Genomic DNA, 60948 nt, shown 5'->3' with positions numbered 1-60948 from the left:
CGAGTGGTAATATGTACTTTACGTTCCTTCAATCAGAATATACATTGTCCGAAAACCTGGTTGACCCACCATTAGTGATGATCAAATTGACCCCTGGGCAATGGCCATAATTGGGGATTTTAGAGGGAAAGGGCAAAAGGAGAAACGGAATAGGAAAAGTGTGAATACAACTTGGCTACCTAAAGGAAGTAGGAAACCCAGCAGCAGGAGGTAGGACACTGAGGACATCCAACTGTGCTTCCCACTCTGACATCGCTCCGATTGTGACCAATCCTCTGATCTTGTTCTCATAATTAGGAAGGCAAAAACAGAAACAGAACGTTTTCCTTTATAAAACTGAGATGAGCTGAGCGGATGCGGGATTCAGCCCACAGAGAGGCACCATCAACCTCTTTACAATCTGGGACAAGACCTATAAACATGGAGAACAGAAAGCTGTTTGTACCCACCCTGCTCTTTTCAGTAGCAGCCCTTTCCCTGCCTCTGGCCACCAGGGGGAGCTACGACAAAGCAATCGTTCCTTCGGGCGAGTGGGAACGCGTCTGGATAAAGCTTGTCCAACTCAAGGATCCGTAGCAAGATGCCGAGACTGGAGGAACTGTATTTCTGCTGTCTCGCGAGCACCAGTAAGCCCCTCCCCGCCCGCGCGTGTTCAGGCCCCTTCCGGTGATTTGCGGCAGGTGGCGCTGTCTGCGGCGTCACAGCGGCCGTGGGTGCCGCGGCGGCGCTCTCCCGGCGGGCAGTGCGGCCCGGCTCTCCGGCGGCAGCGAGTGCCACGTCCCAAGTGCTACGCGGAGGAGCGGAGCGCGCGGGGGGCGGGGAGCAGCGCGGATCCACACTAATCGCCCGCCGCCATGGGGTCCTCGCAGAGCGTCGAGATCCCTGGCGGGGGCACGGAAGGCTACCACGTCCTTCGGGTAAGGGCTCCGACGACGGCTCGGGAAAGGCAGGCTGGAGGCGGGGTCCGGCCGCGGGGAGGCAGAGGCCCCGACGGGCCCCTTCCCGGGACAGCCAGGCCCGACCCCGAAGAAGAGCGGCGACCGCGGGCGCTGCCTTAACCGAGGCCGGGTCAGGAGGCCGCTCGCATCCCGCCTCCCCAGAGCGCTCCGGACGCGGGGTCCGCCGCACTGGGAGGACGGGGTGGAGCCTGGGCGGTAGCCGGCCACTTGATCGGGAGGCGGCCCAGCCGGGGGTGGGGGGCGGAGGGACAATCTTTTTCTCCTTACGGCCTTCTCTGTCCCTTCTCTCTTAATTCTTAGCTTACAAAGTTAGGAAAGGTTTGGGGGCAAAGTCTGCAGAAAAGGTGATGGTGAAGGTAGCATTTGAGTTCTGAGAAAATGAAGCCTGGAGCTCGCAAGCTAGACGCGGGGGATGCGACGGCAGGTGTTAATTCACCTCGGCGCTTTCTGGATGTCCGGAAAAGCCAATTAGGCAAACAGAAAATGAAATGGCCCAGAAGTAGGTTTGACGGACTTAAATTTACTTGATTTTGTAGGAGTTTTTCCTCTCCCGGGTCGCTCCCGACCTTTCCACCCCTCCTTTTCCACATTCCCTGGTGGGGGGGATCTTCCGTTCTAAGGGTGTGGTGGAGATTAAGGTTTAAGGTAAAAGGTAATGGAGAGGAACTTCTAAAAAAAAAAAAATCTAGGTAAACAAAGGAAAGCAGCCTCAGTTACCAGGATGGAGAAGCATAGTATCTCAAAAAACATTAGGTAAGCCCTTGCTTATGAGCAACCTAAGTTCTTGCAAAGCATGTGGGTTTTATAGAACTGGAAATCTTTAAAAGTAGCATTGACGGTTATGTGCTGTGACACCTGCGTGAGTGGTTAACATGATGGATTGTCAGCAAAGTGGCCCCAATCTGTAGCACCATTTCAGGACGTAATAGAGTGTCACTAAATGTTAGCTGCTCACAGGCAAGAACATTTTCACTGAAAGTGAGAAACTGTACTTTCTGGTGCTTACAGTCATTTTCTGCCTTAGATCCCATGTTTTGGGGGAGACAACATTCTTTTTTTTTTTTTTAAGATTTTATTTATTTGACAGAGAGAGACACAGCGAGAGAGGGAACACAAGCAGGGGGAGTGGGAGAGGGAGAAGCAGACTTACTGCCAAGCAGGGAGCCCGATGCGGGCCCGATCCCAGGACCCCGGGATCATGACCTGAGCCGAAGACAGACGCTTAACGACTAAGCCACCCAGGTGCCCCGTGAGACAACATTCTTAAAGTGAATTACCCAGATATGGGTGTGATAGCACTGTGATTGATGACCTTTCTGATCTTCAGGATTATCATGTCTTGTTGCCTCTCCACTCTACTAAAAATCTCTCTTGAAGCCACACTATTGGTGGGAAAGGATGATTTTCCTAGAAAATAAGTAAAGCATATTTCCTTCAGCTAAACGAACCCCAAGAGCCACACCGATGGGAGAAATTGAAGGAGAAATGTCAGATCCAAATGTAAAGTGAAAGTTTAGTGGCAGTACTTTTCTATTATCTGGTTTGATTTTGAGTATTCTACCCGGGGGTGTGATATCTGGTATTACCAGCTGATTCTCACAGTGGCTGATTGTGGCCATGAATCTTTGGGGATTCATGATATTTTAATGATACATGCACTCAGTAAAACAGCATACTTGAGTTTTTAAAAGTCTGTTAGAAAGATGTACACATCGGGCGCCTGGGTGGCTCAGTTGGTTAAGCGACTGCCTTCGGCTCAGGTCATGATCCTGGAGTCCCTGGATCGAGTCCCGCATCGGGCTCCCTGCTCAGCAGGGAGTCTGCTTTGCCCTCTGACCCTATCCCCTCTCATGTGTTCTCTCTCATTCTCTCTCTCTCAAATAAATAAATAAAATCTTAAAAAAAAAAAAAAAAAAGATGTACACATCAAAAGGATTGCAATTGAATGACTTCTATTAATGACTGTGTTCCATGCAAAATAAGTTGAAGTATGTTTTCTTTACATAGGTGCATCTTAGTAAATCAGCACTCCTATATATTCAGTAGTGCAGATGTGTTATTAATCTGTAAATCTGATTTTCAGAAGCACTAGGGACAACCTTAGTTTCCAGTCTGCATCTGGAGCATAAATGTTGCAAAAGATGAAATCTTACTCAGGTTTTATTAGAGGGCGCTTTAAAATAGTAATGACCATCTGACTTAGGAGAATTTTTTAAATGTTTTAGAGTTCCTAACCCACACTGTCCTTGGTTTCCAGCTATCTTTGTTTTTAGAGGGGAAAGTACTATGTTAAATCTGAACATAATAGAAAAATCTTCCTTTCATTTATTATGGCCTAAATATACAATGATATATTCCACTGCTGGATGACTGAGCTTGTAAACTAGAATAAATATTGTAAGATAACCTTGGAAGAAAATCACTCATGTTAACAAGTTCTAGAATGATTTCATTAGAAGTTTGTTTTCTTTAATAATCGAATAATCGAATAGTGCCTGGTAATAAAAACTTGTTAGTAATAGTAATAAAAACTTGTTAGTAATAAAAACTTGTTTGGGTTCTGAAATAATAATTATAGTGACACCCATGTCCACTGCTGTTTTTTAATTATTTTCAAGTCCTTACAATTCACATAGATTGAAATTTACATTTTTTTCTATTTTTCCATATCCATTGGTAGATTCTGCTTTTACGGTTTTTTAGGGGACAGCCTTGAAATAGTTTCAGATTCTCCGCTGTGAGCGGTGTACTTTCCTTTTTATGTATTATGCATTTATATATTGATGGACATTTTCAGGTTGTGATCATACTGTATATCCAATTCCCCATTCCTACCCTAGAAGGAACTACTGTAGTTTAAGTATCTTTTCAGAAATGTTTTATGCCTGTAAAAGAATTCTGCCCCCCTTCACTCTTTCTGTTTCCTTTTGTAACTGTTGGAATCATAAGATACATACTGTTACTCCCCTCCGGTCTTCTTATTTGATAATCATCTTGGCAGTCTTTCCATAGCAGCACATAGAGATCTGCCTCTTGGTTTCACTTAGCTCCGCAGTAGTTTGTTGTACCACAGTTTAAACAACACCTCCTGGTGATGGACATTTAGTTTTTCTAGTCTTTGCTGTCACCAGTACATGTTCACCTTAAATCCTACCTTTGTTTTCACTTAAAATGTACGTTTTCCCAAATTATTGAATCTTAATGTTTGTTTATACAAACGTTGATCTTCATTTTAGTAGATTACTACATTGTTTTCTGATAACACGTGTTCATTACAGATCTTTTAGATAAGTTAAAAAAGTGTAACAAAGAATCTAAATTATAATTCTATCATCTAAAAGTAAATACTTCTGAAGTATTTTCCTGTGCTTAACCATGCCGCTTAGCCATCTTTCACAAATATTTTGAATGATAGGACATATTCGAGTACAGTGTGGTCTGAAATTATCGTAAGATGTCGGTTACTACCTAAATACCCAATAGCTGAGGAACTGGTAAATAAGTCAGGCCCTAAGTGCAGATTGAAATGCCATACGTTCATGAAAATGGTATTTCACAGCACTCTGTGGCCGTAGGTCTGCCTCTCTGCGTGGGTGCATGTACAGTCGAGTGCCAGGAACATAAAGTGGAAAGGTAATAAGCCAGGATATTAAAAAGGATTATTGGTGAATGGTGACATTTTTATATTCCTTCTAAACTTCAGTATATTTTCTAAAATTTCCACAGTGGTCATGAAATATTTGTATATTCACAAAATAATTAAAAGATATTTATAAAAGGTGGACTCTTATTGGAAATTTTTAAATTTGTTCAGAAGTCTTCTTTTATTTGTTTTAATTTATTTGTTTATTTGAGAGAGAAAGAGCATGAGCAGGGGGATCGGCAGAGGGAGAGGGAAAAGCAGACTCCCCGCTGAGCAGGGAACCCAATGCGGGGCTCGATCCCAGGACCCTGAGATCATGACCTGAGCCAAAGGCAGACGCTTAACCATCTGAACCACCCAGGTGCCCCCAGAAGCCTTCTTTTAAAAATAGCATTATAGTTCAGATTCCCTTATGCAATAAGTCCAATTCCATGTTCATCATGAGTACCACTTTTATTCCCACTCTCCAATCTTAACATCAGGCAGGAAAAATGTTAGCCAGGGCTTCTTAGTTTTGTTAGAAGTTACTAAAGTTGAAGTATGTTGAATACAGAATTCTTGCCTAGATTCTCTTTTAATGACCAGTAAACCATATAAGGCCGTTTTCAAAATTACATTTTTGGAGTTGCCTCATTGATGCCCATTATAAGATTTGTTTTGAAATTTGAATATTCAGATTAATTGCATTCTACACTTAATATTCTTTGAGGTGTGGGTTATCTGAGGACATTCTGGAACCAATGTTCACACCACTTTGGGGACATGGAAAATGTCATGTTCACTATTCCTTGTCATTTCCTTCAAGAGAGATTCTGAGATGATGGATGTTTTGAAGGAAAGGCCATTGAGATGAAGTATGTCTCCAGTATAATAATAGGCCTTTATCTCCAGAGCTGTTTGCTATAGACTGGGCAGCATTAAATACTCTTCTTAGAGGAGAAAGTGACAGTAGAATTATTTCCATAGGAAATGGAGGGTGCCTTGGATAGCTCAGTCGGTTGGGCATTTGCCTTGGGCTCAGGTCATGATTCCAGCGTCCTGGGGTGACTCCCATGTTGGGCTCCCTGCTCAGCAGGGATTCTGCTTCCCTCTCTCCCTGTGCCCCTCCCCCGATTCATGCTCTCGCTCTCAAATAAAATCTTAAAAAAAAAAAAAAATGAAATACCTAGACATAGCTACTATTACATGGATCTGTCCTTTTTTTAATGGTGCCTCACTAATCTACATGAAATCCTGCAGGATTTCAACTTGGTACTTATTTTGAGAAAGGGAATTCCTAACATTTGATAGTCATAATTTTTTCCACTAACACAGTGTTTCTTGAACTTTTTAAATTCATGCCCCCATTTGAAAAACAAAAATCTCACTACTACTGTCTTCTCTCCTCACTCACTCTGAAAACAGTGGATATAAAAGGAAAACTTGGGTTATTTGGTGTTTTTCAAATACAAAGTTGTAATCGAAAAGCTTTATAAACACCCACCTAAAGATTATGATCTCCCAAAATTGATCTCTCCTACTAAAAGACTATGAATACGGGTGCTTGGCTGGCTCCGTCTACAGCATGTGACTCTCGATGTCAGGGTTGTGAGTTCGAGCCCCATGTTGGGCATTTGGGGCACCTGGCTGGCTCAGTTGGTAGAGCATGTAACTCTTGATTCTGGGTTGTGGGTTTGAGCCCCACATTGGGTGTAAAGATTAGTTAAAGATAAAATCTTAAAGACTATGAAGTTGTTTAATAAACATTGTTTGAAATTCCTTTCAAGTGTAGGAATCAGATTATTTCAGTTCATAAATCCCATAGAATACAGTGAATGTATGTGAACCTTACACACTTTCAGGAATTGTAATTATCATTGAACATAAACTTTTCCTGATATTAATAAACCTTGAACAAATCAGTGTTACACTGTTTATGTACACTTTCATATTTTGTGATGAAGAGTGTTTCAGTGTATGGACTGTCATCCTCAGGATCCTTATTTGGGGAAACCTAATGTTGGTGTATAATTACAGTTTCTGTTCTGGTCAGTAAGTAGTAGAGTGCACAGCACTGGCTGTAGTGTTTTCTGGGTCAGATACTGACAGGGCTTTTTTAAATAATACCGCTGAAATTTTCATAAGAATAGAACTTATGGAAAAAAAAGAATTGACCTTAGAATAGCCATTAGTTTCAGTACATTTTGCTGGCTTTAATACTGTGCTAAAAGGATTATGTTATTTTGATTGATTTCATTAATACTAATCTGAACTAGAAAATATTTATCTGTAAAGGTTTGATACATACTTCAGTATAGAACTGTAGATTGCCTTCAGAGGTGTGATTAAGTAAGATGGCTTTTTTTTTTTTCCTCTAAACAGCATGCAGAACCAAAATAGTTACTCTGAGAGACTAGACATTGTCCCTCTTGGCATTGCAAATAAATTTACTGCAGCATGAAGAGAATGATGCTAAGGGTTGTTTTTGTTTTAAGCACCGATGAGAGAACATTCCAGCACATAATCAGCAATAAGGAACCTTGTCACCTGGTAGACGTGAATATATTGAGAGACTTCAGAGTAGACCACCAGAGACCACTCTTGGGAATCACTGGATCCTAGTGTCAGCTCCATCGTTGTGTTTTCTTGGGCAAACCTTTGAACTTCTTTGAGCTCTATTATTTTTATCTGAAAAGTGAGGATAATAGTAGTGTCTCCTCCACCTTTTGTACTAAAAACCATATTAAATATTGTATATGAAATATTTTGAAAAGAATTGAGCACATTATTTTTTTTCTGGCCTGCTGCCACCTTACAGAAGGCCTCGCCCTTAAACTTCTTTATTAAAACAGTGTTGTCACTGGGTATTCTATAAGACTGATGAATCACAGACCCGTACCTCTGAAACCAATAATACATTATATGTTAATTAGAAAAATACAATAAAAAAGTAAAAAAAAATAAAAATAATTTAAAAATTAAAATTGGGAAATATGAAAAAAAAAAATAAAACAGTGCTGTCTACCTCATTGGTTATCCCAAGGATTAAATGAGATATTCCATAATAAAGCATTTAGCTTAGCATAGGGTCTGGAATATGATAAAGACCCAATAAATGTTAGCAGATGCTTTTATTATTAGCATCTGCATTATTGTATCACCCATTGAGAACCACTGTTGCAGTGGCAATACTGGTTAAAATAGACCTCTAAGCATATTAGGTAGCATTTACATTTACTTGATAATTCAGTAGCTACTTTTTGTCTATGTACTTAACCCTATACTTTACTGCTTAAGTTTTGGGGCACCTGGCTGGCTCAGTTGGAAGAGCATGTGACTCTTGATCTTGGGGTTGTGAGTTCAAGCCCCACATGGGGTGTAGGGATTACTTAAATAAATTTAAAAAAAACCTAAAGCATAAGTTTGAGATCAGATCTGACCCATTAATTTTATTTATGTGCCTGCTAATTTTTAAGGATCCTCATTTTTAAGGAAATTTTGTCTTTTTTAAAAGTTAGGTGGGTACCAGTGTCCTTTTCATTGCTTGGCATCACAGTGATACTAAACACATTAATTAAAAATTCTAAAAGAGTATGTAATTAAAATACTGTTGTTGGGTTTGATGTACACTGTAGAAGCTATAGATAGCTTAGCGGCAGTTAGACTTATTTCATGGGGAGTCATTCAGTTTTAGAAACTGTCTTGTCAACCTCCTCACTTTACAGCTAAAGAAAAGGAGCACAGGATTATTGCCTAAGGTCACGCAGCAAGTTTTCTTTCCCTAAGAAACAAATACCTAAGTTGGTGTTTGAAGATTATAAAATTTGGTGACAGGTTGTCAGAATTTTTGCTTCTTTTAGAGTAGACTTCAGTTTCTTTCAACATTTTCCTGATACACAGACCTTTTCTAAGAAGGTACTGTATGCTGATAGGTTTTAATTTCCTTTTAGTTACCATTAGAATTTTATTTCAAATTGCTTCATATGTTATAAATTACATCATAGGGTCAGTCAGAAAAAACATGCTCTTTGAGTTATTTTGGTAGAACATGTGAGAATGTTTTAGCAAGTAAAGCTTTGAACTCTTCTGGTCAAAATAATTTCCACATATTTATGTCAAGTCCCAAATAGGAAAACTGGTCCTTTTCAGACATAGAAGAGCTCCCCCGCCCCACTCCAAAAGTGCCTTTTTTATAACTGAAGGATTTAGGGTTTATTTTTATCATATCACATTCCCAAGTCTTTTCCCATCATTTTGATCACCCAGGCATATACGTATAACATGAGGCTTTGTGTATATAGTTGGAATGAGTCATCATTGATACTTGGATTGAACTTAATTTTTAGTCTTACTTAACATCCCTGCTGTTTTTAAAAATAGTACAAAAGTGAGAGTGTTAACATTAAATTGAGAGAGGAGATGATGGTGTAGACAAAAAGTCATTCAGAGGAACTTAACTACCTTTTATATGTGAAGGAATTGGTGGTGCAGTAATAAAGAGGAGACAGTTACATATTCCATTGAGCCCATTTTATGGAAACATCTCCATGGTTAGAAAACTTAAGAGAAATAATTCACATACTAGCCAGAAATGTGAGTAAGTGTATCTTTGTATATCACCTTATAAAATGCCTACTTTGATGATATCCTGCGTTCTGAAAGTAGCTTCGCAATTTCTTTTCTGTGTTACATTAAGGTGGCAGTTCTGTACTCCTCAGCTGGAAGTATATAAATGACCGATGGAGCTGAGAGAACGTCTTCCCCTGACTCCACCCAAACTTTTCTTCCCTTCTACTGTGCTGTCCCTCTGTCCCCAAGCCAAGATTTAAAAGAGAGAGTGGTTCATATGAAATGACCCAAACCTAGTATAAAGTACTATTGCACTTTTAATCCCAGAAGAAGAGATGGATGCTTCATTGGAAAGCAACCAGTATAGAACAATTAGGTCTGTACACAAAGAAAAATCCATGCTAAATCTGGTAAAACTTTCCAATGATCCAGGATCAGAAAGTGAGAGAAAAGCCAAAAGTTTAATTGCATTTATTACCTGGAGGTTGTTTGGACAAAACAGTTAATGGTATCTCTTAGGGCTATTTTTCAAACTTTATTACAGATCAAAGTAAGAAACTTACTTTCCATTGCAACTGGTGTGTCCTACTACATTTCATGCAAAATAATGACTGTTATTAAGTCATGAGTTTTTTATATTTTATCTATTCTGATGTTTTCTTATTTTGATGTTTGTTCTATAATGACCCACTAAATTAATTTCAGAGCCCTGAAACTCCCTGTAGTAGTTGAATGACAGCACTTTAAGAAGAATTTATATATAGTTGGTGATTCTAAGTCCAGCTTCTAATCATGGATGCTAATTTCTTTTTTTTATGCTAATTTCTTTTTATGTAATGGGGATGGATACCCCTTCACTGTGCAGTTTCTGGCATAGGTTCTCATTTTTTGCTTCTTTTTTTTTTTTTAAAGATTTTATTTATTTATTTGAGAGAGAGAGAATGAGAGACAGAGAGCATGAGAGGGAGGAGGGTCAGAGGGAGAAGCAGACTCCCTGCCGAGCAGGGAGCCCAATGCGGGACTCGATCCTGGGACTCCAGGATCACAACCTGAGCCGAAGGCAGTCGCTTAACCAACTGAGCCACCCAGGCGCCCTCATTTTTTGCTTCTTGAGTAAAAGGTTTTGTCTTGCTTATTGTACCTGTTTTTTCTAGGTTTATGAAGGAAGTATTTCTTTCATGTTGTGATTTTTATATTGGTAAGATAACCTCCAAATTTAAAGTTCAACTCCTGTAAGTGCCAGTAATTGTGTTCATAATTTATTCTACCTGTCCATGTTTTGGTAACATTTATTTTTGTCATTCATTTGTAAGCATAACTACTCTTTAGTATTTTCACCTGCTGTATTATATTTCTTTTTTTTTTTTTTTAAAGATTTTATTTATTTATTTGACAGAGAGAGACACAGCGAGAGAGGGAACACAAGCAGGGGGAGTGGGGGAGGGAGAAGCAGGCTTCCCGCGGAGCAGGGAGCCCGATGCGGGGCTCGATCCCAGGACCCTGGGATCATGACCTGAGCCGAAGGCAGACGCTTAACGACTGAGCCACCCAGGCGCCCCTGTATTATATTTCTTAATTGTTCAAAGTAAACCATGAGGCCTGAGAAGAATTGGAAAAAGTGGAACTTCAGCATGCTTGTTAGAACTCTCAGGGAATGGATTTGTGTAGAGTCAATTTCTTACTTAAAATGGATTATTTACTGCTTTTAGTATCAAGAATGTTATATGCGAGTCTATTTGTAAAATGTATTTCATGCTTCCCATCATCACTGATAGATGCTAAATATATTTTAGCCTCTTCATATCTTAATTGTTGTGATGACATCCATATGCTGTATTATTATATTTGTATTGGAATACAGATCATGTCCTTAGCACCTAGACTGTTGGTGTCCAGTATGGTAGCCTCTAGCCACATATGGCTGTTTAAACTTAGATGTAAATTATTTAAGTTAAATGAAGTTAAAAATTCAGTTCCATGGTCACAAAGCCACATTTCATGTGTGGCTAGTGGCTACTGTATTTGGACAGCACACGTACAGATTTCTATAATTGCAAAAACTTCTAAAAACGGCTTCAAGGCAGAGAACTTTTTTTTAATCTGCATTCCCTACAACAAGACACAATCACAACTTTTTTTTTTTAAGATTTATTTATGAGAAAGAGAGAGAGTGTGCCCATGGGATGGGATGGGGAGAGGGAGAGAGAGAATCTCAAGCAGATTCTACACAGGGCATGGAGCCTGACACAGGGCTTGATCTCACAACCCTGAGATTATGAACTGAGCCGATTCAAGAGCCAAACCTTAACCGACTGAGCCACCCAGGCACCGCACAATTAAACCTTTTTCATAAGTGCATAGTACATACTCACTATGTAGAATTTGGTAAGTGGCTTAACACTGGTGCTTTTTCTTCCTTTTGGTTTTTGATTTTTGAAATTTTTATTCTCATTTTCTGCCAGCTATAATTTTTTGTTAAAATCAAGTGGCAGTAGCATCTCTTTCAGTTCTTTTGGCTATTTTCAGTCTGTTGGTGGCTTGGAAATCAAGTAGCCAAACGATGTAAATGTAAATAGACTATAAAGAGTGGTCCTGAAACTAAGAGCATCCTACTAAAGAATGAATGGGTCAACCAGGAGATTAAAGAAGAATTTAAAAAATTCATGGAAACCAATGAAAATGAAAACACAACTGTTCAAAACCTTTGGGATGCAGCAAAGACAGTCCTAAGAGGGAAGTATATAGCAATACAAGCCTTTCTCAAGAAACAAGAAAGGTCTCAAGTACACAACCTAACCTTCTACCTAAAGGAGCTGGAGAAAGAACAACAAATAAAGCCTAAACGCAGCAGGAGAAGAGAATTGATAAAGATTAGAGCAGAAATCAAGGAAATAAAAACCAAAAGAACAGTAGAACAGATCAATGAAACTAGGAGCTGGTTCTTTGAAAGAGTAAGATTGATAAACCCCTGGCCAGACTTACCAAAAAGAAAAGAGAAAGGACCCAAATAAATAAAAATCGTGAATGAAAGAGGAGAGATCACAACCAACACCAAAGAAATACAATTATAAGAGCATATTATGAGAAACTATATGCCAACAAATTAGGCAATCTGGAAGAAATGGATGCATTCCCAGAGACATATCAACTACCAAAACTGAACCAGGAAGAAATAGAAAACCTGAACAGACCCATAACCAGCAAGGAAATTGAAGCAGTAATCAGAAATCTCACAACAAACAAGAGCGCAGGACCAGATGGCTTCCCAGGGGAGTTCTACCAAATATTTAAAGCAGAACTAATACCTATTCTTCTGAAGCTATTTCAAAAAACAGAAATGGAAGGAAAACTTCCAAACTCTTCCTATGAGGCCAGCATTACCTTGATCCCAAAACCAGACAAAGACCCCACCAAAAAGGAGAATTACAGACCAATATCCCTGATGAACATGGATGCAAAAATTCTCATCAAGATACTAGCCATCGGATCCAACAGTACATTAAAATGATTATTCACAACCAAGTGGGATTTATTCCTGGGCTGCAGGGGTGGTTCGACATCTGCAAATCAATGTGATACACTACATAAATAAAAGAATGATGCAGAAAAAGCATTTGACAAAGGACAGCATCCTTTTTTGACTAAAACTCTTCACAGTGTAGGGATAGAGGGAACATACCTAAATATCATAAAAGCCGTATATGAAAAGCCCACATGAATATCATTTTCAGTGGGGAAAAACAGAACTTTTCCCCTAAGGTTAGGAACAAGGCAGGGATGTCCACTCTCACCACTGCTGTTCAACATAGTACTAGAAGTCCTAGCCTCAGCAATCAGACAACAAAAAGAAATAAAAGGCTTCCAAATCAGCAAAGAAGAAGTCAAACTCTCACTCTTTGCAGATGATATACTCTATGTGGAAAACCCAAAGACTCCACCCCAGAATTGCTAGAACTCATACACGAATTCAGCAAGTGGAGGACATAAAAATCAATGCACAGAAATCAGTTGCATTTCTATACACTAACAATGAGACAGAAGAAAGATAAATTAAGGAGTTGATCCCATTTACAATTGCACCCAAAACCATGTGATATCTAGGAATAAACCTTACCCAAGAGGCAGAGGATCTGTACTTAGAAAACTATAGAACACTCATGAAAGAAATTGAGGAAGACACAAAGAAATGGAAAAATGTTCCATGCTCATGGATTGGAAGAACAAATATTGTTAAAATGTGTGTTACCTAGAGCAATCTACACATTCAGTGCAATCCCTATCAAAATACCATCAACTTTTTTCAGCTGGAAAAAATAATCCTAAAATTTGTATGGAACCAAAAAAGATCCTAATAGCCAAAGGAATGTTGAAAAAGAAAACCAAAACTGGTGGCATCACAATTCTGGACTTCAAGCTCTATTACAAAGCTGTGATCATCAAGACAGTATGGTACTGGCACAAAAACAGACACAGAGATCAATGGAACAGAATAGAGAGCCCAGAAATGTACCCTCAACTCTATGGTCAACTAATCTTTGACAAAGCAGGAAAGAATATCCAATGGAAAAAAGACAGCCCCTTCAACAAATGGTGTTGGGAAAATTGGACAGCCACATGCAGAAGACTGAAACGACCATTTTCTTACACCGTACACAAAAATAGACTTAAAATGGATGAAAGACCTCAGTGTGAGACAGGAATCCATCAAAATCCTAGAGGATAACAGAGGCAGCAACCTCTTCGACCTTGGCTGCAACAACATCTTGCTATCAGGTCTCCAAAAGGCAAGGGTAACAAAGGCAAAAATGAACTATTGGGACTTCATCAAGATAAAAAGCTTTTGCACAGCATAGGAAACAGTCAACAAAACCAAAAGACAACTGACAGAATGGGAGAAGATACTCGCGAATGCCTTAGCAGATAAAGGGCTAGTATCCAATATCTATAAAGAACTTATCAAACTCAACACCCAGAGAACAAATAATCCAATCAAGAAATGGGCAGAAGACATGAAGAGACATTTCTCCAAAGAAGACATCCAAATGGCCGACAGACACATGAAAAAGTGCTCAACATCACTCCTCAGGGAAATGCAAATCAAAACCACAATGAGAGAGGGGCGCCTAGGTGGCTCAGTCATTAAGCATCTGCCTTCGGCTCAGGTCATGATCCCAGGACTCTGCATCGGGCTCCTCCCACTCCATGGGAAGCCTGTTCTCCCCCCCCCCCCCCCCCCCCCCGCTTGTGTTCCCTCTCTCGCTGTGTCTTTCTCTGTCAAAAAACAAAAAAAACAAAAAACACAATGAGATACCACCTCACACGGTCAGAATGACTAAAATTAACAAGTCAGGAAATTTCAAGGGAACCCTCTTACACTGTTGGTAGGAATGCAAGCTGGTGCAGCCACTCTGGAAAACAGTATGGAGGTGCCTCCAAAAGTTGAAAATAGAGCTCCCCTATATCCAGCAATTACACTACTGGGTATCTACCCCAAAGATAGAAATGTAGTGATCTGAAGGGGTACCTGCACCCCAATGTTTATAGCAGCAATGTCCATAGATAGATGAATGGATAAAGAAGATGGACTATTACTCAGCCATCAAGGAAAAAAGATAAAATCTTGCCATTCAGCAATGTGGATGGAACTAGAGGGTATTATGCTAAGCAAAATAAGTCAATCAGAGAAGGAATTATCATATGATCTCACTGATATGTGGAATCTAAGAAACAAAACAGAGGATCATAGGGGAAGAGAGGAAAAAATAAGACAAAACCAGAGAGGGAGACAAACCATTAAGAGACATTGGGGAGGGTATGTGCTATGGTGAGAGCTGTGAAGCGTGCAAGACTGTTGAATCACAGATTGTACCTCTGAAGCAAATAATACATTATATGTTAAAAAAAAAAAAAAGATAGCAGGAGGGGAAGAATGAAGGGGGGGAAATCAGAGGGGGAGACGAACCATGAGAGACTATGGACCCTGAAAAACAAACAGGGTTCTAGAGGGGAGGGAGGTGGGAGGATGGGTTAGCCTGGTGATGGGTATTAAAGAGGGCACATTCTGCATGGAGCACTGGGTGTTATGTGCAAACAGTGAATCACGGAACACTACATCAAAAACTAATGATGTAATGTATGGTGATTAACATAATAATATATATATATTAAAAAAAAGAGACTCTTAAGCATAGGAAACAAACAGGGTTGCTGGAGGGGGGGGTGGGGTAACTGGGTGATGGACTGTAAGGAGGGCATGTGATGTAATGAGCACTGGGTATTATATAAGACTGATGAATCACTGGACTTTATATGTGAAACTAATAATACATTATATGTTAATTGAGTTTAAATTTAAAAAAAAAGAGTGATCCTGAAATACTCTGAAGAAGAATGAGCATTAGAGTAAGTTAATTTGTGGCCTTTGCACTAACTACTCAGAGTTCTTTTAGATTCAGTTGCTGGCTTTCAAACTGTGTTCTTTGTAGGTGAAATATTGGGTATGTTCTTAGGTTGTAATAATTTCATTTCTGCTTTTTGGATAGAGGGAATATATGTTAAAGCTTTTTAAAGTGCATGTAAGTGTACAGCCTGATGAATTTTCACAAACAGCATTCTCTTGTAACCAACATCCATCCCTTTCCAGGCACACTGACTACCGACCAACCCCCGAGTGCATACTGTCCTGATTTCTAACAGCGTAGATTAATTTGACCTGTTCTTAGCTTTATATAAATGGAATCATATGTACTCATTTGTGTCTGGCCTCTTTTGCCCCAATACTGCTTATGAAATGTGTATTGTTGTAAGTCTCTCATTAATATATTTTATGCCATTGAGAGAATATACCAGGATTTATTTATGTATTCTGTTGTTCGTGGGCATTGTGTAGTTTTTAGTTCAGGGCTAGTACAAATAGTGCTGCTGTGAACATTAACTGTGTTGGAGAACATATATGTACCCATGTATTTTTCTTGGGTATACTGAAGAGTGCAGTATTGGGTCAAATATTTCAATATTAACAGATATTGCCAAATAGTTTGCTCATTATATTCTCACCAGCAATAATTGAGGTTTCTGATTGTTCTTTATCATCACTAACACTTAGTATTTTCCATCTTTTTCATTTTGGCCATTCTGGTAGGTGTGTAGTGGTATCACGTTGTGGTTTTAATTTGCATTTTTTTGATGACTGTTGAAGTTGAGCATATTTTCATATTTATTGGCCACATCAGTATCCTTTTTCCTTAGGATCAACTAAAATCTTTCCCCATTTCCCCATTAGATTATGTGTTGGGTTTTTGTTTTTTTTTTTTTTGGTAGCTTCATTGAGATAAGATTTACCTACCATTAAATTCAACCTTTTATTTTATTTTATTTATTTTTTTTTTTTAAAGATTTTATTTATTTATTTGAGACAGAGAGAATGAGAGAGAGAGAGAGAGCACATGAGATGGGGGAGGGTCAGAGGGAGAAGCAGGCTCCCTGCCGAGCAGGGAGCCCGATGCGGGACTCGATCCAGGGACTCCAGGATCATGACCTGAGCCGAAGGCAGTCGCTTAACCAACTGAGCCACCCAGGCGCCCTCAACCTTTTAAAGTATATAGTTCAGTTTTTTTAGTATATTCACAGTTACACAATCATCATCAATAGCTAATTCCAGAACCTTTTTATTACCCCCAGAAAGAAACACTGTACCCATTAGCAGCTATTTCCCATTGCTCCTACCCCTAGCCCTTGGCAACCACTAATCTACTTTCTGTTTCTGTGGATTTCCCTTTTCTGGACATTTCATATAAATGGAATCATACAATCTGTGGTCTTCCTGATTTAGCATAATGTTTTCAAGGTTCATTCATGTTGTAACATGAATACTTCATTCCTTTGTATTGCCAAATATTTCATTCTTTGAGTGTACCACATTTTGTTTATTCATTCATCAGTTAAGGGACATTTGGGTTGTTTCTACTTTCTGGCTCCTATGAATAACGCAACTATGAAATTTGTGTACAGGTTTTTATGTGGACATGCTTTCATTTCTCTTGTTTATATATCTAGGAGTAGAATTGCTGGGTCATACGATAACTCGTTAACATTTGAGGATCTGCCAAACTGTTTTCACAGTGACTGCACCATTTTACATTCCCACCATTAATGTATGAGGGTTTGTTTCCAACCCTTGTTGTTGTCTTTATTTTAGCCAACCTTGTGGATGTGAAGTCCTATCTCATTGTGGTTTTACTGTCTCTTTCTTAATGATTTGCAGTAGTTCTAAATCTGTTCTGAATACAGTTCCTTTGTTGGATGTGTGTTTTATCTTTTCAGTGTCTTAATTGTGTCTTTTGATGAGAAGTTTGTAATTTTAGTATAGTTTATAAATTTTTTTAGTTTATGGTTAGTGCTTTTTGTATCCAGTTTAAGAAGTCTTTTCATATTTGAAAATCTCAAAGATACTCTCTTATGTATTTCTCTAAAGGCTCTGTCATTTTACCTTTATGGTTTTATTTTTTTTATTGTTCTTTTTTGTTTTATTATTTGATCTTCAAATCTGTTCATCTGGAATTGATTTTTAAGAGACACATTTTAAAAGATGGTTTCTCTCCTCTTGCTAGTTAACATTTTATGTCTTTTTCTTTCCTTTTTTTTTTTTAAAGGGATGAAAGACAATACATGGTTAGAAGAATAATGTGGGTCCAGGAATTCGTTGGTTATAAAGATTTGCCCTCAGGTGGTGATTACGGAGTTAGGAAGAGGAGTTTAAGATTTGTAGGACTCCTGGGGTGCCTGCCTGGTTCAGTCAAAAGAGTATGCGACTCTTGATCTTGGGATCCTGAGTTCCAGCCCCATGTTGGTGTAGAGATTACTTAAATAAATAAACTTAAAAAAAAAAGATTTCTTCCAAGCATCAAACATGCCAGGTACACCATAAAAAAAAAAAAAAAAAAAAAAAGATTTGTAACACTCCTATCATATGTCAGAGTCTTATTAGCTCGGTGTTTTAAAATGTCAGCTCAGCGTTTCATGATCTCATTTAATCTCTGTGGTATTCTTGTAAAGTAGATGACGTTATCCTTTACTTGAAAATGAAAAATCTGAGGCCCAGAAAGATAAATATACTTTCCCACGCTCACACAGCTAATAAGTAGGTAAAATCATGCCTCAAAACCAGAGTTTGAGGCTCTGGAATTCTATTATCTTTTCATTGTGCATTTTTTCAAAATCTTGTAAAATCTTAACTATTAAACTTTCCAATTTAACCTGTTCATCTTAAATTGCTGTAATATTTGGCCCAATAATAAATGCTAAATGACCAGGTAGGTAGGTAGGTAGGTAGATGGGTTTTTTTTTTTTTTAATTTAAGGTGGTTTGAAGGAAGCTGACAATGAATCAACAATTGAAAGATATTAGATATTAGAGTGGACAGAAAGAATTGAAGTAATAATATGATGCTTGAAAGATTGGGTGCCTAAGAGATTCTTAGTCAGTGGATATTATTGCCAGAGAAACTTACCTGTGTGGATGTTTAATTTGCTGTGTTGTAGATACTATTTTCCATGCTATGAAATGTAGGAAGTTTCCTTTAAGTATATTAGGGTCAAAGAGAACATTTTCTGGGGCCCCCTCTGCTGGCTTTCTATTGGTAATTAAGATACATAGTTGCCAGAATAATGCTGGTACAAATGATGTAAATAATTTAGGAAAGAAATTAATTTCAAGGTCCATTAGAGGAGATCCATGTTTGTAGCAAATGCAAATAGAAAAACAAAGTTAGAGAAAGGATTATTTAAGCTTATTATTTTTAGAATTCATATTTGGCTATTGAATCTCTTTTGACTTATGGGGAAGAATACTTCTAGTGGTATTGGAAACTTTCCATTTTAAACCAATAGTGGTAAAACTTTATACGCGGAGGGTGGCATGATAAGCATCAGTGTGTGGGATCAACTTTCTCAGTTGGTGGTAACATTACAAAAGTACTATCTTTGGCTCTTTTTAACTAAAAGATAAACTTTTGGCAGCCTCAGTGGAAAATTCTGAAACTGATCAAATGGACTGGTTGGTTTCTAGAAAAAATGGTCATTTGGAAATATTCAGAGAATTAGATGATTAGATAAGGACCTTACTAAATGAGAAACTCTACCGTGAGGGGGCTCCATGGATCTATGGTAATTATCCTCTTTTCATACCCAAGGCATTTCACACCTACTTGCTAGGCACCTAATAGGCATTTCAAACCCCAGCTAGCAGTGACTTGACCTCACTTTTCTTCTCATAATAGCCCCAGCCAGCCACCGTTTCCCTTTCAGAGTTGCCTTTTGAGGAGAAATCTGCCTGCCACTTTGAGTTCTAGACGTTTTGCTTGGTAATACGTAGAATATAAAATATCCCCCATTTAAGAAAACTGAATATAAAGAAACTAAACAAGCATGTGCTGATTATTTTCATTAGAGCTAAATAATAAATCCCTTTGATATTTAACTTAATTTACAAAAGTGATGTAGTCCCAAATTTGCAGGAAAATTTATGTAAAGCAAGATTAAACAGTTTTAGTAAGTTAAGCATTGAACCATCTTTATGATGGACAACTATTTCTTACTGTAACAAATGAAGAAGACCTAGTTTTGCTTCTTTAGAAGCAATGATAGTGTAATTTGGTTTTAAATAAATAAAAGGTAGCCTTAGTCCAAGAAATAATGAATGTATTATTATTCCAAGCTTAAGTATCATTAGTCCAAAAAGTTTGGTATTAGAAGGACAGATTCTGGGAACAGTATGGGTTTCATTTTGAAAGCATTAAAATGATTTGTTACTGTGTAGATAGCTACAGATTTATGTATGGATGAATGTGTATATCATTTGTGTAACTTCAGAACTGACTCTTAGAACTGTTAGGACTGTTATAGATCATCAGCCTGCAAATATCAAGGCAAACCTGGTTTTCATAGGATAGTTTTGACAGTATAAAATAATATCGGTCAGAACAAAAAGTCCTTAAAACATGAAAATATTTCAGAGAAAATGCAAAGTGTATTGTATAAACTTTTTGCTGTTCTGTTCTGTCATATTATTACTCTTAATAGCTCCTAATATTTTTATTACTGTAAATTTAGAAAATTTAATAGTTAATTTTAGTCCATTTCAAATTTGGGATGCTAAACATTTGAGTTGTTGAGAATCTAAGTAATCTTAGTCTTCCATTTAAAGTCCCCTCTAAGTCTGGCTCCATGCTTTCTTTCCAGCCTTCTTGCTGGACTAATAGATGTAAGATACACTTCCGAGTTTAACCTCTACCATGAGCCAGCAGGACCACAGGCAAGTCATGGGATGGTTTCTTCACCTGTAAATAAAAGAACTACACAAAATCTGTGGTTTTAGCACTTTATTTGGAGAAACCCTTTGAGAATCTAATGAAAGCTGTCGATCTTTATACCCAGAAAACTGCTGATTCATACAAAATGTTGCATGTAATTTCAGGAGCTGCAGTGTTCCCCAGAAGCCATCCACACAGACTTCAGTTTAAAGATCCCCTGGATTGTAGGTTTTCTGATTTTTAAAATCTGTAATTCTGTATTTCTATCCCACACCATCCTCTTGTCTAGCTATACTGTATTAACCTCATGTTTTCAGACTCCTGGATTTTTACTCATTATTTCAACTTTCAGATGTCCTTTCTTATCCCCTTATCCATCCTCACCTTTAAAACCCTCGACTTAAAACACAGTTCAGATGTCTTTTTTTTTTTTCTGTGAAGCTTCTTCAGTCAGAATTAATTTTCTCCTTAGAACTTTGTACCTCCATTATAGCCCTTAAACTCGTTGGTCTTGTATTACAGTTTATTAGAGGGCTGTGTGTCCTCTGTCTTCCCTTCCTCTTCTTATCTTGTCCTTAATAGATTATGAATATCTTGACATCAGCAGCTATGTTCCTATTAGTTTTGTAATTGAATGGTGCCTTACTAGTAGTAGTAGTGGAATAAATGCTTGCTAAATTAATTTGAATTTTTCACTCAGTTGTGATGACTGTCTGTTATGTCATGTGCTATATCCTGGGAAGGTTGCCCCTGCCCCCCAAAAGTAGGTGGTGTGAAATAGAACCATAGAGGACCTCCTATATTGGATGAATTTAAAGAATGGGTAGAATTTAGGGAGGTGCAAGGGCATTATCTGGGAGAGATGAAGAGAAATGAGAGAACTCGTGTGTTTTACCTATATTTCCTTATCAGTGAAATTAATCTATTTTTGCTGAAAATAGGTATTAAAATTTGGCTTACAATTATTAATTAAGCTTTGTATTTTACATTTTTGGCACTTTTGTTTTCACAGGTACAAGAAAATTCCCCAGGACATAGAGCTGGACTGGAGCCATTCTTTGATTTTATTGTTTCTATTAATGGTTCGAGATTAGTAAGTTAAACTTTTTGTAGTTTCAACTATAATATTTTGTAATCTTTTAAAAATGGAATTTTTCAGATTATCTGGGGTGGATATTTATTAGTTATAAACATTATATGGCATATGATACCAGTTTATAAAAACTATGTAAGGAAACATGAAAATGTCAAATATAGAATACTATACCTCACCCTTCAGTGATTATCTTAGGAGAATGAAATAGCTCCTAATATTTTTATTAGGAGACTTTCTATATGTTGAATATTTAGTTTTTTTTTAAGTAGAAATAAGATGAAAAAGTTTGCCTTTTCAGTGATTTCAGACCTTTGTATGCTTGGATTAGTAAAGGCTCCTCAAATAACATATCAGTTTGCTTGGAGCTTAATTTCATGATATATAAATAATGCTTTTAGAACCAAATAGGTATGTTCCAAAAGTACAGACTTAAAACCACCTTTTATAAGTTGCTTCAGTTTACTTGTAGTAAAGTCTTGAAGGAAAAGAATTATAATTTCAGCAAAGGAAATTCTTATGACAGTGGCTACTTGGTTTTGTTTTGTTTTTTTTACAGCAGTTTTAAGTCTTCATTATTTATCAGCATCTCCTGCATAATGGCCTTTATTCATTTATGTAATGAAATTTTTAATGTGCTACTTCCATTTTTCTTTCCTGCCAGTTCCTAATAAATAAATAAGGTGTATATTTAGGAATGCTGTCCAAAATTAAACCACAACTTCAGCAGATGTTTTAGATTTTAAAATCAAAGTCATACCAACTCTCTTAGTAATATGACTTCTTGTGGAGTATTTTGGTTTTTTAGCACTAAAGCCCTAGATCACTTCAAATGTTGGGTTGCAAAATCCATAATCCATAGTCAGCTATTAGAAAAAGTCTGAAGTTGGTAACATAGGAGTTGTTCCTAATTTTCGACATTCTTCAAGGAACATTTGAATGTCAATGGCAGCTTTACCTGTTGGATGTTTTATTTATGTTGATTATTAATATTACTCCCATAGGGCCATAGGATGCTTAAGCTAATTAACATTAATTTTTTTATTTATTAAGAAAAATTATTTCTATGTGTTCACAGAATAAAGACAATGACACTCTTAAGGATCTACTGAAAGCAAATGTTGAAAAGCCTGTAAAAATGCTGATCTACAGTAGTAAAACACTGGAGCTGCGAGAGACGTCTGTCACACCCAGCAACATGTGGGGTGGCCAGGGCTTGCTGGGAGTGAGCATTCGTTTCTGCAGCTTTGATGGGGCAAATGAAAATGTTTGGCATGTATTGGTAGGTATTAACCGTGAGCTGTTACTTATAGTTTACGAAACGAAGTAGAAGTGTGCTGTCTTCATCTAAGTTGGATTGTAGAGGTATTATTATTATTATTAGGCTATTTTTGGTTTCTGAAAATTAGAATTCATTGCTATGGGTTAACAGATTTTAAAAATTTAGGAAGAGAAGCAAATATAGATGCCTAAGAACTATTTTTCTAGTGATTCGTTCATTAGAAGGAGAAATGTCAAAGCAGATAGCTACAGATAGCTAAAATAATATTTTAAATTTTTATTAAGTATGTGATTTTTATGTTTGTGATTTAGATATATATTTTCCATAGTTTCTGATATCTGACATGTCTAACAAGATAGAAATACAAGGGTTTTATGGGGTACCTGGGTGGCTCAGTCAGTTAAGCGCCTGCCTTCGGCTCAGGTCATGATCCTGGAGTCCCAAGATCGAGCCCCGCATCGGGCTCCCTGCTCAGTGGAGAGTCTGCTTCTCCCTCTGCCTCTGCCCCTCACTGCTCAAGTCTGCTGCTCCCTTTGCTCCTCACCCTGCTTGTGCTCTCTCAAATGAACAAAAGAAAATCTTTAAAAAAAGAAAGAAAGAAAGGAAAAGAAGTACAAGGGTTTTTTTAAATCACTAAAATTAAGGACTGTGAACTGTAAATTTGGAAGATTATTTTATATACATTAATTTTGGGGTGTGTTTTTGTGTTATTCTAGGAAGTAGAATCAAATTCTCCTGCGGCACTGGCAGGTCTTAGACCTCACAGTGATTATATCATTGGAGCAGACACAGTCATGAATGAGGTAATTGGTGTGTTTATTAATAATGAAAGTTTTATAACATTTTCTCATTAATGTATAGGTTCAGAAGTATATTTACATTTCACATTTAGAGTTGAAATTTAGGTCTTTGCTAATCAAGATAACTTATACATCAGGGTGTAAACAGAACACATGGGAGGAGGTGTCTTATAAGGTATAGCTGTAAGGAAAAATACATACCGTGTGGCAATTGCACAGATTTTTTGTATGATACACAGAAATCTCTTAACAGGAGCACCTGGGTGGCCCAGTCAGTCGAGCGTCTAGCTCTTGATTTTGGCTCAGGTCATGATCTTGGAATCATGGGATGGAGCCCCGAGTGGGGCTCTGTGCTCAGTGGGGAGTCTGCTTGAAGATTCTCTCCCTCTCCTCCTCCTCCCACTCTTGTGTGTACACTCTCTCTCTCAAATAAATAAATCTTTAAAAATAAACCAATCTCTTAACATACCTCAAGACTAAGGCAGATGCTCATTTTGGTTATTGATTTCATTTTCTCTACCCCTTTTTAAGGGAACAAAATTGGCTTAGCTATATTAGATCCTTTGCCTTGTCTGTTAGCTAGTGGAAGTATATATTGCTAAATCGAAAATGAGAGAAAAATAAGAGGCCCAGATAACCAGGTCTTAATAATGAAGAGTAGGGGCACCTGGGTGGCTCAGTCAGTTGAAGATCCAAGTCTTGATTTTGGTTCAGGTCATGATCTCAAGGTCGTGAGATCGAGCCCTGTATCAGTCTCCATGGGGAGTCTGCTTGAGATTCTCTCCCTCCCCCTCCCTCTGCCAATCCCACCCCATGTGCACGCTGGCTCGTGCTCTCTCTCAAATGAAGAAATAAATGTTTAAAAGAAGATAATGAAGAGTAAAAGCAGAATATATAGAATTTGGGTGTAGAAGAGTTTTATTAAAATTGCTGACTAGGTCTTAGGGAACTGGAGATAAGGCATTGCACATAGGAGATAGGTAAAATATTTGAAATCTTGTTTGGAATATTGGTTTTAAGGAATGAGTTTTATGTCTAGCAGCAGGGCCTACAATCTGTACTTTTTATAAAAAGTTTTCCAGATGATTCTGATATTAGCCAGGTTTGAGACCCACTGTTCTAAAGTTTAGTAACATAAAAATGTTTTTCTCCTGTGATGCTTTTGCAGTCTGAAGATCTGTTCAGCCTTATTGAAACACATGAAGCAAAACCATTGAAACTTTATGTGTATAATACAGACACTGATAACTGCCGAGAAGTGATTATTACACCAAATTCTGCATGGGGTGGAGAAGGCAGGTAAGGTCATTGTTCAGACTAAGTTATGATTGCTTAAGCTTACCAGTAAATATTGTAAACATCATTGCTTTTATTTTGAAACAAGTTACTAGTTTATTATAAGTCTTCTGTTGAGAAAAGGAAAGAGCTAACCTAGAATACTGAAACCAGTAATCCATTTTTTTAAAGCACATATTTAGGTAGTGTGGTATAGACCTACGGTCCTTTTCTTTACTGATCTAAGAGCAAACAGTCTTGTTTCATTTTGTTATTTTAATAAAATAGTTTCAGTTTTATTTTCCCGGTTCCCTTCCCCAACAGTGGGACAATACAAGTGTAACTTTCTCTAGCTGTTGGGGAAATTTCTTAGCATTTTGTGAAAACTCTTGGCTTTCAAAAATGGACAGATTGATTTCAACCAAAAATTAGACAAAATTGCAACAAAAATAAAAAGCAACTTAGAGGGATGCCTAGGTGAGTCAGTCGGTTAAGCATCTGCCTTTGGCTCAGGTCATGGTCCTGGGGTCCTGGGATCTAGTCCCGCATGAGGTTCCTTGCTCAGTGGGGAGCCTGCTTCTCCCTCTGCCTGCCCCTCCCCCTGCTTGTGCTCTCTTTCTCTCTGACAAATAAATAAAATCTTTAAAAAAAAAAAAAAAAAAGGCAACTTAGAAGGATTATCAAGCCAAGCAGAGAAGCAAACTGTAGAAAATCAGTTTTCCAGGACCGTTCATCAAGTCAGTTCCCTAATTTCAAAAAGCCAAAGCAAAGCATGCAGACTTAACTTTGCTTTTTTAAAAGGTCTTTCAGCTTTTGTTTAAATTGTACAAGTTTTTCATTATTTTGAAAGCCTTATTTAATTGAGGAATTCTTGAGCATAAGCCATAATTATAGGAAAGCCTAAGGTTTGGAAACTTTTCTAAATATTTTGTAAAAGTTCCAGCATTTGTTGGGAAGAGGATGACTTAGTTGAGGCAGGCAGAGAAAGACCCTGTTTGTTCATAATATCTTTCCCCACACTGACTGAGATTCTGTAGCTGACTATATGTTGCAACCAGAATGCTAACTTGTTGCAATTTGAGAAAATAGATAGAGATATCATCTTAAGAATCTGGACTGTCTAGAGGGGAGAGGGGTGGGGGGATGGGTTAGCCTGGTGATGGGTATTAAAGAGGGCACTTACTGCATGGAGCACTGGGTGTTACACGCAATCATGGAACACTAATCAAAAACTAATGATGTAATGTATGGTGATTAATGTAACAATTAAAAAAAAAGAATCTGGACTGTCTGGGGCAATTCTTGATCAAGTTACTGTCCATTGTCCAGGTTTGTAAACACACAGAAATATGATCTTCTCAAGGCATTCAGAATTGACTCACTTCCGAGGGACTGCCTCATATAAACTAAATTTGTAGAGAAACTACTGTATTTATTAGAATGGCAAATTTTTAGTTTATAATAGAAACATTTCCCCTCTCCAGTTAGAAGATAACTCAGGTCAGATTAGCATCACAAGAGTACTTGGTAAAGACAGAATCAAAGTGCAAGGAAGAGATTCTGCTGATGGTGAAGTCCAACTGCAAAGAACATCTCTAATTCTAATAAGAACATTGTTTTAAAATGCCTACTTCTGAAAGGCTATCATTGATCAATTTAAATTATTTTATCTTTCTTCCTCTCCATCTGAGATCTAGTTCAGTGAGGATTGCAGATTTGATGGTAGAAGGGACGAAAAGTGAGCCAAGGAATAAGTAATTTTGTAATATGAAGCATCAGTGTAAAATCAGATTTGGATTAGGAAGAGCTGGAGTTGGCCACTGCTTGCTCTCCCAGCTTTTGGTGGTGGTAGTATCCACAGAAATAACAGATGCCTTGGCAGGAGAGAGGCATAGAGATAACTGTGTGTGGCCTTCTCAGAAAGTATCAAATAGTTTGGGAGATAAAAGCAATCATGATGGAAACCTAAAGTGGAATCTGATTGTGAAGGGCCTTACCATGGTCGGAAATTTGGAAACACCTCGGGCAGTGAGACTCTGAAACACTGTACCCGTGGTGGTGGTGTTGGGTGGGGTCATTGGTTCCAAACAGTAGAAACCAACTGTTGCTGTCATAAGCAAACATGGATTTATTGCTGTGGAGTTGCTCCTATAATCAGAGAAACAGCTAAAGAATCAGACATGGGAAGAGACAGGACTCAACACTGCTAGGGAGTTAGGGAGGAAGGAAATTAGCAGTTTTCATTAGGGTTCTACTGAAGGGATCAAGCCATTTCTGTTTTTTCTGTCACTCCCAAGATTTGCAGCCATGGGCAAGAGAGGTGGATTGGCCTCTTTGGGTTATGAACCATTCATTTCTTGGTTTGGACAAGGCCCCCCCGATGGACAGTCCTACCAGCACTGCACACAACATAGAGAAGTAATTCTCCAAAGGGAGAAAGGGAAAAGGAATATTGGGAGGCCAGCAGACTATGAAAAGAAGCAGTGTGATTATGTCTTATTAAAAACATGCCTCTGGTGGCAGTGGGAGGATGAAGTAGAAGGAATCTGGATGAATTTGGATTGATTTGTGTCAGGTTCTGAAATAGAACTAGGGGCTGTGTAAATGACATCATCGTACAGAAGTACTTAAAGCTCTTCAGTGAAAAGGCTGTATGTCGTTCGTTCAGCAAATAATTATTAAGTGTCTGCCATGTGCCAGGAACTGTTACGGCAGTAAACAAAGTGAGGTCTCTGCCCTCAAGGACCTTAACATTTTATTGGGGGAGACAGAAAATAAATAAATGTGCAGTGTGTTAGATGATGATAAATGCTTGAAGAAAATAAAGGAGAGTAAGGGTAGTGTCTGTGGTGGAGGGACAGACACTGTTTTATAAAGAGTGGTCAGAAGAGTCCTCTGATACGATGACATTATTTAAAAGAATGGAAATTGGTTTTGTATTTCAAAACCTCGGAGAAATGCAAGCTGTGATTGATAACAATAAATTTAAGAAAAAAAATATTTTCATAGCCTAGGATGTGGCATTGGATACGGTTATTTGCATCGAATACCAACACGCCCGTTTGAAGAAGGGAAGAAAATTTCTCTTCCAGGACAGATGACTGGTACACCTATTACTCCTCTTAAAGATGGGTTTACAGAGGTAAGATAACTTTACTACCAATGACATCACACAGTTTCCAGTAAAACAAATCAAGTGTCCATGTGTGTGGTGGTAGCACTCATGGAGATGGGGCAGGTGAGGAGTTAAGTGCTCCTTAACCATGTTGAATTTGAAGTTCCTCTAGGATATCCAGATGGGTAGCCTGTGGATCTGGATTTCAGGAACAAGGACAAGGCTAGAGACACAGATTTGGGAATCATCAGCAAAGGGAGGGTAATTTAACCCAATGAACAGTGATAAAAATTGTCAAGGGATTGGGCCCGGGTGGGTCAGAGGACTGAGGCTGGAATCTTGAACATTCCTAATATTTAAATGGATGGGCAGAAAGGGGATCCAGCAAAGGGAGCTTGGAAGAAGTCCTAAGGGAGGACAGAGCTTCAAGAAAAAAAAGGCATGTCGACTTTGTGAGGTATTGAGAGAAGTCAGGTGAGAGGAGTGAAAAACACATGTCCTGGACGAGAGCCTTTCAGAGACTGGCGGGGTGCACGTATCCGATCACAGGGGACAGAGGGCAGACAGTTGGTGATAAGGTGATGATGAGAGCTGGTGCTGACTATTTCAAGAAACTTAACTGGGAAAGCAGAACAAGATGCTGTGTGGGGACTCTTATAGGATCAAAGTGAGGCTTTTTAAAGAATAAGATATTTGCACAGGCTTATAGGCTTTTAAAATGTTTTCTCTGCAAGCCTCACAGGACAGTTAACTCTTGTCTGCGTGAATAAGTAAAAACCAAACATCCAGAAGAAAAATGCTACCATTGCAAGAAAGGTCTGCCACCACTATCATTTTATGGTACACAGTTTGGCCATCCCCAATTCTAGAGAAAGTGAAGAGGAGCTAGAGAAGTGGAGCCTTTCCTCACTGCTCACCGCTGCCATTGGCCGATGGCCAGAGCCCATGTCTTTCCGTGTTTAGAGCCCTACCGCCGTGTCTGCTGCTCCTCATCAGTGGTCTCTGCCCGAGTTAAGCCTCTGTGGGCAGTCTGAGAAGACCAGGGGGTGAAATGGCAGCTAAGGAAAAGGGCCAGAATGCAAGTAGTGTTGGAATGTGCCACAGGGCACTGGAGCTGGCAGAAGTTGGAGTATCCAGAGGTGAAACCACACATAGAATCCATGTAGACTGACTTATCCCTCCGCCACCCCGGAAGGTAGAGGTCTGGCTGCCATGTTCAGTCATTGATGAGAAAAGATAAGATGGACTCACGAGGTTAGACATCTTGAGAAACTTCCAAGACTTTATCATGGTATTAAGACTTTGAGCTGATTTCTCCTATGAACAATGAAAGTTAGAAACTGGCTGAGAAATCAAAGAAGAGGAAAGGTGGAGTAAAATGATTTGGGGACAGCTACGAAGGAGGAAAGAGTAGAATCTCCTCCTAGAACAGTGTGTGTAATGGGGGAGATGCCACGTGTCAAGAGACTGGAAGTGACAGGGTGGGGAGATGTTTAGTGCTTGGTCCTTGACATGTAACAAAAATAGGAAGAGTGTCTGAAGGCGGAAGTGCCAGGTGAAAACTTCTGACAGCTAGTATGATCAAATAAGGTACCTGTTAAGAAATAAAACAAATGAGCAAACAAAAAAAAAGAAAGAGGCAATCCCAGAAACAGACTCTTAACTATAGAGAACAAACAGATGGTCACCAGAGGGGAGGTGAGTGGGGGGATGGGTGAAATAGGTGATGGGGATTAAGGAGGGCACTCGTGATGAACACTAGGTGATGTATGGAAGTTTTAAATCACTATTTTTTTCAACGGAAACTAATATTACACTATGTTAACTAACTGGAATTTAAATAAAAACGTTTTTTAAAAAAAGGTATCTGTAGGGCCAGTGAGAGACAATATCTGTATGTTCTTTCAAGTAAACTTGAGTATTTTCTTTCCTTCTTTTTTTGGCAGGTCCAGCTGTCCTCAGTTAATCCCCCATCTTTGTCACCACCAGGAACTACAGAAATTGAACAGGGTCTGTCTGGACTTTCTATTAGCTCAACTCCACCAGCTGTCAGTAATGTTCTCAGTACAGGTGTGCAGAAAAATCTATTCTCTTTTCAACCTACTTTGTTTTACATGATACTCTTTTCTGTCTCAAGCTATAAAAGTTTAAAAAGTAATGCTGGTGTACTTTGAAAACTATAAATATGCTTTGCATTTAAACCTCTTCTCGGTGTATTTTAGAGTCCGGGCTTCTCTTAGCTTGGACAAGTTGTAGAGTCAGGACTGTACCTTTAAATTCTGTTCAGTTGCTCTATTTACTCAATGAATGTTTGCGGTATCCCCTAGGTAGTAAACACTGGAGATACAAAATTGAGCAAGACACCGTTCTCTTTCTGGGGGTTCAGTCTTGCTCAGGGGACACGTGCATGTCTTCCTACCTTTTCTTATTTCTTGTTCTACCCAGTACAGTCCTTTTTTGTTTTAGTTTTTTTCCAACAGCTTTATTGATATATAATTCACATACCATGCAAGTCACCCATTTAAAATAGATAATTCAGTGGGATTTTTTTCTGTGTATTTGCAGAGTTGTGCAACCATCACGTCAGTCAATTTCAGAACATTTCATTACCCCAAAAGAAACCCTATGCCCTGTCGCTGTTTTTCCCCAACCCCTCAGGCCTAGATCATTCCTAATCTTCTTTCTTTTTCTGTGGATTTGCCTAATCTAGACATTTCATGCAATATGCATGGTTTCTGTGACTGACTTCTTTCACTTAGAATAATGTTTTCAAGGTTTCATTCATGTGGTAGCATATAGTAATACTTCCTTTCTATGGCTAAGTAATGTTCCATCATATGGACATGCCACATTTTATTTATCCATTTATCAGTTGGACATTTAGGTTGTGTCTACTTTTTGGCTGTTAGGAATAATGCTGCTATGAATGTTTGTGTACAAGTTTTTGCATGAACCCGTGTCTTCATTTTTTTGGTTATATTCCTAGGCCTGGGATTGCTTGGTCACATGATATAGATCTTAACTTGGTATGTTGGTAGAGTTTATTTTTCCATTGCCTTTTTAAAAACCACCTTTTTTCTGATTTTGTTTCTTCATAATACAAAGAGTATATTATTACTCAATAAATGTTGAGTAAGTGAAAGAAATACTCACATAGTTTAGTTTTATTTCATTAAAACCTTTTATTCTTGAGCTCCTTTTAATATTTGTGTTTATAGTTTGTTCACATTTCACTTTGTCCTGGAATGGACTTAAAATAGATGGATTCACCAAGATGCAGTTAAGGTCAACAGTATGATTTTTGCACTTGATCTCCTCAGTTCAAATCCCAGGCCTTTTCAGAGTCTTCATTTTCATTCCCAAAGGTGTCGTTTTCTAGATAAAATTTAAAACTTCAATTTTTTAGAATTAAAAATTTCAAATGTAGCCTAAAGTAGATGGCATGGTATTACGGATCCCCCCACACACACCCCCAGCCCCACCAGTTTGCACTATGGTGACCTGCTTCTCTGTCCCCTACTCTTTGCTGGTTTTTTTTTTCCTGACTTTTTTAAAATACAGTTTGCATACCATAAAATTTAGTCACAACTCCGTGATGTCTAGTGAATTTATGGGGTTGTGCGGTCATCGCCACAATCCAGGTTTTTCCTAGATGAAATGAAATACTAACATCATCAGTATTAAGTCATAGATACAGTTAGGAGGGCATTTAAAGTTTATTTCATTTGAGCGGTGTTGGAATCCTTTTTTATATTGTGATTTTTTTCTTAGATTCCATCAGATGGTCTTCTAGTTTATTCCTGGCTAGGCTTAGTACAGGTGGGCTGGTGTAACACCCACGGCAGCAGACCGCTCAGTGTCTGAGTAGCTCTCTCCTCTTTGAGAGTAAGTGTTCCAGTGCCCTATCAGAGCTCTTCTGACCGCTGTCTTCAAATCTCAGTTTCTTTTTGACATTTTAAATCTTCCCTCATTACATTATAGTTACACTTGTCTTAGAAGCACATGAAGTGAGATCCCTGGCCTTGTTATACAGTAGAGAAATGGCTTCTTGAATATTAAAAGACAGAAATGCTCAGAAGAGAGTGAAATCAACATTTTCACTTTGAGAAAATCAGTTTAAAAATTGAATATTCTAGCAACATGACATGTGAGAACCCACTTTTTTTTTGTTACTTACCTATCTTTATTTTTAATTAAGTTGCTGCAAAGTAGCCCAGTCGGTAACTGCAGAAACGTTAAAAGTGTCTTAAAAATGTATATATGTATGGATTTGAAAATTTGGGGATTATAAAATTTTAGAAAATGAATATATCCTTTTGAAATGACATTAATCAGTATGACCTTTTCGATACACTCCCTTATGCTTCCTGTCCTCTTCCCTGCTTGATTTTTCTGCAGAGAACTGACACCATTTTACAGGCTGTGTATTTTACTTGTTCGCTATCAGTCTCCCGGACCCTCATTAGAATATATCCTACAGGGAGTGATTTGTCATTTCTTATGCTGTAGAGTGCATCAGTGCCTAGAATAGTGTCCAGCATATAGTAGGTGCCCCCGAAAACCTTGAGTGAATGAACATATCAGTTACCCAACTTTTTTGAGAATCTGATGAAAGCGATGGCCCCTCTTCTACTTTTACATGCCTCTAATTTCTGCAGAAAAGTAAATACATGAAAAAAATAAGTAACTATCTGAAAAGGGTTGTTTCATGCTTTTTAGGCACAATTCATTCCTGCTACCATATTTAAGCAGATTTCTGTAAGACAGTCTGGAATCCATGTACATTGTTACTACTGTTTGGACAGCAAAACCTCTCACATGAGTAGGTGGTAAACATTAATAGATAACCTTTATTATGTAGTATCCTAAGAGTTACTTGCATTTGAAGTACATAACCTCCTCAAGCTAGCATCAGTAAAAACACTTCAGAGGAGAGTCACAGAACCTACCCATTTCCTATCAAAAGGAAATGGAAATTCAGGAAGCCAGGTCATTCTCTCCATCCCTGGAGGCCCACGTACTCTTGTCTCTTTCAGGCCGTCTGCCTCCCTCTCCCCTCTCACAGATCAGCACTCATGGTTTCACAGAGCATCTGCCCCCACTGCCCCCAGCAGTTCTAGGTTTATGTGGTGTCTAGTTCAGGAGCCCAGTAGAGATTGACTGGAATCCTTGAGTCCCATTTCTGAATTTCTAAAACAGTTTTCTAATCTAGCCCTGCTTAGGTCAGATGTAAAACTCTTGTCCAGAGAACTTAGCTGGGGTGGGTTTGCAGGGCCTCCTACCCTGTTAGGCCAGACTCTGCTAACAGTCCTCATTAAAGGCCACAGGCAGAGTGTGTAGATGAGCTAAGGCGGTGAGGCAGCCAGAAACCAGGACGGAGTGAAGGCCTTACCATGGTGGGGAGGGAAGGGGGCTAAAGACTCCTAATAAAGTCTGTCCATTCTTTGTCAAGAATTTGGTAGAAGTTTTTTTTAAAGATCGTGTTTTGTTTCAGGTGTCCCAACAGTACCATTATTGCCACCACAAGTAAACCAGTCCCTCACTTCTGTGGCACCACTGAACCCAGCTCCTACCTTACCAGGTAAGCGGCAGGCGGCAGGGGAGGAGAGATGTGTGGAGTTAGTAATAATAGCATGACTAATGTTGTGCCTCTTAAAAAAAAAGAAAAGAAAAAAATCTTACACCTTTGTGGTGACTTATTACGTCTTTTAATCTCCTTTTATCTTTGCTATAACTTTGTGATAAATGAGAGCAAATGTCAAAGAGCTGTCAGTTACCAGCTGTTAGGTGCTGAGCCTCAGGCTCCTTATCCTCAGCCGGCCACCCCTGCGATGCGGCGTGAGGCAGGAAGAAGCAGTGTGTAAAAGTTCTGTCCTTCGGGGTTTCCTTCGTCAGGGCTTTCTAGTAGTGGTTTCTGTGAAGAGACGTTGTGTCCTGACAGAGAGCATTCCATAGCAGGTTCTTCAGAAGCTCTAACATTAAGTTAGATGTTTATTTCTCTTACTGCTCCTAGTGAAGACCAAATGTCTTTATCCATCAGATAACAATCAAATATTATTTCAGGGATCAAATGTACTTGCATTGTGAGAACCTTTAATTGTATGACTACAGAGGTCATGCACAGACATATTAAGCCATTAACCAAATTTGTATGTAGACACACACACACACACACACACACAATGGTGAAGAAGTGTGGTAAAACGTTGACGTGTGGGGAATTTGAGTGAAAGGGATATATGGGGTTTCTTTATATAAACTACTTTTGCAACTGTAAGTCTGAAGTTATTTCAGGAAAAAAAATTCAAAAGCGGGAGGGACTGTAAACCTCTGCCATCAAAGAGAAGTTGAGTTTCATTTACTCCTGCACTTGCTGAGCCACATCAGCCCTTTCCCCACAGCACTCAGGCCGTTGTCATTCTGGCTCGCAGGTCTGGAAGTACTCGGATGGGTTTTAACCCTTATCTACTCAGCCACCTAATCACGTAGGTACAGAAAGATGGTTCGCTGAAGTGAGCTGTTTCGCTCTTGTTGTTAATGTTAGGACACAGAGCTGCCACCCAGTACGTGGACTTCTGGTGTTCTCGCTTTGAAGCTGGTAGTAGTTGTTTCAGAACACAAAGATGGAATGTTTTCCCCAGAGGAAGTGGTTTACCTTTTGTTCTCTGCCTTCTCTCTAGGTCTGATGCCTTTACCAGCGGGACTACCTAACCTGCCTGCCCTCCCCAACCTCAACCTCCCCACACCGCACGTCATGGCAGGCGTCAGCTTACCGGAACTCGTGAACCCGGGTATGTTGCCCATCCTGCCTTCCTAGGACTCTGGCTAATAAAAAGCTTTTATCCAGGAAAGCAGATCCTCTATTGCAGTTTTTTCCAGAAAGGGCAGATCAGTTGAACAAATTCCAGCTGCTTCAAATAAATATTAATCTTTTTTACTTAAAAAGCTTAAAAAAGAAGGGGAAGAAGAAGATTTTTGTGATTCTTCTCTGCTTGGCACCTCTCCTCCATTTTCCTCTCCTTGCACGCCGACAGCCCGAGTACCGTAAGGGCCAGTTGCAGAAATAGCAGTGTCGCGGCGCTGCCGTAACGGACTTGGATGGAAGGGGTACAGGCCCCCCGGTGGAGGTGAATGGACTCCCCGCCGTTCTCCTGGTGCGGGCGACTGCCACCGGTGGTGCTTGTTTTGAGTAGCCAGGCCCAGGACCTTGGGCTGTGAAACCCTCATCCTTGCTCAGCTGGCCGCGTTTGTTATTTGATAAATATTCTGTTATTAACAGATGTTTTTATAATAAAAACTGTTAGGATTTTAGCTACAGATAGTTAAGCTAGCCGATATTCAAAGCACTTCGCTCCGATTTTATGTGCTGATGGGAATGAAGCAGCAGAGTGTCCCACAAACCTGCTCTTCTAGTTAATGATTACCCACATCACCTTTAACTCTGAGATGGCCACAGGTCAGGGCTATTAATTTCTGATTTCCGTACTGAGGCGCATGAGTGTATGCTGTCATGTTTCTGTCTAGGTCATAACGGCCGGCTGTACACGCCCCTCTGGATGTATTCATCACCTGTCCTCATTAACCCATTCGCTTTTCAGCACAGTGGTTTAAAAAACAAAGGAAGACTGTAAACTCTAACGGTTTACCTATCTTAGCGCTTCCTTTGTTTTTTCTTTTATGCCCTGTATTCTTGGCTTCTTCCTCCCTTTTCCCAAATTAACAGACTCTAAGAGCATTGAGGGTTTCACCAGCCCAGTGGTTGCTCTGAACATGTTGTACATTCTACCTTTCCTTGTTTCTTAAAGAAGTAATACTCTTTCTTCATTCTGCATTTTGAAATCATCACAATAAACCCACCAAGTGTAATGGTTACCTGTCACAGGGCTTGAACAGAGGCTGGGTACTTACGGTGAGGCTAATGCGGGGCGGGGGCGACAGGACAAGCCCGTCCCTTCCTCGGCCTTCACCAGAGGGCTGGCCCCCTCTCTTTCTGTTGTCTGTCCGGAGGGCAGCTCTGGGAGGGCAGCTCTGACTCGGGCTTGCAGCTTGTTGGGGGAAAGGGAGCACCCGGCCTTTCCCCCTCCAATGCTAGTGTAGCTGCGTGTCCTGAGCGGGAGAATCCTTTCTTCTCTGAACTGGCTGAGTCACACGGAGGTTTTGGAGTCTAGAAGCCCAGAACCTTTCCTCCTGGCCACCTGGTCTGGCGTGGGTACTTAACTCCGTCCTGCTTCCACCTGAGGGTAAGCGGGGCTTGTGCTGTGTGTTGCCCTTCCTCAGCTTCACTGCCCTAGTGAAATGCAAATACGGGCATGTGAGGATGACAGCTGCCTTTCTAGTGCTGGGAGGATGTGTGATCTCTGCCATTTTTGTCCTAGGTTTGCCACCTCTTCCTTCTTTGCCTCCCCGAAACTTATCTGGCATTGCACCTCTCCCCATGCCATCCGAGTTCCTCCCGTCATTCCCTTTGGTTCCAGAGGTGTCTTCTGCAGCAAGCCCAGGGGAGCTGCTCTCCTCCCTCCCGCCCGCCGGCAGCCCACCCTCCGACCCTGTCACGACCACTGCAAGGGCCGACGCTGCCTCCGCACCCGCTGTGGATGTGACGCCCCCCACTCCCAAGGCCCCCACCACTGTTGAGGACAGAGCCTGCGAATCCACCCCAGCCAATGAGAAGCCTGTCTCTGCGGTTACGGATGCAAGTGCCTCCGAGTCGCCCTAGCTTTGAACCTGTCTTCGGAGTCAGCGTGGTGGGCTTATTTACCCACGGAAGCGTGTCTGGAAATGCAAACTATCGTTAATTTCATACTAGTTTGTACTGTATCTGTAGGCATCCTGTAAATAATTCTAAGGGGAAAACTAAGGAAGAGGACGTGGGCTTGTATCCTGCCAAGTCGGGGTGGGGCTCACAGGCTGGGGAGGGAAATGTCGGAGAGTGCTTGTATTTTAAAGCAACCAAAAAGAATTGTAAGAGTGGCTTGCTGCCAGGTTTCCACTGCCATTCTTGGGGGGTATACATCTTCGGGAAAGGTGGTGACAGGGCGTCCACTAGGCTCCCTGTCCCCCTGCTGCTCCTTCTGTAAGTAAATGAAATATTTTATGCCTGGTACTCACACGCAACATTTCTTGTATTTTGTAAATCGGTTTTGAGAATGCAGACCACCTCACTAAATCGTGAAAGGAAAAGCTGTTTTACTTTTGGTGTCTGTGAGTCACAGCTCTCTAAAGGTTTACACGAAAATTCCAACTAAAGATGTTTGGTAAAGTTACACAGTGTGCGCTATTAATTGAACATCTTTTTACTCAGCCTACACCCAGATCTTCGTTCAGAGCGCTCAGCGTTACTGAGACAGCGTTTTGTAGCTGCTGCCATTGCTTTATACGCCCACCATAAAATGGCATTTAGAAAGAGGGAAAGGAGGTGTTGCACAGTTTTAAGCCGGAAGGTGGCACTTTGTGGCTACTTATTATAGCTCTACTGGAAAAGCATAGATACAGCAATAAATTACAGTAATTTTATTTTTCTTCTTGTGGTGCGTTTAAATGAGAACTAATTACCATGTATGCACTCGTTCCTCTCCAGTATGTCGCACATCTTTAATGTAATTTTTCATGTCTTATGTTTGCTTTTTCTTAAGTTTTCTAAGAGATGGTAAGTTAAGTGGAATTGATTTATTGAATGAAATTAAATGCATATTATATCTGTTTTTTAAATAAGGCAAAAGAGGTTCATTGATTCTTGACCTGGTAGTAGCATGACTGTTACTAAGGGAGCAGCACGTGTGCTTGACCTTCACCTCGTCAGCCAGAAACTAGACTTAGCAGCACCGACCTAGTGCCTCTAATAGAGGGCCCCGCACCAGCCGATGTTCAGGTCATATTCATTTCTGGAGCCAGGTTTGTACTTAAAGCCAAATGGTAAAAGAAGGCTCCAGCTCTGGGCCTCGCTTCTTCTGTTTGCATTGTAAACATTTCTAGAATATTTCTCTCAGCTAACAATCCTATTTTTTGAAAAAGAGCTTGTAACAGGTAGGGAGAATATTCACAAGCATATTTACATGTTAAAATTTTTTACTTTCCAGGATAGGAGGGGGTTGAGCAAGTTGTTACTGCATTCTAAAAGATGCTCATATTTTTAAAAAAATGTCAAGGAGATACCTTAGTGGAAAGCAAGTAAATACGTTTTAAGCTTTAAAAATGATTTGAAAACAAAAACAGTTCTTCCAATGCAGTGATTATTTAACTCTTGTGAGGTCACAGTTCTCATTTGAGAATGATGACAGTCCTGGGTCATCTTCCCAGGAAAATGTCCATAAGCATATCTAAAACACTAAGCTCTGGGGAGGGAGGGATTCTTAGCACTCGTTTGGAAGATGGGCACACACGTGGCCTGTGTTGGCTCACTGGATCTTCCTGAGGCGCAAAACACTTATTTTAGATATTCTCTGCTTCCTTCAGGAAAACCAGTCTCAGTGTTATATAGACAGGAGTAGATCCTGCACTGGGGCCAGAAACATGGATGTAAAAGATAGTGTCCCTGCCAGGAGGCCACTTACTTTGGCCATGTCAGGGAGGGAGCCTGGGGTGATCAGTTCTCAGGGCCCTCCAGAAAAGTGCTCTAACCACGGTGAGGGCTTTCTGGCCATCCCGTGTGGGGAGGATCACGTGCAGTCAGAATGACCTTTGAACCCCCTCTATCACTCTGTCCCTAAGTGCACACATGGGAGACATGAGGCAGTGATAGGGGAGGACATTAGTTTGGAATAAACTCCATTATCACAAATACTGCAAAAATAATGGTGATTTAAATAGAGTTTATTTCTCCCATGTTCAGATAGCCCGTTGGAGGTAGTCGGGCAGAGGCAGGACTGGTCCGTGGCAGCGTCCGAGACTAGCTCCTGTCTGGAGTTCTACAGGGTCCGCTTTCCATTTCCATGGTCATCCCATGACCAAGGTGGCAGCTGCAGTCCCAGCCAGGCCATCTGGTTCCAGCCAGAAGAGAAAGGTATATTCCCCTTCCCTTTGGGGACAGTTCAGAGCAGTTTCGTGTCACACCCAGTACCGTGGCTTACATCCTTCTGGCCAGTGCGGAGCTACGTGGCCACTTCCAGCTAGAGCGAGGCAGAGAAGTGAGGTCTTCATCTGGCCGCGTGCTCCGCCATCACTGAGGAGGAGGGAGAGCAACCAGTGAGGCCCAGTGAGCAGCCCTGCCGCAAGCCGTGCAGCGGGACTGAGCCCTCGGCCCGGCCCACGCGCGGCACCACTGTTTGCACCAAGATTTGGTGGAGCCAGAAGAGGCAGTGTGGTGAGGGTGCTGGAGAGTTGGACGGGAAGGTTTCAGACAACATCTGACATGAAGAATTACTTAGGCAAAGCGGGAGAGGGGGCAGAGACCTTCTAGGTTAGGAATGGCGAGGAGTAGAATGCACAGGGCCCTGAGGGCCAGGCCGGGGAGTGGGGGCTTTGTCTTAAAAACGGGAGTCACTGAAGGAACTCTGTGGGGGACGGGCTCAGATCTGCATGTGAGAAAGCCTGCCTAGCAGCGGGGAGGCTGGAAGGGGCTGCACAGTCCCAACGGGTCACCGACCCAGAAATGAGCAAAAAGAAGGGAAGAGCTTCGGGGCAGACGGAAGAAATAGACTTGCAGCTGTCGTCCAGAGGTCACTTTTTTTTTTTAAGGATCTTTTTAAAGATCGATTTATTGAGAGAGAAAGAGCCAGGGGGTTGAAGGGAATAGAGGTGGGGAGAGAGAGAGAGAGAGAGAGAGAGGGTCTTAAGCAGGCTCTGCGCTCAGCCCGGAGCCCAACGTGGGACTCCATCTCATGACCCTGAGAACATGACCTGAGCTGAAACCAGGAGTCTTAACGCTTAACTGACTGAGCCACCCAGGCGCCCCATCCAGAGGCCCCTCTGGCAGCTAAGACTGAGTGTGATGATGATTCACCCTTCCCCTTTGGTGTTTGTTCCTGTTTTATCCTTAGTCCATTATTAAGCACACTTACCAAGAACAGCGAAGTTTAGCTTATTTCCTGACAATTGAAAAAGGAAAGGAAATGAAAAAGGCCTTCCTTATTTGTGAGACACCAGCTAATGTTCAGGGATGGGCTCTGCCTTGGCCTGAAGGTGAAGGCCTTCCCTTTAATTATCTAACCACTCCCGCTGCAACTGCAGTCACCTCAATTAGAACATGATTCCTGGGACCTTGGAGTTTTAAGAAGCTTCCCAGGGGATGGGAACCACTAAACACTGACATTTCTCTTCCACGCTGAACATGTCCCCTCCTTGGCTTCCATTAGCAGCACCTACTCATACCTCCTGCTAGGTGGTCATTGAATCAGACTGTTCCAGAATTTGGGGAGGTAAGAAGACAACACAAAGGTCATTGTCTACTAAGACATTTTACCACTTAGCAAAGACTACATGTTAAGAGACTATTTCTTTTATTTATTTTATTGCAGACTTTGTGCATGAGATCTAGGAAGGACAGCTTCCCATATTGCTCACCAACATGTTCCTTTATAGCCTTCTTGCATATGAGCCAGTTTGATTAAATAGAAGAATGGGGGATTAACACCAAGGCCAGTTACTCAAGCAGCAGAACCACAGGCTAGTGGAAGAGCAGGTGGGCCCGCTCTCACGCTGGTAGCATCCTGGGTACTGGAAACCATCCACTGGTGGAGGTGGGCCCCCAGGGACTTTCAGTGTTCTCAGAGTTGAGGTTGCACAGTGTTTTCTGGCAATAGATAAAAACAGGCCCCTGTTCCACAAAGGCCACTGGGACTCAAGATAATAACAGTGTGTGCTCACTGCTGGTGGGGTGAATAAAGAAGCAAAGATGGGTGCTTGGCCGGCTCAATTGGTAAAGTATGCAACTCTTGATCTTGGGGTCTTGAGATCGAATTCCACATTGGGTGTAGAGATTACTTAAAAAAATGAACTCTTGGTTTTCTTGAAAAAACAAATGGGGCACCTGGGTGGCTCAGTTGGTGGGGCGTCTGCCTTCAGCTCAGGTCATGATCCCAGGGTCCTGGAATTGAGCACCACATCGGGCTCCGTGTTCAGTGGGGAACCTGCTTCTCCCTCTCCCTCTGCCACTCCCCCTGCTTGTGCTTTCTCTCTCTGTGTCAAATAAAATATTTTTAAAAATTAAAATAAAAAAAAAGTTGCTGAGTCAGCCAGGACAATCTGTTAGGTGAACAAGAGGTAGCAAACTGGTTTCCCTCCCAGACACGGTTCCTTTGAACCGGCCTATATATATTTTAAAATGTGAATTAATTGCCAACATTAAAAATAACATTTCACATAAATCCAGATTTCTGGTTTCTCAAGTCCCAAGATCTGGGAACACTGAGTAAATCCTCAGTCCCACAAGGAAACGGGCCCCCATGAGACTAAACCCTTCAGTTGGCCATGGTCCTCACCTAGCCCACTGGTTTCTGCCACCTGCCTGACCCACAGGTGTCTGAATTTTGCAGTGTCTCAAGTATTATCTTGGAAGGGATGGGTAAAAAACTGGAGGCTTCAAAAAGTTAGATGGTCCAGAACCCAGGGGATCCAGGATCAGAAAACAAGATGCTTCTGGGGCACCTGGGTGGCTTAGTTGGTTGAGCCTCTGACTCTTGATTTTGGCTCAGGTCATGATCTCAGGTTTGTGAGATCGAGTCCCATGTTGGGCTCGCGCTGGTGTGGAATCTGCTTGAGATTCTCTTCCTTTGTCCCTTCCTGCCCTCTCTCTCTCCCTCGCTGTCAAAAAAAAAAAAGAAAGAAAGAACAAGATTTTTCATGGACTTCATTATTTTGGGTCCATGAGTCCTGGTGGAATGGACACTAAGGTTTAGGAAATTTGAAGCAGTCCTGTAAACTATAATAAACTTGAGGGAGAAATGGGCCTGGACAGTGACTGGGACAGTGACAAGAATTTGGGTTTCACCAGCCTCTTCCTGAAGCTAATTTTGGAACCCCAAGCCTATTATTTACCTTAACAACCAACTCTTGGAATTCATGGTCGGTTCTCTTAAAAAAAAAAAAAAAGATTTTATTTATTTGAGATAGAGCGAGAGTGAGCGAGCGAGAGAGCACAAGCAGTGGGGAGTGGCAGAGGGAGAGGGAGAAGCAAGCTCTCCACTGAGCTGGGAGCCCGACACAGGGCTCGATCCCAGGACCCTGGGATCATGACCCAAGTGGAAGGCAGACCCTCAACCGACTGAGCCACCTAGGCGCCCCTCAGTTCTCTTTTTTAGGTACCAAAGAGTGGCTTCTAAGAGGTCCTGAGTTCCTGAATGGCTTTCTTAACCTCTACTCTCTATGGCCTCAAATCCTGGTGCGAGGAAAGTGGCTCACATCTGCCCAGCTCTGACCAGGCTGGCCTGGCTTGAGACTGAAACTAGTAAGTCTGCCTGAGGTTGTGGGGGAAGCATCTTGGAGAAGCATTTGAATTAGGGTGTCTGGTGGTGGGGTTATGGGAACTTTTCATTTCTTCTCTTACACGTGAGTATTGCCAGAATCTTTAAAAACACATTTGAATTACTTTTTAGTCAACAAAAACAATAGGATCATTTCCAGGTAGGGGAGAAATGGAAGACTTGTGGAACCCGGGCTGCCTATTCTGGACGGTGAGGGGCTGGTGATCTCCAGCAGCATTTAAAAGGACTGTATGGCTGGTCATATACACAGGGGGCTCTCTATTAAGAAATCTCTAACACTGGTCCTAGGTTAGAATTATCAGCTACATTGGCCTTAATAGACTTGCACTGTGACTGATGTACAATGTTGTGTTTGTAAATCAGTTTGGCAAGAAATGTTCCTATATTCTAAATGTTCAGACAGCTGTGTTGAGCAGAGAGTCCCAAAGACTGGGCAAGAGTCCACATTATTTTGGCATTTAGATCTCTGAAAATAATGTTAGCTGTCGGATACATGAAGCATACACCCTTCCAACATTGTTTCATTTGAGATCAGCGGCTGAACAGCCTGTGTGCCTGCGGGCAGTGGAGATCATAAATGTGAGAGCATGCTCTGTTTTGTTAGGGAGCTGAAACAGGCTTCTGTTGCATGAGTCCAGGGGCTCAGAGTTCATTTAGTAAACAAGGCATTTACCCACCTTGATCTCTGCCAAGTTTTTGTCTTTGTTTTCCTGGGATGACCAGAAATAAGGGCATGAAAACTCAAGAGGCAATGAAATTCATTTTTCCAAATTCAGATCTCTACTAGGCAAATAGTATATATAACCTAAGGGGAAAAACACAACCCACAAAGGTCTTTGGCAACCTGATGTTGCTGTGTTCCAGGAGAGGATAAGTGAGGGTTGATTGTACTCGGAACATGGAAACTGGCAGAAGAGAGGGAAAAGAGGAGGGGGCCTTGGGCAAGCACAGATTCTGGACTTGATCACATGGACCCGTGTTGCAGAGTGTGACACATGAAGGAAATTTTTATTTTCTAATTTTAATACCTATATATCTAACATATATTGAAAAAATAGAGTTGCTTTGGATAAGGCTAAAGTAGCTTCCTTTACAAATAAACTTTAGTGAGAAAAAGGAATCAATTTAAAGAGAAGTATTAACTTGACAGCAGGTGCCGGGCGCCACGTTGGGCGAGTTTCCTTATTCTTCCCGAGCATCCCAGCAAGTGGCACTGATATCTCCACTTAACAGTTCAGAAACCACCTCCAGTTCGCACAGCCGGAAAGCTATGGGATAGGCTTCCCGGTAGGTCTGTCCGCTCCCAAGCCTGTTTTGTCCCCACACGGCAGGAGACCGCGGTGCCCACCATCGACTTTGGCCCTGGGACTCTTGTTCGCTCCACCACCCACGTGGAGACGGAGCCCGGCCCGCAGTGCGCGCCGCGGCCACCAGGTGGCGCCGCGAGCCTGGGAGAGCCGCGCAGCGTCGGAGGCCGCGGGGTCTCCGGGCCGGCCTCGCAGGGCTCCTGGGCGGGGCTGGGGCATGGCGGAGCGGCCCCAAGGGTGGGGGCGCTTGTTACTCGTTGGAAAAGGGTTCTGGGACGTAGTCCCCCGCTTGCCTTACAGCGCAGACGTTTATCTGGGTGGAGATGCAGAAAAGCCTGGGTGCATTCTCCAAAAGGAGCCTTCAAAACAATTTTAAAGTAAAAACTGTCAACCTCAGGATTGTTAGGACAAAAATGAAAAGCCCTTCAGATGTCTGTGAACCCCTCAGATACTTCAAGAAACATCGGGAGTCTTGAGTACCTGGTGCGGGAGGAGGGTGCGGGGGGCCTTGCTTCCCACCATTCCCACCTCCGCTCGCCCTACACCCCTTCCCCTTAGCTCCCCAAGCCCAGGTTGATAGAGCCTGGCTGCGGCAGGCCCACCTAGACCTCGGTGGGCGGTCGGGCTCGAGGCCTCGCCCCGGGCCGGGTGCTTGCACCCCGGCCTGATCACCCCCACAGCTGCGCGAGGCGAATATTCCCGCTTCACAGGCAGGCCCCAGCGCAGCTAAGTGGGGCAGCTGCGTTTGGACCCAGGTGTGTCCGGGGCCGAAGGCATTCCACCACACCGCTTGTAAGTTAGCAATTTAGTATCGAGTATGATGCGTATGAGGGACGGAGAGCGCGGAAGCGGGAACCTTCCATCGGGGGAGGTCAGGGCAGGCTCTGAGAGACGGCTGGAGCTCCCCGGAGCGGCGCTGCGGGCGGGGGCGCCGGCATCCGCAGCGACAGGAGGTACGTGTGCCCGGCGTGTTCTGGAACTACGGACTGCTCCGGGCGGCTGGAATGTGCAGGGCGCAGCCGTGGCAGCAGCTGCAGCCGGGGGCGTTCAGGGCCAGATCATGAACGGCCTTGGATGCCATGCCAAGGAGCTTAGACCGTACCGTAACGGCGACTTGATAAAGGGTCTTTTGTTTTATTTCGGTTTTGGCAGGGAAGTAAAGAGCTTGCCCTTTATAAAGATCAGTGGTTTTGAAAATCGTTTTTAGCAAGCAGATAGCCTTTTGAAAATGAAATATCCTATGGAATATAGACTTAAAAACCAGATCAAGGTGTAGCTGCCGGCTACCTCTGAGCAGGAGGAAGAGGCCTGGCACCCCTGGGGAAGGCGGCCACAGTCACCCCAGAACAGGGGATGCGCCAAGGAAACTAGGATCTCATCTTATCCCCAAAGAAACTTAAGCCTGGAGAAGGGCAGTGATGCCCCTCCCAATCCACTCCATTTCGTACCCCTAGGACCCTGCTTTTAGCTGTGGCTGGGGAGCACCTTCAGCTTCTGGTCTTGGAGAGGTCTGGAAAGAGCCAGAAGCCCATGGGCTGAGCCCTTCTCCTTTTCTCCAGCCAAGGCCGTCCTTTCTGCCTGGACTGAGAAAAGGAACTCACCCTCCAATGCTTCTCAACTCTGGTTGCTTTAAAAAACAAAAACAAAAAACCCGATGCCTCTAGATCAGGTAAAGCAGCTTGGGGGACCTTGGAGGTCTTCTCCCTCAATTCCTCATTTTATAGCTGAAGACGGTGAAATCCAGAGAGGTTGAGTGACTCTCCCTCAGGCTCCCTGCTCCGGGCCTGTCGTCCAGGTGGAAATAGGAACCACTCATTTGTTCTTTCAGCAGGACCACAACTTGGGCCACTGGAGAATGGGGGGCAGCTCAGCCTGGTGGAGACACACACATGACACAGCATGACACTGCTGGAGGGTCGGGGCTGGGGAGCTCGGTGTGGGGTCCTGTGCACGCTCATGTTCTTTTTTTTTTTTAATTTTATTTGACAGCCACAGCGAGAGAGGGAACACAAGCAGGGGGAGTGGGAGAGGGAGACATAGGGGATGTTCTTAAGGCAAACCAGAGCTAACTACCCTCCTCCTTTACCAGAATTTAAAATGCCAGTGATTTTCCTTTTTTTCAACAATAAGACCCTGCAGTCACCGGGATGCTTAGTTGTGAGAAGAACCCAAACCAGCCTAGTCAAACAGGGACCATTCAAAGGCAGGCTCCTGGGGGGAATCTCTGCAGTTGGAGGGGAGCCATGTGCCTGGGCTGCAGCTCTCTTTGGGTACTGGTGGCTTTCTGTCCCCACAAACTGGCAGGGAAGTGAATGAAGAGACGATGCAGGTGAGAATGTGCTACCCTGCGACCCTCGAGGGGAGGCCCCTGGGGTTACACCCATCTGTCTTCTTACCTTGGTAGCAGGGACCATGTCTGGTTTAACTGGCATCTAGAGCATCCCTGACCCAGCAAGCACCTCATGTCTACTGAATGAGTGACCATCAGGATCTGTCCTCATCCAGCTCGGAGTCTGGCGGTGGGACCGAGATGAGAGTGAGTCTGTGTGGTAAATGCACAGCTCCTGCCCCCACCGCACTGTGTCCAGCGCTGGGCCAGAGACTCCCAACAGTGAGGAGGGAGGAGCATGCCTTCCTAGGGGGAGTACCCGGAGGGGTGAGCACATCCTCCCTCCCAAGGGGAGAGCTATCTGCGGGGTGACTGCTGTGTCCAGCAGGAGGTGTGCTGGGCGTGGGAGCCAGGGTGACCAAAGGCGTGGACTCTTCACACCCACCACTCTGCTTCTAATAGAGGCTCTAGGCTCACTACATCCTCTCTAAGGGGGTGGGGGGATAGAAAAAATGGGATTTTGTTTGTTTCAGGATTGGGGCTTAGCTGTCCTGCTCAAGAGTAAACGGTAAGTTATGGGCAGGTATTGAAGAGTCCTTTATTTGACGGGATATTCACTTTCATTTTCAGAGCTTTATTTTTTTACTTACAAGTTTGGAGAAATATAAAAATTCTCAACACTGAGGGGGAAAAATAAAATACTTGTAATATCTGAACATATCAGAAACTAGCAACTCTTTGCTTTATCTTAGAACAGAGCGGGGTCTGGAGAGCACTGCATTTGATAAAATATTGACAAAAGTGTTAAAAGAATACTATGGTACTGTCAATAATCTAGAAATTTAAGAAGTTCATATGTGTAATAAAAATGACAGAATTTATTTGAGAACCTTGTTACAGAATTACCAAAGAAAGATTTTTAGCTTAAGTGATTTCCTGTTTTTCAAGGCTAACATTTTGTCCAGAAGTCTCTCTTTTGAAGAGTCAAGGAGAATGGACAGGATTAAAGTGTCTCTATCAGCTTCTTCAGATGAGAATGCCCTAAATACCTGGAGTGTTGCCAGCTTCTAGTGCAGATGTTCTCAGTCTGCAGCAGAGGGTGTACTTTTGTGTTTCTGAAAAGTTGACTAGTCCTATTATTTCCTCTCCAAAGTGAAGAGTTTTTATAGTGAAATGATCTTAGTTATTTTATGCTAGAGTCGCATACACCTTCGGCTTTTTCTATGGACCTCTGTTTATTTTTAGTTTTTTAGTAGCACTTAGCAGGTTATGGTCTTACCACAATGTAATTTCACATTTATTTGTGTGATTCTCTGAATTGATGCCTGTCTCCACTATTGGGCTCTGTGTTCCACAAGGACACTTTCTGCTTCTTTCTGTATCCTCAGAGCCTCAAAGAGTCTTGTGTAGAATATATGCTCCATAATTATTGTTGCATGAATGAAAGGACCTAGGAGAGGTTTTCAGGCGTGGCTAGATGAGTACTCATTCTACAGCATCCCTGAGTGCATTGTTTTTTAAATGCTCAGAAAGCATTGTTTAAAAAAATTGTAATGGATGGAATTGTCATTTAGCAACCTATAGCTTTTATAGCTTTTAAATGATACCTTTTCTCATTTTGAAAATCTTTCTTTGATTTACTTAAATGTATTCATAGCTAAAACCACTTAGATGTGTTGACCTCTTGTCTAATTTTCTCAACTTTTTCCCTTGAAGAAAATAACATATATTAGACACTTTTGCCTTTATTTGCAGATGAAGAAACTGGGGTGAAGTAATTTTTTATTGAGCTATAATTGACAATCACATTAGTTTCAGGTGTAATGAATTCATATTTATATATATTACACAATGATAACCAAAAGGTCTACTTAAAATCTGTCACCATACATAGTTACAGATTTTTTCCTTGTGATGAGAACTTTTAAGATCTACTTCCTAGCAACTTTCAACATTTCAACTTTGTATATAATACAGTATTAACTACAGTCACCATCCTGTACATTATACCCTCATGATTTATTTATTTTACAACTGGGAAGTTTGTACCTTTGGTCCCATTCATCCACTTCACTTACCCCGCCTCTGGCAATCACCACTCTGTTCTCAGTATCCAGAGATAAAGCTTGGGTTTTGGGGGTTTTTTGTTTCTGCCTTTTTTTGGGGTTTTGTGTTGTTTTGTTTAGATTCCACATGTAAGTGAGATCATATGGTTTTGTCTTTGACTTATTCACTTACCATAATGTCCTCAAGGTTCATCCATGTTGTTGCAACTGGCAAGATTTCCTTCTTTTTTGTGGCTGAATAACATTCCCTGGTGTGTGTACCTTTTCTTTATCCATTCATTCATTGATAGACACTTAGGTTGCTTCCATGTTTTGGCTGTTATAAATAATGCTGCAGTGAACATGGGGGTGCAGGTATCTTCTCAAATTAATGTTTTCGTTTTCTTTGGATAAATACCCAGAACTGAAATTCCTGGATCATATAGTAGTTGTATTTTTAATTTTTTTGAGAAACCTCCATACTATTTTCCATAGTGGCTGCACCAATTTACATTCCCACCAACAATGTATGAGGGGTCCCTTTGTTCTACACCCTCACCAACACTTGCTATTTGTCATTTTGTTAGTAGCCATTCTAACAGGTATGAGGTGATATCTCATTGTGGTTTTGATTTTCATTTCCCTGATGAGTGATGTTGACCACCTTTTTGTGGATCTGTTCGCCATCTGAATGTCTTCCTTGGAAAAATGTCTATTCAGATCCTCTGCTCACTTTAAAATTAGATCATTTGTTTTTTTTTGCTATCGAGTTGTTTGAGTTCTTGATACGTTTTGGATATTAACCCCTCATCAGATACGATTTGCAAGTATTTTCTCCTTAGGTGATAGGATGCCTTTGAATTTTGCTGATTGTTTCCTTTGCTGTGCAGGTTTTTCATTTGAGGTAGTCCCACTTGTCTGTATTTTTTTTTTAAGATTTTATTTATTTATTTGACAGCACAAGCAGGGGGAGCAGCAGAGGGAGCGAGAGAAGCAGGCTTTCCACTAAGTAGGGAGCCCGACGTGGGGCTCATGACCTGAGCCGAAGGCAGACATTTAACTGACTGAGCCACCCAGGCGCCCCATATATATTTGCTTTTATTGCCTTTGTTTTTGGTGTCAGATCCACAAAAATCCTCTTCTAGACCTGTGTTGGGGATTACCAGCTATGTTTCCTACTAGGAGTTTTCTGGTATTAGGTCTTATGTTCAAGACTTTTGTCCAGTTTATTTTTCTCTATGGTATAACAGTGGTCCAGTTTCATTCTTTGGCATGTGGCTGTCTAGTTTTCCCAGCACCACTTATTGAAGAGACTGTCCTTTCCCCATTGTATATATGGCTCTTTGTCGTAAATGAACTGACCGTCTATGTGTGAGTCTATTTCTGGGCTCTCTATTCTGTTCTATTGACCTATGTGTCTGTATTTATGGCAATACCATAGGGCGTTGATTTCTACAGTTGGTAACGGAGTTTGATATCAGAAAGTGTGATGCCACCAGCTCTTTCACTCAAGATTGTTTTGGCAATTCAGGGTCTTCTGCAGTTCCATACGTATTTTAGGATTGTGTGGTCTATTTTTGTGAAAAATGCCATTGGAATTTTGATAAGGATTGCACTGAATCTGTACACTACTTTGGGTGGTATGGACAATTTGATGATATTCTTCCAATCTGTGAGCATAGAATATGCTTCTATTATTCGTGTCTTCATCAATTTCTTACATCAAAGTCTTCTAGTTCTCACTGGACAAGTCTTTCACTTCCTTGACTAAATTTATTTCTAGATATTTTATTCTTTTTATTGTAATTATAAATGGGATTTTTTTTCTGATAGTGCATTATTACTGAATAGGAATGCAACAGGTTTTTTTGTATATTGATTTTGAATCTTACAACTTTATTGAATTTGTTGATTAGTTCTGACTTCACTAGTAATTAGTGGAGTCTTTAGGGTTTTAACATATAATATCATGTCATCTGCAAATAGTGACAGTTTCACTTCTTCCTTTCTGATATAGATGCTTTTTATTTTTCCTGCCTAATTGCTCTAGATAAAACTTCTGTTTGGTACTTTCTTGTTTTCTCTCTTTGTTGAGGCTTTTCACTGTGTTCGTCTATTCTTCTCCCAAGTTCAGTGAGCTTCTTTATACTCTTATTTTGAACTCTTTGTCAGGTAAATCACTTATCTCCATTTCATTAAGATTTTTTTTCTGAGGTTTTATCTTGTTCTGTAGTCCTCGGTTTCTTCACTTTTCTTGACATGCTGTGTCAGGTTCTTTCTTTTTTTTTTAGATTTTATTTATATTTATTTGAGAAAGAAAGAACGAGTCCAGGCAGGGGGAGGAGCAGAGTGGGGAGGTAGAAAGAATCTCAGGCAGACTCGGTGCTGAGTGTGGAGACTGACATGGGGTTCTAGCTCAGGCCCCTGAGGTCATGACCTGAGCCAAAATCAAGAGTCAGATGCTTAACCAACTGAGCCACGCAAATGCCCCACTGCTGGGTCGGTTTCTATGCATTGGATAAAACAGCCACCTCTCCCAGTTTTGAAGGAGTGGCTTCGTGTAGTTGATGAGCCGCATTCCACTCTGCCCTCGCTTGTCCTTGTCTCTCAAACCCTTCTGATTTTCCAAGCAGCCTATTTTATTTTTAATGGCTCGGAGCAGGTGAGGGTATGCCAGGACCAGTCAGTGTCCCAAAAGGGGAGGAGCTCAGCACCCAGATTCAGGCTGATTGGAAGCCACAATCTGAGGCAGGAGCCATTAAATTATGCAAATATATACAGTCCTGTAGGACCACAGGCAGAGGTCCCACTGGTCACCAGTGTCAGGTGATCTAGGGGTGCCCACTGGCACCAGTCACCCAAATGTGGGCTCCTTTTTGGGAGGTCTCTGGAAAGGATTACAGTCAGCCCTTCGATGTGTGTTTAATGAGAAACCCGCTCCAGACTGCAGCTGGGATCCTAGACTAATCAGCCTCTTTCACAGAAAGATTGGGCTCCTGGATGTATCGCCTCTCGTTGTGCCCTGGCGGGAGTGCCCACTTAAGAACGCTTTCTCTGTGGGACCAACAAGTGCAAGCCCCACTGGCCACCAGGGCCGGGTGGTTTCGAGGGGTCCCCTAGCAGCTGCTGCAACAATTGGGGTGCCAGAGAAGGGTATAAGCTCCTTTTAGGGAGCTACCAGGAAGCTGGAGCAAGGCAGAGGGCAAGCACGGGGATTACTCGCACCGGCCTCCCCCTGTGTGCCAGACCTCAGGCCCACCCTCCGACTGAAGCTCTTGGAAGAGCAAACAGACCTTTTTCACAGGAGGCCTGGGGTGTGTTTCAGTTGGCTATCTGCGCGGTGCCCTGATGGTGCCAGCCTGCCGAGAACGGTCTCTCCAAATGTTAGAGTCCCGTGGGGCCTACGAACGCAGCCCTTCTGGCCCCCGAAGCCAGGGGATCAAGTGTTCTCCCCTGGGTAGCAGCCACAAAAACTGGGTCACAGACAAGTATGAACTCCTCCCCCGAGACAGTGGCACTCTAGAGTGTGGCAGAGGGCGAGCATCCTGGCACTCCCCCTCCCAGGTCTCTAGAAGGGACTGCAGCCCTTAGATGTCTGCTGAACTAGAAGCCTGTCCCGCAGCCTGCAGCGGGGGCCGTGAGCTAATGGCCTGTTCACAGCAAGACTGGGATCCCTGGACTCTTGCCTCTTGCTCTGTGCCCTCAGGGTGACAGCCATTTAAGAGCTCTCTCTCCATTGGTTACAGTTCTGCAGGACCCCGGCCACTGGAGGCAGGGGCTCTGGGGACGTTTCCTGGACAACCACAGGTGGGCACGGTATGGTACGTTCCTTATTCCTTTGGCCCAGAAAGCGTTGTTGATCTGGGTGTCCGTGCACACGTGTGGAGTTCCCGGCTCTTTCATGGCAAATTTTGCGATTTCTTTGAGTGCCCGAGGGGCATGCTTTTTGAAATCCACCCCATGGATGCGCTTGTCACTGCTGATGGCGTGTTCTCCGGTTACTACCTCGTTGATGGCAGACTGGCCCTTCTTTTTTTTTTTTTTTAAAGATTTTATTTATTTATTTGACAGACAGAGACACAGTGAGAGAGGGAATACAAGCAAGGGGAGTGGGAGAGGGAGAAGCAGGCTTCCCGCCGAGCAGGGAGCCCGATGTGGGGCTCGATCCCAGGACCTGGAATCATGACCTGAGCCGAAGGCAGACGCTTAACGACTGAGCCACCCAGGCGCCCCCAGACTGGCCCTTCTTCTCGCCACCCTCCTTTGCAGGAGCCACGCTGCCAGGTCCTGAAAGGAAGAACAATGTTTTATTGTTTTTTTTTTTGTTTTTAAACATTTATTTATTCATTAATTCCTTCATTCATTCAAATAAGTAGTAACACCCACTGTGGGGCTTGAACTCAGGACCCCAAGATCAAGAGTCCCGTGCTCTAACCACTGAGCCAGCCAGCGGCCCCAGAACAATGTTGTTTTAAACTGGAATTTGATACACAATAAAGAAATAGGGATTTCCAATGGCATTTAACAGCCTCCATTCAGAACTGGAGAGCACTACCTGTATTTTTACTCAAGTGGGTCATGGATCCCTAGTGGTAAAGCAAAACCTTTCAAATACCCCAATATAATACAATTGCTTTTCTGTTATGGTAATTAAGTATCTCACTAAATAACTTTATAAATCTGAAAAGGTATAGCAAAACCTGTGGAAGTCAAATATAATTTTTCTTAGCTATTCCACTGTAAATTAATTGAAGACTTTGCCTTGCTATTACTTTTGTCACTTGAAAGGTTAGTGAATAGTGTGCTGGGGATTTTAAAGTCTTGAACACAAAATTGTAAGAGAAGGATAAATTTTTTTCTCCAGTTTTATTTTTTTGTTTTATTTATTTGAGAGCTAGCGAGAGAGAGCAAGAGCGGGGAGGGGGGGAGGTGCAGAGAGGGAGAAGCAGACTCCCCGCTGAGCAGGGAGCCCGACATGGGGCTCGATCCCAGGACCCTGGGATCATGACCTGAGCCAAAAGCAGACGCTTAACTCACTGAGCCACCCAGGCGCCCCTCTCCAGCTTTACTGAGGTATAACTGACAAATAAAATTGTATATATTTCAAGTATATAGTGTGGTGATTTGATGTACATATATTTTGTGAAATGATTACTATCATGTTAACATTCATCACCTCCACAGTCAGCACAGAGTCTGCTTGAGATTCTCTCCCTCTCCCCTTCTCTCTGCCCCTCCCCCTGTTCACGCCCTCTCTAAAACAAATTTTCTAAAAAAATTTAAAAAATAAAAATTATTTCTTCTTTTTGTTCTTCAGCTTGGAGGCTTTCCATTACCCCGTTTTCCAGATCACTGATGGTTCTTCTGCATCCACTAATCTGTTGATTCCTTATAGTGTGTTCCTTTCAGTTATTACATTTTTTAATTCTGATTGGTTCTTTTTATATTTTCTATCTCTTTGTTGAAGTTCTGAGTTTTTCCATTCTTCTCTCCAGTCCACTGAGCATCTTTATGATTTCTTTTTTTTTTTTTTTTTAAGATTTTATTTATTTGACACAGAGAAAGGGAACACAAGCAGGGGGAGTGGGAGAGAGCGAAGCACACTCCCCGCCGAGCAGGGAGCCCGATGTGGGCCTCGAACCCAGGACCCTGGGATCATGACCTGAGCCAAAGGCAGACGCTTAACGACTGAGCCACCCAGGCGCCCCCTTTATAATCATTTCTTTAAATTTGCTATCAGACCTATTGCTTAATTTCATTTTGTTATTTTCTGAAATTTTGTCTTCTTTCACTTGGAGCTCATTCCTCTGTCTCCCGATTTTGCTTCACTTTGTGTTTGTCTCCTTGAATCATGTAGAACAGCTACTTCTCCTAAACTTGAAGGAATGGTCTTGCGTGTGGTTGTCCCCTGTGTAAGCTGTGTGCCTGGTGACATTTTAGGCTGGCCGGTTGGAGCTCTGGCTGGCAGGGGTCGGGGTCCTGGGGTGCTCTGCACTGGGGTTGCCCTGATGGGATGGCTGTGGGCCGGGGGAGTCCTGGGCTCTCTGCACAGAGGGCGCCTAGTAGGACAGCCATACCTGAGGTGCGCATGGGTCAGGAGGGTTCCAGGACACTGTGCACAGAGGGTGTCCTGGCAGGGCGGCTCGAGCCAAAGCAGCTGTGAGTCAGGAGTCCCCCCAGGGCTCTGAATAGGGGGTGCCTAGCAAGGCCTCTGAGGCCAACGTGGTGCAAGCTAGGAGTATTTCAGAGCGCCTCGCTCCTGCGTCACCTCGGCACAGTGGGTGGGAGCGTGGTGAGCACTGACCAGGGGTGGCCTGCCGTGTGCCGCACTGGGCCGCCTTGGTGTGATGGCTGGTACTGGGGTGGGCTCGGGGCCCAGGGCTCACTGAAGCATTAGGATGGCTGGGCACCAGGAACCTGCTCTTGTCCGTGTTATCAAGGTGACAGTGTAAACAGTGGTGCTCACCAGCACCTGAGACCCAGAGAGTGCTCCGGCAGATCCCCTGCCATTTGGCAGTGTCCTGGGGTTAGTTCCTATCTACCCTATTTCCTGTTTTAAGCCATGGGTTTTTTCCTGAGCCCCAAGGCCATCTGGCGCTGTGTGGGCTAGGGGCCCGGCTGTGGCGTGGACCCTGCTCCCCTCTGTGCTAGCGAGTGGAGGGGGATGTAAACCGTGGCACTTGCCAGTGTCTCTGGCCTGGAGAAAGTCCCGGTGGCTCTTGCACTATTTTGTGGAGTTTCGGGCTGGATCTTTCATATACTAGTTGCTCTTTTAAACCACTGCCTTTTTTTTTTTTTGGTGCCCTGAGGTGAATCTGCTTAGTCCCTCAGTACCGTCCCTCCCCGCTAGAGCTGGCAGCACTGGGTGCGGGGGTTCTCTTTGCTACCAAGTCTCCATCTCTCCTGCTCTTCTCCATGCTGTCTTCTGTTGTGCAGCTGTGGGCCAGTCAGCCCTCAGTTCTGATCCAGGAGAAACTACTTGTAAATACATACAGACTTGGTGTGTCCATGGAGGAGGTAAGTTCAGAGTCTTCCTACATATCCTTCTTGGACCATAACTCCAGGTCTTTAATCCATCTTGAGATTTTTTTAAAGATTATTTTTCAGAGAGAGAGAGAGAGAGAGAGAGCGAGAGCACAAGTGGGGTGGGGGCGGCAGGCGAGGGAGAAGCAGGCTTCATTCTTCATTCATTGGAGAGAGTATCTTTTCCCCGTTTCATATTCTTGCCTCTTCTGTTGTCGATGAATCAAACATATAAGTGTGGCTTTATTTCTGGGCTCTCTGTCCCTCTGATCTGTGTGCTATTTGGGGGCCAGTACCACACTGTTTTGATTTGAATTGCTTTGTAGTATAGTTTGGAATCTGGGAATGTGGTATCTTCAGCTTTTTTTCTTTTTTTTCCCCTCAAGATTGCTTTGGTTATTTGGGATCTTTTGTGGTTCTTTACAAATTTTAGGATTATTTGTTCTAGTCCTGTTAAAAAAGCTATTGGTATTTTGATAGGGATTGCATTGAATCTGTGGGTTGCTTTGTGTAGTGTGGACATTTTAACAATATTAAATCTTCCAATCCGTGGGCAAGGGCTATTTTTCCATTTGTGTTATCAGTGTGTGTTAGTTTTCAGAGTACGTTTCCCTTCCTTGGTTAAATTTATTCCTATGCATTTTATTATTTTTGATGCAATTGTAAGTGAAATTGTTTTCTTAATTTCTTTTTGCTAGTTATTAGGGTATAGAAACACAAGCAATTTCTGTGTATTAATTTTGTATCCTGCAACTTTACTGAATTCATTTATTAGTTCTAGTAGTTTTTGGTGGAGTATTTAGAGTTTTGTATATATACTATCATGTCATCTGCAAATAGGGACAGTTTAACTTCTTCCTTACCAATTTGGATGCCTTATTTTTCTTGTCTGATTGTTTTGACTAGGACTTCCAATACTATGTTGAATGAATGTGGTGAGAGTGGGCTTCCTTGTCTTCTTCCTGTGTCTTCCCACTTTTCACTATTGTGTATGATGTTAGCTATGGGTTTTTATATATATAGCCTTTATTATATTAAGATATGTTTCATCTGTACCCACTTTGCTGACAGGTTTTATCACGAATGGATGTTGAATTTTGTCAAATGCTTTTCCTGCATCTATTGAGATAATCAAATGATTTTTATCCTTCACTTTGTTAATGTGGTGTATCACACTGATTGATTGGCAGACATTGAATCATCCTTGCATCCATGGAATAAATCCCACTTGATCGTGGTGAATGATCCTTTTAATTTTTTGTTGAGTCAAATTTACTAGTATTTTGTTGAGAATTTTGCAATTGTGTTTATCAGGAATACTGGTCTATAATTTTCTTTTTTGTAGTTTGTCTTCTTTTGATATCATGGTAATGCTTGGCTCATAGAATCTGTTTTCTTCCTCTTCTAATTTTTGGAATAGTTTGAGGATAGATATTAACTCTTTCTCAAATGTTTGGTAGAATTCACCTCTGAAGCTGTCTGGTCCCGGACTTCTGTTTGTTGGGAGGTTTTTGACTGCTGATTCAATATCCTAGTAATTAGCCTGTTCTCATTTTGTCTTCCTGATTTCAGTCTTGGAAGATGGTATGTTTCTAGGAATTTATCCATGTCTTCTAGGTTGTAAAATTGTCGGCCTGTAATTGTTTATAGTAGTCTCTTATAATCCTTTCTGTGGAGTTGGTTATAACCGCTCTTTCATCTGATTTTGAATCCATTTTCTTGATAAATCTGCCTAAACATTTATGTCCTGTTTATTTTTTTAAGAACTCTTAGTTTCATCTTTCATATTGTCCTTTTCTTCTCCATTTCACTTATTTCCACATTGATTTTTATTTTTATTTATTTTTTTAACATTACACAGTTGTTATTTATTCAACTATAAAGACTGTGGCAATTTCTTGATGGGTAACACCTTATTTTAACACTAATTATATTGCTGTAAATGTGGTTGAGGATCAGAATAGGATTCAGGAACAAGGGAGAATAACAACAAAAATCTTCCAACACTGAAACAAAGAAATACTTTTCCCCCCTTTATTTAAATGCTACTCTCCCATAGGCTTTTCTAGACTGGTCTGCAGTCTTAAGGTGATAGGAAACAAAGCTTTGGGCATTCTGAAGAGACCACAGGTTAAGCTACGGTGCCAAGCAGGAGACTGAAACCCTGATTGATCTGAGTGTCAATCTCAGGCACATTCTGGGAGCAGAAGCAGATTCTCAAACTTTTTCTGGTTATTACTTCCTGCCTTCAACTATAGGCTTGTTTTGTTTTCTGTTCCTTTTGGGATAAGGTTAGATCATTTGAGAATCTTGTTTCTTGAGGTAGGTCTATCACTATAAACTTCCCTCCTAGAACAGCATTTATTGTGTCCCAAATATTTTGGAATTTGTATTTTGTCTCCACAATTTTTTAAAATTTACTCTTTGGTATCTTCATTGACCCACTGGTTGTTTAGTAGCATTTTTAGCCTCCATGAGGTTTTTTTTTTTTCTTCCAGTTTTTCTTTGATTTCCATTTTCATACCATTATGGTTGGAGAAGATGCTTGATATGATTTCAACTTCTTATATTTATTGAGACTTGTTTTGTGACCTAACATGGGATCTATCCTGGAGAATGTTTCATATGCACTTGAAAAGAATGTAGTCTGCTGTTTTCAAATTGAATGTTCTGTAAGTATCTGTAAAGTCCATCTGATCTAATTTATCATTTACTCTTTCCTTATTGATTTGTCTGCCTGTATGATCTATCCATTGATGTGAGGGGGGTGTCAGAGTCCCTTACTATTATCATATTACTATCAGTTTCTCCTTTTATGTCTTTTAATATTTGTCTTATATATATTTAGGTGCTCCAATGTTGGGTGCAGATACATATACTTGTTTATGTCATCTTGTTGGATTGACTCCTTTATCATCATGTAATGCCCTTGCCTGTTATTACAGTCTCTACTTTAAAGTCTACTTCATGTGATGTAAGTTTTGCTATCCTGGCCTTTTTTTTTTTTGCTTCCATTTGCATGAAATATCTTTCTCCACCCCTTTACTTTTGGTTTCTGCCTTTAGGATTTGAAGTACATCTCTTGTAGGCAGCATGTAAATGGGTCTTGTTTTTTTTCTTTTTTTAATCCATGCAGTCTAGTGTCTTTGGAGCATTTAGTCCATTTACATTTAAAGTAATTATTGGTAGTTATGTACTTATTACCATTTTTGCTAATTGCTTTCTGGTTTTTGTAGTTCTCTGTTCCTTTCTCTTCTCTTGTTATTTGCTGATTTTTTCTTATGCTTGGATTTTTTTTTTTTAAATCTATCAGATTTTGGTTTGTGGTACATGGGGTTCCTATATAGCACCCTATGTATATAGCAGTCTATTTAAAGTTGATGGATGTTCAAGATTGGACACATTTTAAAAGTGTCTTTTCTACTCCCCCCACCCCCATAATTTGACATTTTACATCCTTTGTCTCCTAACTGTTTTAGATATAGTTGATTTTACTACTTTTGTCTTTTAAGCTTTATCCTAGATTTATAAGTGGTCTACTACCTTTACTAGGAGTTTGCTTTTACTAGTGAAATTTTTTTTTGTAATTTTCTTCTTCTTGCATTTTCTTTCCATTTGGCATTTCTTTGAAGGCCAATTTAGTGGTGTTAAACTCTTTTGAGTCTTGTCTGGAAAACTCAAATTCACCTCAATTCTGAATGATAACCTTGCCAGGCTGTTATTGTTGATTGCCCCTCGTGTTTTTCATTTCAGTTATTGTATTCTTCAGCTCATTCTTTTAAAGTATTTTTTACCCCTTTGTTGAAGTTCTGAGTTCATCTACTCTTCCAAGTTCTGTGAGTGCCTTTATGACCATTACTTTATCAGGTAGATTGCTTATCTCCATTTTAACTTTTTGAGGTTTTTGTCTTGTTCTTACATTTGGACCGTACCTGTCGGTCTCCTTTTGTCTGGCCGTGTTTGTTTCTATATACTACATAGGTCTGCTCCATGTTCTGGTTTGGGAGGTATCCATATGTTGGTGTCCTGTCAGGTCTGGAAACACAATTCCCCCATGGGTACCAGAATGAGTGGCTCTAGAGGTCTCCCCTGTGGGAGGGGCTGCATGTACCCTTCAGGTGTGACTACACTGACTTCCGTGGGCATGCGGAGGGCTGAGGCTAACTCCCAGTGAGGGTGGTTGCAAGGCCCTGCAGTGATTTTTGTAGATGTGCTGATAGGCAGGGCTGCCTCCATCTCTGGGGCCAGAGGTACTTTAAAAGGGAGCCAGTCCTGACCAAGGCTTACTACCAGCTGTGGTGAGGTGATAGCTACTTTGGAGGGGCGCCTACTGAGAGGTGGGCTGGGTGGGTCAGATCTACAGGGGAATGCCACGATTGGGCAAGAAAAACTGTGCCCATCAGTGCTGCCCTTTCAGGAGAAAGTTCTACGGATCTGTGTCCGTCACTTGCCTTAAAATTAGTCAATAAATCTCCTTCATGTATAATAACCTAGGTGCTTTTCAGAGTCCAGACTACTAGCCATTAGACCACGGAACCCCTCTTAACTCAGGCGCTTTCAATAGGCTTCTTCTGTGCTGGGTCTTGGACTGTTACAGCGCACTGGCCCTTTAAGAGTAGGGGCTTGGTTTCCTCTCTCCCTCCCAGTTAAATCCAGCTGATTTGCAAAGCCAGATGTTACGGGGGATTATCTTCCTGGTGCAGATTCCAAGGACAGGGAGGGCATGCCCACTGGGCTTGAACCACTTGCTCCTCAGGGAGGACCTCTGCACCTGTGATATCCTTTTCTGCTTGTGGGTTACTGCTAAGTGCTTTTCAAGCTGCTCTTTTTTCACTGGGTTTCAGGGTGAGCCAAATTACATGCAAGCCCTCTAAGCAGTGATTTTGTTTCCTGTAGCACTTTGGCACCTCCTACAGGTCAGCCCTGTTGGTTTTCCGGGCCAAATGTTCTGGTGGCTCGTCTCTGGGGTCTGGGGTGCCCAATGTAGGACACCAAGCCTCTGCTCCTCCTGAAGCAGCACCACTCTGGGGCAATCTCTCCCTAATGTGTTGCCACACTGCGTTTTTGTGGGTTTTTTTTTGTTTTGAGACTGTCTCTGCCTCTCCTACCCGTCACAATGTGGTCCTTTGTATTTGTTGTTGTAGAGAGCAGTTCATCTAGTTTTCAGACCTTTTTCAGAGGGAAATGGTCCATATGTAGCAGTAGACTTGGAATGCTCACGGGAGGGGACGAATTCAGGAACTTTGTATAACACCATCTTCCCAGCTGAATCTTAAAAATTAGCTGCTAAAGCACTTTTTGAATTAGATTAAGCCTTCAGAACATTAAGTTCAGTTGTACTTAATGATCAGATAACGTGTCAAAATTTAAAGTGGGACTGGAGAAGGACCTGTCGGTACCAAGGTGTGAGGCTAAATTTCTCACATTTCAAACAGCAACGTAATTAAATTCTTAAGCTAAAAGGACTGCTGTCTACAATTAGCACTGAAACATAGCTAATAACATCTCATGTCAATCAACACTGTATTTAATAAGTTAATGAACAGCAAAACGAACAATATAGTCTTTAAATGTTTCGCTGAAACCCTCCATCATTTTGGCTTCATGTTATAAAGTATTTGTAGAATATGTGTTCACATTTTATGTACCATTTAAACTGAAAGAGTTTTGTTAGCAGGAGAGGATGACAGTAAGAAAATAAACCTGACTCTACTTTTGAAAAAACAAAAACCAAAAATCTACTCAACTCCCGACTTATAAATTACTAGGGTGGTTTCTACACTTCCTCTCAACATGCATACACT

At 41.5% G+C, this 60948-nt stretch overlaps 1 protein-coding gene across 1 annotated transcript; it reads left to right on the top strand.

The window, feature by feature from the left end:
• Positions 1 to 700: 700 nt before the first annotated feature.
• GORASP2 (golgi reassembly stacking protein 2) lies at positions 701 to 39714 on the top strand. Its single transcript, XM_032408326.1, has 10 exons — positions 701 to 917; positions 21471 to 21551; positions 22630 to 22833; positions 23550 to 23636; positions 24802 to 24932; positions 27918 to 28050; positions 29970 to 30093; positions 33518 to 33604; positions 34704 to 34814; positions 36399 to 39714. Exons 1-10 carry the CDS (start codon positions 855 to 857, stop codon positions 36737 to 36739), a joined length of 1362 nt encoding a protein of 453 aa, XP_032264217.1. The 5' UTR covers positions 701 to 854; the 3' UTR covers positions 36740 to 39714.
• The last annotated feature ends 21234 nt before the right edge of the window (positions 39715 to 60948 follow it).

This window comes from Phoca vitulina, unplaced genomic scaffold (genome assembly GCF_004348235.1).
Source record: "Phoca vitulina isolate PV1807 unplaced genomic scaffold, GSC_HSeal_1.0 scaffold1, whole genome shotgun sequence".
Taxonomy (NCBI): Eukaryota; Metazoa; Chordata; class Mammalia; order Carnivora; family Phocidae; genus Phoca; species Phoca vitulina.
This window is presented reverse-complemented; position numbering and strand designations above follow the sequence as displayed.

What these genes read in the sequence shown, in the direction of transcription:
- GORASP2 (XM_032408326.1), top strand. Translation starts at nt 855, where the DNA reads ATGGGGTCCTCGCAGAGCGTCGAGATCCCTGGCGGGGGCACGGAAGGC. An exon ending in AAAATGTTTGGCATGTATTG is followed by an intron (nt 22,834 to 23,549) that starts GTAGGTATTAAC and finishes GTGTTATTCTAG; the next exon opens with GAAGTAGAATCAAATTCTCC. An exon ending in CAGTAATGTTCTCAGTACAG is followed by an intron (nt 30,094 to 33,517) that starts GTGTGCAGAAAA and finishes GTTTTGTTTCAG; the next exon opens with GTGTCCCAACAGTACCATTA.